We start from the raw sequence: 72,089 nt of genomic DNA, 5'->3' as shown, positions 1-72,089 counted from the left end.
TACAAAAAAAGAAAACTTAACCCTAACTCTAGTCCTAACCCTAGCACAAAACCTAACTCTAACCCTAAATTTAAACCTAACACTCACAGTAACACTAACCATAACCTTAGCATTAACCCTGATTCTAACCCTAACCCTAACTCTTGAACTAACACTAACCTTAACCCTAACCTTTTCACTTACATTAACCCTAGAAATAAACCTAATCTTAACCCTAAACCTAACCCTATCTCTTGAATTAACTCTAACCTTAATATGAATTTTTACACTTACACTAACCCTAACAATAAACTTAACCCTAACACTTACCCTAATCCTAACCCTAAACTTGACACTAAACCTATCACTAAACCTAAACCTAACCCTAATGCTAACACTTGCACTAAACCTTTCCCTAAATCTAACTCTAAACATAATCCTAAACTTAATCCTTACCATAAACATAACCCTAACATTAACCTTAACACAAACCCTAAACTTATCCATAACCCTAACCCTAAGAGTAATCTTAATTATCAGCCTAACCCTAACACTAACTGCAACACTAACTCTAATGCAATGTTTAACACTAACACTAACAATAACCCAATCTGTAATCCTAACTATAACCCTAGCCCTAACCCTCCCAATCCCTAACGCTAACTCAAATACTTACCCTAATCCTAAAATTTACCCTTACCCTTACATGTACCCTAACAGTAAACCTAAACCTAACACTAACTCTAATCCTAACTTTAATCATAACACTAAACCTAAACCTAACGCTAACCTTAACACTAAACCTAAACTTATTCCTAAACTTAACACTATTCCTAACCCTAAATCTAACCCTAACCCTAACCCTGACACTAACCCTAACCTTAAACCTAACATTAATCCTAACTATAACTCTAACCCTAACATTATGAAGAATCTTAATCCCAACCCTAACACTACCCTAACACTAACCCTGACACTAAAACTAATCCTAACAATAACCCTAATACTAAAGTTAACCCTAAAACGTACACTAAACCTAACCCTAAACCTAACCTCAAATCTAACCCTAACACTAACCCTAATCCTAACACTAACCCTAAATTTAACAACAACCCCAACCCTAACACAAAACATAACACTAACCCTAACACTAACATTCAAGCAAACCCTAACACTAACTCTAACCCTAAAAATAGCTCTAAACCTAATCCTAAACCTTAACCTAACCCTAAACCTTACCCAAACCTGAACACTAACACTAACAGTAACCATAACTCTAACCCTAATATTGAACCTAAACCTAACCCTAACCCCACCCTAACACTAAACCTTATCCTAACACTATAACTGAAACTAACCCTAAACCTAACCATAATGCTAACCTTAACACTAATCCTAAACATAATGCTAAGTTTAACCCTAACACTAACCATATCCCTAAACCCAACAATACACATAACACTAACCGTAACACTAATCCTGAACCTAACACTAAACGTAAACCTATCCCTAACCTTAAAACTATTGCTAACCCTCACCCTACCCTAAAACTAACACTAACCCTAAATCTAACCCTAAACCTAACTCTAACAGATACTCTAACCCTAACCATAGCACTAAACCAAAGCCTAACTCTTACCCTATTCCTAAGCCTAACACTAAGCATATCCCTAACACAAACCCTAACACTAACATTAACCCTAAGCCAACCCTAACTCTAACCCTAACAATAACCCTAACACTAACCATAATGAAAACTTAACACTAACACAAACCCTAACCCTAATCCTACATCTAAACCTAACCTAACACATTCTGTACCCCTAAAGCTAACCAAAAACCTAACCCTAAAACTAACCCTAACCCTATTCATCAATAGAACCCTAACACTAATCCTAACCCTATCCCTAAACTTAACACTAACCCTACTACTAACACTAATCCTAATCCTAACCATAATCTTAACACTAAACCTAAACCTAACCCTAATCCTAACCCTAATTAACACCCTAAACCTAATCTTAAGTTTAACCCTAATCTTAACTTTAACTCTATCACTAACCTTAACCCTAACTTTAACCCAAAGCCTAACCCTAACACTAAATCTAACCCTAACCTTAAACCTAACAGTAAACCTAACCCAAAACCTTACTTAAACCTAAAGCTTACCCCAACATGAACAATAAACCTAAACTAAACCTAACAATATCCCTAAAGCTAAAACCAAACCTAACCCTAATCTTAAACCTAACACTAACACCAACCTTATCCATAACAGTAAACCTAAAACTAACCCTAACACTAAGCCCAATGTTTACGCTAACTCTAACCCGAAACCTAACCCTAATGCTAACCCTAACACTAACCCTATCCTTAATTTTAACACTAAATATAACACTAACCCTAACCTAACCCTAATTTTAAACCTAACCCTTACCTTAACTCTAACCTGAAACTAATGCCAATTCCTAATCAAACCCTAAACCCTACCCTTACCCAAACACTAACCATAACTCTAGGTTTGCCTTGGGTTAGTGCTGAAGTTAGGATTAGGTTTAGTGTTAGGGTTAGGTTTAGGGTTAGTGTTAGGGTAAGGATTAGTGTTATTTTTAGGGTTAGGGTTATTACGTTTAGGGTTAGTGTTAATGTTAGGCTTATGGTTATGTTCATCTTAGAGTTAAGGTTAGGGTTAGTGTAATGGGAAGAGTTAGAGTTAACATTAGATTTAGTGTTAGTGTTATGATTAGCATAAAGGTTAGGGTTAGAGATAATGCTAGGTTTTTGAAATAGGTATGGGTTAGTGTTAAGGTTAGAATTGTGGTTAGGGTTAAGATTAGTGTTAGGGTTATGCTAATGGTTAAGGTGTTAGGGTATGTGTTAAGGTTAGGGTAAGGCTTAGGGTTATGTTAGTTTTAAGAATAGATCTAGAATTTGAGTTAGGATTAGGGTTAGGTTTAATGTTAGCATTAGTTTTATGTTTACGATTAAATTAGGGTTAAGGTAAGTGTTAGTGTTAAATTTTTTGTTAGGTTCAGGGTTACGGTTAAAGTTCAGGTTAGGGTTAAGATTAGTGTTAGTTTAAGGGTTAGGGTTTTGGTTAGTTTAAGGTTAGTGTTAGGGTTAAATAAGGGTTAATATTTGCATAAGAGTTTGTGTTAGGTTTAGAATTAGGGTTCATATTAAGGTTCAGGTTAGGATGAGTTTTAGGGTTAAGGATAGGTTAGTGTCACTTTTAATATTAGGGTTTGTTAGGGTTAGGGATAGGTTTAGAGTTAGTGTAATGGTTACAGTTAGGTTCAGATTTAGTGTTAAGGATAGGGTTAGTGTTGGGGTTAAGGTTAGTAAGAGGTTTAGGTTTAGGGTTAAGGTTACTGTTTGTTTAAGGGTTGATGTTAAGTTAGTTTTTGGTTTAGGGTTTGAGTTAGGATTAGGTTTAGAATTAATGTTAGATTTAGGATTGCAGTTAAGTTAGGGTTAGGATTAATGTTAATGTTAAACTTTGTGTTAAGGTTAGTGGTAGGGTTAGTGTTAGGATTAAGTTTAGGGTGGGATCTGTGTTAGAATTAGGGTTAGGTATAGGTTTAGGGTTAGATTTAGGGTTTGAAATAGGGTTAAGTTTAGAGTTAATGTTAGGGTTTTGTAAGGGTTAAGATTAGCATTAGGATTAGTGTTAGTTTTCAAATTAGGGTGTGTGTGTTAGGGTTTGGGTTAAGGTGTTAGTGTTAGGCTTAGGGTTAGGGTTAGGTTTGTGATAGGGTTAGGGTGAATTATAGTGTTAAGGTTAGGGATAGGTTAGAGTTAGTGTTAAGGTTAAGGTTAGGTTAAAGTTAGGGTTAGGGTTAGTGTTATGGTTAGATTTAAGTTTAGGTTTATGGATAAAGTTTTCTTTTAGAGTTATAGTTAGGGATTTGTTAGGATAAGGGTTATGTTTACCACTAGTGTTAGAGATAGTGTTAGTGTTAGTGGTAGCGTTAGGGTAAATTAGGGTTAGGGTAAGTTTTAGTTTTTTTCAAGCGTTCTGGTTAGGGTTAGTGTTTGAGTTATGGATCAATTTAGGGTTATAATTATGTTTAATATTGGGGTTAGGTTTAGTGTTAATATTATGATTAGGTTTAGAGTTAGAGTTAACCTTAGTTTTAGGGTTAAGGGTAGATTTAGGTTTATTGTTACTGTTAGGGTTAGGGTTATGGTTAGGTTTTGGTTTAATGTTAGTTTTGGGGTTATTTTAGGCTTAGAATTAGTGATAGGCTAAGGTTTGGGTTTAGGTATATTATTAGGGTTAGGGTTAGGGTTAGTGTTAGGGTTAGGGTTAGACTTAGTCTTCGTGTAAGAGTTAGGGTTATGGTTTGAATTAGGGTTAGTGTTAGTGTTAGGGTTAGGGTTATGTTTAGGGTTGCATTTAGGTTTAGGTTTAGTGCTTAGGTTTAGTTTTATTGTTAGGGTTAGGGTTAAGTTTAGGGTTTGAGTTAGAATTAGCTTTAGGGTTATTTTTAGGGTTAGGGTTACAATTAGGTTTAGCAAGGTTTAGGATAGGGTTAGGGTTAATGTTAGTGTTAAGTTTTGTGTTAGGGTTAGTGTTAAGTTTAGTGTTAGGATTAGGTTTATGGTTAGGTCAAAGTTTAGCTTTAGGGTTAGGGTTAAAGTTAGGCTTTGTTTTAGGTTTAGGGTTAATATTATGTTTAGGGTTAGTTTTAGGGTTAAGGTAAGAGTGGGGATTTGGATTACGATTAGTATTAGTATTAGAATTAGAATTTGTGTTAGGTTTCGGGTTAGGATGAGTGTTACTGTAAGGGTAAGGATTAAGTTAGGTTCATGTTAGGGTTAGGGTTAGGATAAGGGTTAATTATACTGTTAGGTTTAGGGATACGTTTAAAGTTATGGTTAGGGTTAGGGTTATGTTTTGTGTTAGGTTTATCATTAGAGTTAGTGTAAGGGTTAGAGATATATTAAGGTAATATTTAGGGTTGAATTTAGGGATAGGTTTATGGTCATTGTTAGTGTAAGGGTTATGGATAAGATTAGGGTTAAAATTAGCATTAGGTTTAGTGTTAGTATTATGATTTGGTTAGAGTTTGAGTTAATTTCAGTGTTAGGATTAGAGGTAGAGTTGGGATTAGTGTTAGTGTTAGGTTAGGGTTATGTTTAAGGTTATGGTTAGTATTAGGTTTGGGGTTATGTTTATAGTTAGGTTAATGTTACTTTGGGGGTTATGTTTAGGGATAGAATTTGAGATAAGTTTAGGTTTGGGTTGAGGTTTATTGTTAGGGTTAGAATTAGGGTTAGGGTTAGTGTTAATGTTAGGGTTAGGGTTAATGTTAGTGTTAGTGTTAGGGTTAGGGGTAGACTTCGAGTTCCTGTTAGATTTAGTGTTACAGTTTTGATTAGTGGTAGTGTTAGCGTTAGGTTTAGGGTTATGTTTATGGTTGGGTTTAGGGTTATGGTTAGGGTTAGTATTATTGTTAAAATTAGTTTTATGGTTAGGGTTTTTGTTAAGTTTAATGTTTGAATTTGAGTTAAGGGTAGGATTATGTTTTGGGTTAGTGTTAGGATTAGAATTAGTTAGTTTTAGGGTTATTGTGAGTGTTAGGGTTAGGATTAGGGTTAGGGTAAGGATTAGGTTTAGGGTTAGGTTTATTGTTAGTGTTTGTGTTACGGTTAAGGGTTAAGGTTTATTGCAGTGTAATGGTAAGGGATAGTTTAGGGTTTGGGCTAGGGTTTGGCTTAGGGTTAGGTTTAGGATTAGTGTTATGATTAGTGGAAGGGTTAGGATCAAGGTTAGGGATAGGGTTAAATTTAGGGTTAAGGTTAGTCTTAGGGTAAGTGTTGGTGTTAGGATTCCTGTTAGGGTTAGTTTTAGTGTTATATTTCACTTTAGGGTTTGATTTAGGATTAGGGTTATGGTTATGGTTAGGGTTAGGGTTACAGCTAGGATTTGGATAGGGTTAGGGTTAAAATTAATGTAAAATTTTGTGTTTGGGTTAGTGTTAAAATTAGGTTTAGGGTTAGGATTAGTGTTACAATTAGAGGTAGGGTTAGGGTTAGGGTTAGATTTAGTGTAAGATTTAGGGTTAAATTTAGGGTTTGTTTTAGGGTTAAGGTAACCGTAGGATTAGTGTTAGTGTTAGGGTTAGGGTTATGGTTAGTGTTAGTGTTAGGGTTAGGGTTATGGTTATGGTTAGTGTTAGGGTTAGGGTTAGGGTTAGGGTGAGTATTAGGTTTAGGGTTAGGATTATGTTTTTGTTAGTGTTTGTGTTAGATTTAGTATTAGGTTTAATTATAGTGTTAGAGTTAAGGATAAGTTTAGAGTTAGTGTTAGAATTAAGGTTAAGGTGAGTGTTAGGGTAAGGGTTTGTTTTAGTGGTAAGATTAGGGTTAGTGTTAAAGTTAAGGTGAGAGTTAGGGTTATTTAGATTTAGGGTTAGTGTTAGGGTTAGGGTTAGATTTAAGTTTAGTGTTAGAAATAGGTTTAGGGTTTATGTTAGAGTTAAGTTTAGGGGTAGGTTTTGTTACGGTTAGGGTTAGTGTTAGGGATACAAATAGGATTAGTGTTATATTTAGGTAAGAATTAGGGTTAAGTTTAGTGTGAGGATTACGATAAGCTTTAGAGTTAGTGTTAGTCTTAGGGTTAGGGGTAGGGTTAGTGTTAGTGTTAGTGTTAGGTTTAGGGTTATTTTTACGTTTAGGTTTAGTGTTAGTGTTATGTTTAGTGTTAGTGTCAGGGTTAAAATTAGGATTAGCATTAGGGTTAGGGTTAGACTTATGTTTCATGTTAGGGTTAGGGTTAGATTTAGGATTAGTTTTAGGAATAGGGTTTTTTTAAAGTTTAGAGTTAGTGTTAAGGTTACCGTTAGGGTTAGTATTAGGGTTAGTGTTATGCTTAGGGTTAGGCTTAGAAATAGGATTTCGTTAGTGATAGTGTTAGGGTTACCATTAGGGTTAGTGTAAGGTTGGGGTTACGGTTAGTTTTAAGGTTGGGTTTAGGGTTACAGTTAGGTTTAAAGTTAGGGTTAGGTTTAAAGTTAGGGTTAGTGTGAGGGTTAGGGTTATAGTTAGGATTATAGTTAGGGTGTGGGTTAGGGTTAGTGTTAGGTTTAGGTTTAGGGTTAGTGTTAGTGTTTGTTTTGGGGTTTGGTTTAGTGTTAATATTTCAGTTAGGGTTTGGGTTGGGATTACGGTTAGAATTAGCATTAGGTTGGTGTTTGGATTAGTTTTAGTGTTAGGGTTAAGGTTATGGTTAGAGTTAGTTTTAGGGTGTGGGTAAGTGGTAGGGTTAGTGTTCGGGTTTGGTAGGGTTAGGGTTACTGTTAGGGTTAGCATTCGGGTTAGTTCTACAGTTAGGGTGAGTTTTAGGATTAGGTTTAAAGTTTATTATAGTCAGTATTTGAGTTAGAATTAGGATTAATATGATTGTTCAGGTTAGGGTTAGTGTCAGGGTTAAGGTTAACCTTAGGTATAGTGTTACATTTAGGAATATGTTTAGGGTTAGTGTTAGGGTTAGTTTTAGGGTTAGTGTTATGGTTATGGTTAGGGATAAGGTTAGGATTATTTTTAAGGTACATTTTAGGGTTAGTGTTATTCTTAGAGTTAATGTTAGGTTTTGAGTTAGGGTTAGGGTTTGGGTTAGGGTTTGGGCTAGGTTTACAGTTAGGATTAGTGTTTGGGTTTGGGTTAGTATTAGTAATAAACTTTGTTTTAGAGTTAGTAGTAGCGTTAGTGTTAGGGTTGGGTTTATGATTACAGTTAGTGTTAGGGTTAGGATTATGGATAAGTTTAGGGTTAGTGTTAGGGTTACGGTTGGGGTTAGATTAAGGTTTATGTTAGGGTTAGGCTTTGTGTGAGTTTTGTGGTAGGATTAGGTTTAGGTTTTGGTTTTACTGTTTGATTTAAGATTAGGGTTAGGATTGAAGATAGTGCTAAGTTTAGTGATAGGTTTGAAGTAAGTGTTAGGGTTAGTGTTATTGTTATTTTTATGGTTAGGGTTACAGTGAGGGTTAGGTTTTGTTTTAGGGTTAGGGTTAGGTTTCGGTTATATTTAGAATTATGATTTTTGTTAGGGTTACAGTTAGTATTAGGGTTAGGTTTGGGCTTAGTATTAGGGTTAGGTTTAGTGTTAGTGGTTGTGTTAGGGTTTGGGTTAGTGTTAATGTTAGGGTTAGGTTTAGGATTAAGTTATGGTTAGTTTTAATGTTTGTGGTATGGTTAGGATTAGGGTTACTGTTAGGGTTAGCATTAGAGATAGCTTTAGGGTTAGTGTTAGGATTAGAGTTAGTTTTTATGTTAGGATTTTGCTTAGCATTAGTGTTATGGTTATGGTTAGGGTTAGGGTTAGTGTTTGGGTTAGGGTTAGGGTTAGTGTTAGGGTGAGGCATAGGATTATGGTTTAGGGTTAGGCTTATGTTTAGTGTTAGGGTTAGTTATAAGGTTATGGTTAGGGTTAGGTTTAGGGTAAGGGTTAGGTATAGTGTTAAGATTAGTGTTAGTTTTTGTGTTGTGGTTAGGATTAGGATAAGACATACAATTTGTGTTAGGTTTAGGGTTAAAGGTAGGGTTAGTGTTACAATTATGCTTAGGGTCAGGTTTAGCATTAGGGTTATTGTTAGGGTTTGAGTTATTTTATTTTATGGTTACTGTTAGGTTTTTATTTAGGCTTAAATTTAAGTTTAGTGTTAGGTTAGGTTTATGGGTAAGATTAAGGTTTTGTTTAGAATTACTGCTTGTGATAGGGTTTGGATAGGTTTAGTGTTGTGGTTAAGGTTGTGGTTGTGTTAGGGTTAGTGTTAGGGTTAGGTTAGTTTTATATCTGCGTTAGTGTTAAGGGTTATGGTTAGGTTAAGGATTAGGGTTAGTTTTAGCATTAGGGTTAGGTTTAGGTTTAGTGTTAGGATTAGTATTAAGGTTAGGGTTAAATTTAGGGTTAGGGTTAGGGTAAGAGTTAGGGTTATATTTAGTGTTGCTCTGAGTGTAATGTTTAGGTTTAGGGTTAAGTTTAGGGTTTGTGTTAGGATTAAAATTAGGGTGAAGGATAGGTTTGCATTTTCGGTTAGAGTTATGGTGAGTTTTACTCTTCAGATTAAAGTTAAGTTTATTGTAGGGTTACTGTTCGGATTCAGGCTAGGTTTAGGGTTTGCGTTATGTTTATTACGTTAGTGTTCAGGTTAGGTTTAGGTTTAGCATTATGTTTATTACGTTAGTGTAGGGTTAGTATTAGTGTTAGCATTAGGGTTTGGTTTATGGTTAGTTTTATAGTTAGTGTTAGGTTTAGGTTAGGTTTAGGTTTCGTGTTAGAGTTAGGTTTAGTGATAGGGTTTGGTTCAGGATTGTTATGAGAGTTAGGTAAGGATTAGTGTTAGGGTTGATATAGGGTAAGGGTTAGGGTAAGTGTTAGGTTTAGTGTTAAGCTTATGGTTAGAGTTAGGGTTAGATAAGTGTTTGCAATAGGGTAAGGTTTATGGTTTTCTTAAGGTTTACGGTTATTTTTAGTGTTAAGATTAGAGTTAGGATTAGGGTTAAGGTCATTTTTAAAATTAGGGTTTGGTTTATATTTAGGGTTAGCTTTAGTGTTAGGATTAGTGTTATGATTTATATTAGTGTTAATGTTAGGAATGAGGTTACATTTAGGATTAGGGTTTCTGTTAGGATTTCGGATAGGGTAAGGATTTTGGTTATTGTTAGGGTTCAAGTTCGTAGTAGGGTTAGGTTAGGTTTAGGTTTAGAGTTAGGGTTAGGGTTTGTGTTAGATTTAGAGTTAGATTTAAGTTCAGTGTTAGGGTTAGGTTTAGAGTTAGGATTTTTTTTCGGGTTAGGTTTAGATTTAGAGATAGGGTTATGGTTAGTGTTAGGGTTTGGGATAGTGTTAGCGTTATTGTAAGTGTTAGGTTTAGGGATAGGGTTATGGTTAGGATTAGCATTAAGGTTAGGTTTTGGGTAGGGAGTAGTGTTAGTTTTAGTGTTAGAGTCTGTGTTGAGATTATGGTTAGTATTAGTTTTAGGATTACACAAAGGATGAGCTTTAGGTTTAGAGTAAGTTTTATGTTTATGATTAATGTTCATGTTATGGTTACTGTTAGGATTAGTGTTATTGTTCTGGTTAGGGTTACAGTTAGCAATAGGGATAGGGATAGTTTTAGGGTTAGTATTAGTGTTAGGTTTAAGGTTAGTGTTACAGTGTTGGGATTAGGGTTAGAATTATGATTAGGGTAAATGTTAAGGTTAGGTTTAGAGTGAGTTTTACAGTTAAGAATAGGGTTAGGGTTAGTTTTAGGGTTAGTGGTACTGTTTGGTTAGTGTTTTTCTTAGGTTTAGGGTTTGTGTTAGGGTTAAGAGTTAGTCTTTGGGTTTGGGTGAATTTTAATATTAGGATTATGGTTAGGTTTGCAGGTAGGGTTAGGGATAATGAAAATTTTATGGTTAGAGTTAGTGTTAGGGTGTTAGGGTTATAATTAGATTTATGGTTATAATTAGTGTTAGGGTTAATGTTAGAGTTAGTGTGAGGGTTATGCTTAGGCTTAGGATTAGGTTTAGGATTAGTATTAGGATTAGAGTTATGGGTAGAGTTAGAGTTTGTATTAGGGTTAGTATTAGAGTTATTGTTAGTTTTAGGGTTAGGGTTATGTTTAGTCTTAGGGTAAGGGTTAGTGTTAGGGATTGGGTTAAGTTTAGGGTTCCAGTTAGGGTATGTGCTGGGGTTAGGGTTAGGGATAAGATTTGTGTTTGGTTAGGTTTAGTGTTATGGTACAATTACTATTTGAGTTAGGGTTAGGATTAGGGTTAGGGTTAGTGTTAGGGTTAAGGGTAGGTTTAGGGTTAGTGTTAGGGTTAGGATTAAAATTAGGGTTATTGTTAGTGTTAGGGTTGGGTTTAGTGTTAAAGTTAGGTTTAGTGTTAGGTTGAGTGTTAGCATTATGGTTAGGGTTAGTGATAGGATTAGGGTTAGGATTAGGGAAGTGTTAGTGTTATTGTTAGGCTACTGGCTAGGATTATGTTCAGTGTTAGATTTATTATTAGGGTGAGTATCAGGATTAGTGATCGGGTAAGGGTTAAGGTTAGTTCAAGAGTTTAGATTGGGGTTGGAATTTGAGTTAATGTTAGGTTCAGTTTAAGGGTTAGGGTTATATTTTGTGTTAGGTTCAGGGTTAGGTTTAGGGTTTGGGTCAGGGTTAAGCTTAGGGTTGTTTGGATTAGGGTTAGAATTAGGGTTAGGGTTACGGTTAGTGTTAGGGTTATGGGTAGGGTTAGGGTTATTTTTTTGATTAGGGTTATGATTAGGGTTAGTGTTTGTGTTAGGGTTAGGGTTAGTTTTATTGTTAATCTTAGGTTTAGTGTTAGGGTTAGGGGTAGAATTATATTTAAGTTTAATGATAGATTTAGGGTTAATTTAGTATTAGTATTATGTAATGGTTAGAGTTTTCTTAGGTAGGGTTTAGAGTTAGGTTTAGTGTTAGTTTTAGAACTAGAGTGAGGTTCAGTTATAGAAATCAGGTTAGGGTTAGACTTAATTTAAGAGTTAGGATTAGGTTTACTGTTAGTGTTATTGTTAGGATCATTGTTTGTGTTAGGTTGTGGGTTAGGTTTAGGGTTTGGGTTACGGTTTGGGTTAGTGTTAGAGTTAAGTTTAAGGTAGGATTAGGATTAGAGTTAGTGTTAATGTTAGGTTTAGGGTTAGTGTTTGGTTTAAGAATAGGTTTAGGGAAAGGGTTAGGTTTAGGCTTAGTGTTAGGGTAAGTATACCTAGTGGCAAAAGCTAAGTGAAAGCTCAAAAATTCTAAGTGTTTCTGCAAACAAACAATTTAATCTAGAAGAACAATATTTGGGAAGCCACGTGCGACTGGAGTACCCATGATTTCTGCAACGTAACAACAAGATCAGGTGAAAAAATATTTGCTGGTATACCAGGAAACTTGGAGTTCTGTGGAAGCTTGGCAAACACTTTCAAATGAAAGTGATTTTTCCTTGCCTCTGCTTAGGGCTACTTCAAGATGGATATAAGCATAAAGAGCACTCTAAGAACTAATTCAGTGTGTCAAATTTCAAGCAGATAGGAGAAACCATGTTTTATTTAGAGTTCCAACTGTGAGTACACCTATAAAGAAAAACGAAGTGAAACTTAAAACTTCAAAGTGTTCCTTCTAACGAATGCTTTAACATAGAAGTACGAAATTTGGGAAGCCAACTATGACTGGAGTACCAATGATTTCTGCAGCTTAACAACAATCTCGAGTGAAAACATATTTGCTGAGATTTCAGTAAACTCAGAGTTCTGTGGAGGCTTTGCAAATGATGTCAAATGAAAGTGTATTTGTTTGCCTCTGCTTAGGGCTTCTGCAAGAGAAAACAAAGCATAGAGAGAGCACTGAGAATTAATAGAGTGTGTCAAGGTTTAAGCAGCTAGCACAAACCGTGTTTGATTTAGAGTTCCAACTGCATCTATTCCTATAGGGGAAAACGAAGTGAAACCTAATATTTCAAAGTTTTCCTTCAAATGAACACTTCAAACTAGAAGAACAAACTTTGGGGGGCCAAGTGCAACTGGATGAGTGCTAATTCCTTCAGCTGATCTTGTTGACCTTCAAATTGTGGTCTTCTATGTTTAAACATTCATTTGCAGGAACACTTTGAATTTTTAATTTTCTTTTGTTGTCCCCTATAGGGACACATGCAGTTGCAATTCTAAGTCAAACACGGATTTTGCTAAATTATTGAAACTTGACACACTGAATTCGTTTTCAGTGTGCTCTGCATTCTTTTTTCTCTCTTGAAGTAGCCCTAAGCAGAAGAAAGGAAAAAAATTCCTAACCCTAACTGTAAACCTAACTGAACTATAAACAACACCCTAAACCTAATTCTAAAACTAAACTTAAACCCAACAATAAATCTAACCCAAACACTAACCCTACATAAACACTAAACTTAAATTTAAACCTAACAAAAAACATAACTCTAACCCTAACTCTAATGCAAACTTACCCTAACCCTAACACTAATCCATAGGCAAAACCAAACCTTATTGCTAATCCTAAGTGTAATCCTATTGCTAACCCTAACCCTAATCCAAAACCTAAAGTGAACACTTAGAGAAACCCTCATCCTAACCCTAATCCAAAGTCTAACAGTAACCCTAGCCCTAACCCTAACACTAACCTTAACCCTAATCCTTACCCTAATTGTAACCCTAATCATAACCGTAATAGTAAACTTAACCCTAAGCCTAACACAAACCCTAACCATATCACTAATCCTAAGACAAACCCTAACCTTAACCCTAAACATAAAACTAACTGTAAAATATTCTTAAACCTAAACCTAACCTAAAACTAAACCTAACCCTAAAACAAAACTTAATCCTAAAACTAAATTAACCCTAAAATTAAACCTAACCCTAAAACTAATTCAAACCCTAACAATAAACCTTAGCCTAAATGTAACCCTAGCTCAAACACCAACCCAACCCTAACACTAACCTAAACCTAACATTAACTCTAACCCGAATTTTAACTATGACCAAAACCCTAACCATAACCCTAACATAAACCCTAACACTAACACTAAAACTAACATTAACCTTAATCCTAAACTAACCCTAACCTGAAACCTAACCCTAACACAAACTCTAACCCAAACCCTAACCATAACACTTATCAAAACCCTAAACCTAAACCTAACACAAAACTGAACATGAACTCTAACACTAAACCTAAAACTAACCCTAACTCTAAACCTAGCCCTAAACCTAACTCTTACCATTACCCTAACTTTAATCATAACACTTACCCTAACTCCAGCCCTAAACCTAACACTAACATTAACCTTAAAACTAACCATAAACCTAACACTAAATTTAACCCTAACACTAAATCAAACCTGAAACTTAAGACTAATTTTAACACTACCCTAACCCTAACCCTAAACCTAACATTTACCCTAAAAGTAACTCTAATGCTAAGCCTAACACAAACCCTAACACTAACCATAACAAAACCCTAACTTAATACTAACACTATCCCTATCCTAACTTTAATCTTACCCTAACCCTCACCCTAAAATTAATCTTAAAACCAACCATAACCCTAACACTAACCCTAAACCTATCCCTAAATCAAACCATGAACAAACCCTAACCCTACCCCTAAACCTAACCTAATTCTAACCATAACCCTAATGCAAATCCTTAATGTAATAATAAACCTAACCCAAACCAAAACCCTACCAGTAACATAATTCCTAAACTTAAACCTAATACTAAATCTAACTTTTACTGTAAACCTAATCCTAACACTAACCTTAACCCAACTCTTACCTAACACTAAACTTAACCATAACTTTAAATCTAACACTACCCCTAAAACTAATCCTAACCCCCTAACCTTTAAAATAAACCTAATAGTAATCCTAACTCTAACTCTTACTCTAATCTTAACAATAACTCTAACTCTAACATTTACCCTAACACTTAACCTAACCCTAACACAAACACTAACCCTAACTTTAAAATGAAACTTAATACTAACTCTAAACCTAATGCCAACTCTAAACCTAACACTAACCCTAACCTAACCATAAATCTAAACCTAAAAAATGGCCCTAAACGTAACACTATCCTAACCCTAACCCTAACCCATACCCAAAACCATGCCTAACATTAATTTTAAACCTAACACTAACTCTAAACCTATCCCTAAATATAACACTAAATCTAATCCTAATCCTAACCCTAAAACTTTCACTCACCCTAACCCTAATCATAACTCTAACACTCTTAACCACTGTAACTCTAACCCTCAAGCCTAACATGTTCCCTCACACGAAAACTAACCCTAACCCTAAACCTTACAATAACCTTAACAATAATTTTAAACTTATCACTTACTCAAACTTAGCCATAACCCTAACACTTACTCTATCCCTAAATCTAACCCTAACCCTAAAACTAACCCTAATGCTTACCATAACACTAATACTAACTCAAACCCTAACCATAACACTAAAATGAACCTTAAACCTACTCTAACCCTAACCCTAACCTAACCATAATACTACGGCTAAACATAAACTTTAATGTAACACTATCCTAAACCTAACCCTAAACATAACACTATCCCTAATCCAAACCCTATACCTAGCCCTTACACTAACCCTAACCCTAACACTAACAATAATACTAACTATACATCTAAACCTAACCCTAACCCTCACCCTAAGCCTAACCCTAAATCACCAACCCTAACTCTAACACTTAACCTAATTCAACGCTAAACCTAAACCTAACTCTAACCCTTATGCTAACCATAACAGTAACCCTAACCCTAACCCTAACCCTAACACAAACCCTGTCCATAACCCTAACACTAACACAAACTCTAAACCTAATCCTAACCATAACAGTAACAATAACTCTAACACAAAACTAACCCTAATTATAAAACTAACCCTAACCTAACCCTAACTCTAACCTAATCATAACCCTAAACATAACACTAAAACAAAACTTAACTCTAACCCGATTCCTATCCCTAACACTAACTCTATCCTTATTCCTTATTCTAAATGTAACCAAAACACAAACCCTAAACCTAATCACTAATAATAACCCAAAGCCTAACATTAACTCTAACCTAAAAAACTAACCCTAGAACTAATCCTAAAACTACACCTAACCCAAACCCTAATCATTACCCTAAATCTAACACTAACTCTGACACTAAACCTAATTTTAACTTTTACCATAACTCTAAACCTAACCAAAAACCTCAAGTTAACACAAATCCTAACCCTAACTCTAACACTAACTCTAACACTAACCCTAAATCTAGAACTAAACCTAAAACTAATCCTAAACCTAACCATTTGCACTATCCTAAATCTAACTCTAACCTTAAACCTAACACTAACCCTAACCCTGAACCTAACACTAACTCTAACACTAACCCTAACCCTAATGCAAACCCTAAACTTATCTCTAACTATAACTTTAATCCTAAGACTAATCTTTAGAATTCCCCGATCCCTAACAATAACAGTAACACTAATTCTAATTGTAAATCTGTCCCTAACCCTAAAACTAACCCTAACCCTAACCCTAGAACTAACCCTAATATTATCACCAATCCTAACCCTATTGTAATTCTAACACTAACCTTAAAAATATGCTTAACATTAACATTATCCCTAACTCTAACTCTAACACTTACTCTATACCTAAATCTAACAGTAACCCTAACACTAACCCTAACCCTAATATAAACAGTAATCCTAAAACTAACACTAAAAATAACCCTGACCCTAAACCTAAACCTAACACTCACCCTAAACCTAACCCTAACCCTAACACTAACCCTCACCCTAATTTAACCCTAACCCTAACTCTAATTCTAATTCTAACTCTAAACCTAAAACTTACCTTAAACCTAAACCTAACATAAATTCTTAACACTAACCTAAACCTAACTCTAAATCTAAACCTAACACAAACACTTACACTAACCTTAAATTTAACCTAAACCTAACCCTAATCTTAAACCCCATCCTAACCCTGACACTAACACTAACCCTAACTGTAACAGTAAACCTGAAACTAACCCTAACCCTCAGCCTAATGCTAACCCTAACTCTAACTCTAAACCTAACCCTAATGATAACCCTAACTCTAACCATATCCTTATGCCTAACCCTAAATATAACACTAACAATAACCCTAACCCCAATTTAAAAACTAACCATAACCCTAACACGAACCCTAACCCTAACCCTACCATCAACACTAAATCTAACCCTAAATTTAACTCTAATCCTATCTGTAACCATGATACTACCCTAACCGTAACCTTAAATTAATCCTAATTCTTTCCCTAAATAAGTCTAAAAGTAAACATAACTCTAAACCTAACCCTAAATCCAACCCTAAATTTTAAACTAACCCTAATCCTAACCCTAACCCAACACTAATACTAACCCTAACCATATCTCTAACCCTTATGCTAACAATAAACATAACCCTAAAACTAAAACTAACAGTAACCCTACCTAATCCTAACCCTAACATAACATTAACCATAACTCTAATTCTAAACCTATCAATAACCTTATCAATATCCTTAAACCTAACCCCAACCCTAACTCAGACACTAACACCAATCCTAAACCTAAACCTAACCCTGACACTCATGCTAAACATAACCCTAAAATGAACCCAAACCTAACCCTAACACTTACCCTAAACCTAGACATAACCCTAGCCCTAACCCTATTACTAACCCAAAAATTACCCCTAACACTAACTCTATCACAAAGTTAAACAATAACTCTAACCCTAACTCAAAACCTAATCTTAACTGTAACACTAGCCCTAACCCTAACACAAACCAAATCCTAGGTCAAATCCTAACACTAATACTAACACGAAACCTAATGCTAACTTGTATTATTACACTAAACCTTACCCAAACCCTAACCCTAACCTTAACTCTAACCATAAACATAACACTAAACCTAAACATAACGCTAGCCATAAATCTAACCATATATATATTAACCTAACACTATAACTAAACCTAATCCTTACCCTAACCCAAATACTAACTTTAATATTAACCCTAACATTACTTTTACCCTAACACTATGATGAAACTTGAATTTAACTGTAACACTAACACTAAACCTAACCCTAAACGTGACACTAATTCTAAACCTAATATTAACACTAAGCTTAACACTAACCCTAACACTAACACTAACACTCACTCTAACCCTATCAACCCTAACCGTAACACTAACCCTTATGAAAACCCTAACACTAACACTAACTCTAATCCTCAAGGTAATCCTAAAACTAACATAACCATAACCCTAACCCTAATACAAACTTTAACCCTAACCTTAACACTAAACCTAACCCTAAACCTACCCCAACACCACTAATCCTAACACTAACCCTAAGCCTAAACCTAATTCTAACTGAAACCCTAAACATAAAAATAACCCTAACACAAAACCTAACACTAATCCTAATCATAAAACTAACCTGAACCTAAACCCTAACACTAACTCTAACCCTAATCCTAACCCTAAACCTAAACTTAACCCTAACACTAAACCTAACCCTAATTTTTAATCAAACCCTGTTGTAACCAAACACTAAAAATAACATGGACCCTTAACATAATACTAACCCTAACACTAAACCAACTCTAACATAATCCAAACCCTAACACTAAACCTAATCTTAACACTATCATTAAAACTAACCCTGAACGTAACCATAATGCTAACCCTAAAACAAACCTAAATCTAATCCTAAGGCTAACACTAACACTAATCTTATCACTAAACCTAAGCCTAAACATGACACAAATCCTCACCCTAACCCTAACCCTAACACGAACCGTAAACCTATCCCTAGCCCTAAAACTATAGCTAAACCTAATCCTAAACCTAACACCAAAACTAATCATAATCCTCACCCTAACGTAAACCCTAACACTAACACTAATCCTAAACCTAAATCTAATCCGAACCCTAACACTAACCCTAAGAATAATTCTAACCCTAAAACTAATACTAACAATAACCTAAAACTAAACATAAGACTAAAAATAACAATAACCCTAACACTATACCCAACGTAAAACTAACACTAACACTAACACTAACCATAAGCAGAGCCCCAACCCTAACCCTAACCATAAAACTAACCCTAACACAAACTCTAAACCTAAGGCTAACCTTAACCATAACCCAAAACCTAACCCTAATGCTAACCCCAACAATAACCCTAAGCCGAACCCAACTCTAACCATAACCCTAAACCCAACCCAAACCCTAAAACCAACCCTAACCATAACCTTAACCCTAACACTAAAACCCTAACCCTAATGCTAATCCTAACCGTAATATCAATCCTAACATAAAACTAACACTAACAGAAACCCCAAACCTAAGCAAAACACTAAACTTAACCCTATCTGTGCCCTAATCCTAATCCTAACACTAACCTAACACTAAAACTAAATCTAACACTAATAGTAACCCTAACCATAACCCTAACTCTTACACTAACCCTAACCTAACCCTAAATCTAACCCTAATCTTATCCAAAACTCTAACCCTATACCTAAGCCTAATGTACACCCTAACCCTAACCCTAACCCTAAAACTTACCCTAAAACTAACCTTAACCCTAATTCTAAACCTAAATCTTAAACTAAACATAACACTTAACCTAAACCTAATCCTGAACCTTATCCTAACCCTAAGCCTAATCCTAAACATATTTCTAAAGCTAACCCTAACTCTTACACTAAACCTAATTCTTAAACTAACCCTTCAACTTCACATAACCCAAATCCTAACCCTTACCATATCACTAACCCTAACCTTAACCGTAACTTTAACAGTAAACTTAAGCTTAACCCTATCCCTATTTGTTACACTAAACCAAAACGAAACCCTATAATTAACACTTACCGTTAACCCTTTTCTGAAACTGAAACTAACCCTAAACCTAACCCTAACTATAACCATAAGACTAACCCTAATCATAAAACTAACCCTAAAACTAACCGTAACCATAACCCTAAGCAAACTGGAACACTATCCCTAACACTAATTTTAAATGTAACTCTAAGCCTAACCATATCCCAATCAATAACACTAATTCTAAAAATAACACTAACCCTAATACTAAAACTATCCCTAACACTAACATTAACCTTAATTTAAACCTAAACAATAACACTAATATTAACACAAACCCTAATCCTAACCATAAACCTAACAAGAACAATAAAACTAACACAAACTGTAACCCTAACCCTAACACTAAACCTTACTCTAAACATAACACTAACCCTAACACTAATTCTAAACTTAATCCTAATCCTAAATGTAACTCTAACACTAACACTATCCCTAAACCTTACACAAACCCTAACACTAACCCTAATCCTAACTTTAATCCAAAGCCTAACCATAACACATGCCTTAACCCTAACCCTAAATCTAATAGTAGACCTCACCCTAAACCTTAACAAACCCTAAATCATACCCTAAGCTTAACAATAAACTTTAAACCTAACAATAAACCTAACACTAACATCAAACCTAACACTAATCTAAACCTAACACTAACACTAACCCTAAACTTAACACAAAACCTAAAATAAACACTAACCCTAAGTCTAATGCTAACCCTAACACTAACTCTAAATCTAACCCTAATGATACCCTAGACACTAAACCTGTTTTTAAACATAACCCTAAATATAACACTAACCCTAACCCTAACCCTAATTTTAAACCTAACAATAACCTTACCCCTAACCCTAACACAAACCCTAATCCTAACCTTAACACAAACACTAACCCTGATCCAAACTCTAATTCTAACACTAACTGACCCTAAATCTAAAGTAATACTAACCCTAACACTAACCCTAAACATAACCCTTATCCTAACAGTGACCCTAACCGTAACCCTAACTCTAAATCTAAACCATAACTCTAACACTAACCATAAACCTAATCCAAAACCTAACCATAATATTAATGCAAACACTAACATTAACTTTAAACATATCCCTAACCCTAACAGTATAATTAAACCTAACCCAACCCTAAGCCAAACCTAAACCTAAACCTATTCCTAAAACTAACACTCACTGTAACCTGAACCCTTACAAAAACTCTAATTCTAACACTAAACCTAACACTAACCCTAATTCTAACCCTTACCTTAACCCCAACACTAAACCTAAACTTATACTTAACCCTAACCCTAAAACTAACCCTAAACTTTACCCTAACCGTAACACTAAAATTGAATGTAACCATAAACCTAAACTTAACGCAAACCCTAACACTAACACAAAACTTAACACTAACATTAACCCTAACTCTATCCTTATGCTAACTGTAACCCTAACCCTAACAATTAACCTAAACCTAATCATGTCTCAAAATAAAAACCTAACCCTAAAACTAACCCTAACCCTAAACTTAACCCTAACTCTTACCACAAAACTAACCTTAACCGAAACCTAACACTATCAATAATCTTAACCCATTACCTAACACTAATCTTAACCAATGACCTAACACTAATCTTAACCCTAACACTAATCATAACACTAACCCTAAACCTAACCCTAACACTAAAACTAATTCTAAACCTATCCTTAATCCAAAGAGCATAATAAAACCTGATCCTAACCCTAACAGAAACACTAACACTAAACCTAACAATTACCTTATCTTTCACCCTAAACCTAACCTTAACCCTAACACTCACTGTAAACCTAACCCTAATATGAACAGTGATACTAACCCTAACACTAACCCTAATCCTAAACTTAACCCTAAAACAAAGCTTAAACTTATCCCTAAACCTTACCTTAAAACTAACCCTAACTGTAAACCGAACCATAAACCCAAACCTAAACATAAACCTAACTCTAAACCTTACCCTAACATTAACACCAACCTTAACGCTAACCCTAACCCTAACCCTAACCCTAACACTAACAATAAACCTAAGTATAATCCTAATCATATTACTAATTCTAACCCTAAAACTAACCGCAAACCTAACAATAACCCTAACACTAAAAAGAACTCAAAACCTAAAACTACCCTAACTCTATCCCTTACATTAACTATAACTCTAAAACTGATCATAATTCTAACACTAAACCTAATGCTAATTTCAACCCTAAATATAATCCTAATTTTACTTGTACCACTAAAACTAACCCTAACCCTAACAAAAAACCTAACCCTAACACTAATCCTAACTAACCCTAACACTAACACTAACTCTTAAACTAACCCTAACACTAACCCTAAACCTAACACTAACCCAACCCTTCCAGTAACTCTAAACCTAACCCTTACACAAACCCTAACCCTAACACAAATCTTAACTAACCCTAACCCTAACACTAATCCTAACACCAACCCTAAACCTAACACTAAACCTAACACTAACCCTAACCCTACCAGTAACCCTAAACCTAACCCTTACCATAACACTAACACTAAACATAACCCTAAAAGTAACACTAACCATAAACCTAACCATAAACCTAACCATAACCCTAACCATAACATTAAATCTAACCATAGCCTTAACATCAACTCTAACCCTAATCTTAACACCAACTCTAAACCTATCCCTAACACTAACACTAACTCAAAACTATTCCAAACCCTAACACTATAAGTAAATGAAAACCTAATCCTAAAACAAATTTAGCCCTAACACTAACCCAAGCAGTTAAACTCATACTAACCTCAAACCTAACATGAACAGTAATTTGAACAGTAACACTTACAATAACCCTAATCCCAACCCTTACCTTAACCCTAACACTAACCCTAATATTATCCCTAACCGTAATTCTGTAACTAATCCTAATTCTAACCCTAACCTTAATTCTAACACTAACCCTCACCCTAAATGTAATCCTATCACAAATACACTAACCCTAACAAAAAATTAACACTAACTTTAACCCTAACCATAAACTAATCCTAACTATAACCCTAATCCTAACGCTAACACTACCCCAAAAACTAACCCTAACCCTATTCCTTACCTTATCACTAACTTTATCCCTAAGGCTAACCCTAAGCAAACACTAACCCTATACCTAACTATAACCATAAGACTAACTCTAAACCTATCCCTAATGCTAACACTATAATTATCCCTATCCCTATCCCTGAAACAAACACTAACACTAACCCTAATTCTAACCCTCAACCTAACCCTAACCTTAACATAAACCCAAATTCTAAACCTAACACTAACCCTAACGCTAATCTTAAATCTTCAACCTAACTCTATCCCTAAACTTAACCCTAAACCTAACCCTAAAACTAACCCTAACCCTAATTCTAACCCTATATTAACCCTAAACCTAAACCTAACACAAAAACTAACACTAACATTAACCCTAATACTAACATAATCCTAATCATAATTTTAATGCTAAAACTAACCCTAACCCTAATCCTAAATAAAATTCTAAATCTAAGCCTAAAACTAAACTTACCCTAAGCCTAAGCCTAACCCTTACCCATACCCTAAACCGAACCTCAAACGTAACACTAACCCTAATACTAACCTTCAAACTAAACATAACCCTAACCCTAACACTAACTCATATCTATTCCTAAACTTAGTGAGCCCTAACCCTAACCCTTACTCTAACCCTAACTGAAACACTGTCTTAAGTTAATCCTTAACCCTAACCATTATATATAACCCAAGATGAACCATAACCCTAAGCTTAACTCTAACCCTAATTCCACCCTAACCCTAACCAAATCCATAACACTAACATTAGCCCTAACACTAACTCTAACCCTAACCCAAAAACTTAACCTAATCCTAACTTTAACAGTAACGCTAACACAAATACTAACACTAACTCTAATCCTTACACTAAAACGAATCCTAACCCTAAACTTAACCCAAAACCTGACCCTAACACTAACCATAAACCTAACCGTAACCCTAAACCTATCACTGAACTTAACTTTAATATTTACCCTAAACCTCACCCTAACCCAAACACTAAACCTTACCCTAACCATAACCATATCACTAAACCTAACACTTACCCTAACCATTCCATTAAGCCTTATCCTAAATCAAACACTAACCCTAACCCTAACACTAAACCTAAACCTCATCCTAACCTTAACATTAAAACTAATTTTATCCCTAAACCCAACACTATCACTAACATTAACTCAAACTCTAACCCTAACACAAGCACAAACCCAACCATAATCCTGATCCTAATCTATACCTAACCTAAACCTAAATCCAACCCTAACTCAAACACTAACCCTAACCCTAAATCAAACCCTAAATCACTAAACTTAATTCTAAACTTAACAATAACCCTAGCCCTAAACATGACACTAACTTTAACTGTAACCCAACCCTAACCCTCACACACACCCTAACCCTAAACCTAACCATAAAACAAAGATTTACACTAAATCTAACACTAAACGTAACAGTAATACTAACCCTAATCCTCACCCTAACCCTAATACTAACTTTAACGCTAACCATAATCCTAAACATTAACTTAAAAATAATCCTAACCCTAACCCTAACCATAATCCTAAACATTAACTTAAAAATAATCCTAACCCTAACCCTCACCCTAAACCTATATCTAACCCAAACCGTAACACTAACACTAACATTAAATCTAAATGTAAATGTAAATCTAAACCCAAAATGAGAATCATCCCTAACCTTTACCCTAACCCTAACACTAACCATACCCCTAATCGTAAACCTAAATTTTACACTAACCCTAACCCTAACCCTAACTCTATCATGAACCCAAATCCTAAAACTAATTATAACTTAACCCTAAGCCAAACACTAATACTAACATAATCTTATCCCCAACCCTAACCCAAAATATAATACTAAGCTTAACAATATAACACTATTAATAAAACTAAACCATCCCTAATACAAAAGTTAACCCTAACCCTAACCCTAACACAAACCTTAACCCTATTTTTTTAACTAACAACACCCCAGGCAAAACCATAACCCTAACTTTTACCGAAACCTAACACTAATGCTTACCTAACTAAACCCAAATCATAACAGTAACACGAACCCTAACACTAACCCTTATGGTAATCATAACCATACCACTAAGGCTAACCGCAACCAAACCATAACCCAACCCTAACACTAATCCTAAAACTAACCTTGTCTTTAACACTAAGAAAAAACCTAAACCTAACTCCAAACCTAACACTAACACTAACCCTAACCCAAACTTTAGTCCTAACACTAACCCTAAACCTAACCCTACAAATAACCCCTACCCTAACCCTAAACCTAGAACTCACTTTTAGAACTATCCCTAAATCTAACACTAACCTTACCCCTAAAACTTATACTAACCCTAAAAGTAACTATAACTCTAAACCAAACTTTAAACCCTAAAACTAACCCTTACCCTTACCCTAACCCAAATCCTAAACCTAAACCTATAACTAACCCTAAGCTTAAACCTAACACGAACCCTAACCCCAACCTTAACCCTAACCTAACCCTAACTTTAACTCTAACCCTAACACTAACCCTAGTCCTAACTCTAACAATAACAATACCATTAACACTATCCCTAACTGTAACCTACTCTAAATCTATCCTTAACCCTAACCCTAATTCTAACTGTAACCATAAACTTATATGTAACTCTGTCAGTAACAGTAACTCAAAACATAACCCTAACCCTCACAATAACCCTAACCCCAATCATAGCACTAAACCTAACACAAACCCTAAGCCTCACGCTAACCCTAAAATTAACCATCTAACCCTAATCCTAAACTTAACCCTAAACTTAATTCTAACTTTAACTTTAACACTAACCCTAACCCTAAAACTAACACTAAACCTAACACTAAAACTAACCCTAACCCTCAAACTAACAGTAACACTAATTCTAACACTAACCATAAATCAAACCAAAAAACTAATACTAAACCTAACACTAATCCTAACCCTTACCCTAAACATAACCATAATAACCCTATCGTTACCCTAACCCTAACACTAACCTTTACACTAACCCTAACCTTATCCCTAAACCTAATAGAAACCCTAACCCTATGTATCTACCATAACCCCAAACCATAACCCTAAACCTTACCTAACTCTCACCCTAACCCTTACCTAACCCTAACCCTAAACCTAACATTAAATATAACACTAACCGTAACACAAATGTTAACACTAAATATTATGCCAATGCTAACCCTATCACTAACCCTAACTCTATACCTAACTCTAAACCTAACACTAAATTTAACACTAACCATTACACTAACTCTAACAATAACCCTAACTGTAACCCTGTAACTAACCCTAATACTATCCCTAGCCTCACTATAACCCTAATCATGATCATAAACCTAAACCTAATCCAAACACTAAACTAATGGTAATTCTAAACCCATGACGAACCATACCCTAAACCTAACTCTAACTCTAATCATAACTGTAACCCTAATCCTAAACCTAAACCTTACCTAAACAAAACCCTATCCCTAATTCTAAAAGTAACAATAACCATAACCCTAATTATAACCCAAACCCTAACCCTAACCCTAACCCTAACACTAATACTAACTCAAACCCTAACATTATACCTAAAACTAACTATAACCCTAACCAAATTTCTAACACTAAACCTAATCCTAACCCTCAACCTGACACTAAACCTAACCCTGAACCTAAACATAATACTAACACTAACCCTAACCCTTTCACAAACATGAACCTTCACCCTATTCCTAAATTTAAACTAAACCTAACAATAAACCTAACATGAACTGTAACACTAAAACTAAACCTAATCCAAACCGTAACCCTAACCTTAAAACTAAACATAAACCTAACGATAAAACTAATCTACCACTAACAATAACCCTAAACCTAACTCTAACCCTCACCCTAAACGTAAACCTAAAACTAACCTTAATCTTAACACAAACACAAACCCTAACCCTATTCAAAACCTATCCTAAAATTAACCTTCACTGTTACCCTAACCCTATACCTAAAACTAACACAAAACCTAAACCAAACACTAACCTTAACTTACCTCTAGACATAACCATAACCGTGACCGCTTTTCCAACTTTAAAGCTAACCATAACCCTAATATTAATCCTAATCCACACCCTAAACCTAACCCTAACTTAACACTAACCTTAACCCTAATTCTAACTGTAACCCTAACCAGAATACTAACCCTAACCCTAACACTAACTCTAACTTTACCTAACCCTAACACTTACCATGATCCTAACCCTAACATTAACACTAACCCTAATACAAACCCTAACCCTAACCCTACCATAGCACTAATTCTTACACTAATCATAACTCTAACCCTAACTCTAACACTAAACCTAACACTAATCCTAACCCTAACTGTAACCCTAACCCTAACCCTCACCCTAACACTAAGCCTAAACCTCACCCTAACCCTAACCCAAAACCTATAACTAACCCTAACACTAACAATAAACCTCAACCTAACTATAACCATATTAGAAACACTAACACTAACCCTAAACCTAACACAAATCCTAAATTTAACCCCATCCCTAAACCTAAACCTAATAGGAATGCTAATTCTAACATGAACCCTAACCCTAATTAAACTCTAATACTAACTTTAACACAAAACAAATTCTAAAACTTACCCTAACACTAACCCTAAACCTAAACCTAAACTTAACCCTAACCCTAACCTTAACCTAACTCTAATCCTAATCTTAACCCTTATCATAACCCAAAACTTAACACTAACTATAACCCCAAGAAAAACAGCAAACCTAAACCTAACAGTAACACTAACCCTCACCCTTACACTAACCCTAATTCTAACCCCAACACTAAAATTAACACTAATTGGGCGCCCATTGCCGGTTTCTGTTCTCGAGACTAAGAGGCTCAGGGGTCACTCTAGTTAAACTGGGCTAACTGGGCTGCACGAAATAACCACACAAGAGACACAAATACCTTTTTCTTTGGGGTCGCTGTGACGGCTCCTCTGACCTTAAGGGTCTGCAGAAAGAGAGAGAGAGCATGTGCTGACCCCTTTTATTGAGGAGAAGCTATTCAAATGAGGCAAGGGGTCAGGTTTCAGGGGGCTGAGTCTATCTTCATGATGTCCACTGTCAGCAAGTTGACTGACACCTTAGTAGGCCACACCCAAGGGCACAGTAAGAGGAGTGGACACGCACAAGGCACTTCCATGGAAGATTCTATTATAAACAGGACAAGGGGTTATATTACAAAGGAACAGGTGAACATAGCTTCATCCATGGGGCTGTAGCAAGACACACCCATTTCTGTGACGGAGCGCCTCAGCACCCAGCTGGGGAGTGTAACTCAGTCACCCTTAAGGTTGGCCTCCCACATATTCCCCCTTTCTTAATATATAAAAAAGAATGTAACTGGGAAATTTTCTTTCAGTCACTTGGCTCTTGGTCCAAGGTCATCACAATCTGCTATTGAAACCCAAAAAGAATTAGTAGAAAACATATTATCTTCATAACAGTCAACACAATAATCGATTATTATTACGTTGCCAAACACTCATCAGAAGATTTTTAATCTTTTCCCAATTTTATTGGGAGGCATTGTGTTTGGCCATAGTAACAGACATTTTTATTGCCACGGCATTTAGGCCTCTCCATAAACCATAGAGCAAAAGGATCACTCACATTATTTATTACATTGTCTTCTAGAACATCATTACTTAGTTCTCATCCTTTCATCAGTACTTATCTGACCATGAAAAAAGCTGGATGTAATTTAAGTCAAACACTAAGAAAATCTATATATTGTAAATTTTAAGACATAGCCACAAAGGCCAAAATTGAATAAGCAAGGAATAATATTTAAAATAGTTACTTTAGGGATTATGAGATCAGCAGTTTGTCTAGGTCTGGTTAATAGACATACACCTGCTTTAAAGCCTGAATATTAGCTTTAGCATATTATAGTTCTGAAATATTAGCTGGCAATAATTAATGAGGCAATAAGTTGTATTTTTAAAGGCTACAGGATAATTAACATTTTTTTTCTCTTCACTCTCATATTTAAGGAGTTAATTAGGTCTGTCAGTAATACAAATAGCCTTGGAAAAATCTATTTTAATAATTTTTTTAACAATTATCCATAAACATAAATGTAGTCTTAGTCACTTAAGTCTAGCATAATTGGCTGGCTTGGGTTTTTTATCTGCTGTCTAGCATAAGTTTCTGTGTGGTCAATTTCTTGCTCAGCTATTTGACTACCTCAGTCAAGGGAGCTGGTGATAACTGACTGGTGACAAACCTCAAGTCAATGTCCAGTAGCTCAGTTTCTTTTTGGAATGTACACAACTGTTACAGGGTTTGAGTGGGGCATGCCTGTCAATCTACATAAGCAAGATAATATCCAAAATCCAATCATCTTCTGCCTAGAGTAACCATACTGTGAGAAAACTCTATATGCTCGTATCTGTTAGGTGTAACTGAAGGCTATTCTAACATTTTCTCCTTTTCTATTAAATTTATTGTCAAGGAAGAACCCTGATGAGAAAAGAAAGGAAAACAAAAAGCATAGAAAAAAAATGAGAATCAAGAAAGAGAAAAGCATCCAGACATTGCCCATTCCTGTAGCTGCATTTGTCGCCTGCTGTGGTGAGCAGGCAGTCACTGTTGACTAGTCTCTGTCACTAGGGTTCTGATCTGAGCTGGATGTGGGGAGCAAAGCAGCCATGGGGCAGGATACCTCTCTCAGAAGGGGAGAAAAATTAGGCCTTTGCACCAGTGGGGGGGGTGAGGTTCTTTGCCTCACCTCTGTTGGCCCCCAAATTTTCTCCTGATGGCCCCTCTGCAACTGTGCTTGTCTTAGGTTGTCCTTTCCTTGAGGAATCTTACCCGTCACTGGCTAACCAGCCATTCTCTGGGGCCAAAAAGGATGAGGTGGAGTGTGCATGGCATCGTCCTCAAGAGGGCTCTCTGTCTCCTTGATACATAATGCCGCCGTGGCCTCCACGCCACATTTACCCTAGGATCAGCAAACTCAGGTTTCTTCTCCATGGAGGGCTCAGCTCTCAGCACTGGGTTGGTAGAGATGCTTTCAGGAAGGAAGGAGACAGGCCATAGACAAACAGTAATATAGTGACAAAGCTAAGAGAGACAGATGAAGAGAGATCCCTCATACAGAACTGGCCTTTAATTGGTGTTACTCACATCTGGTCCATAGCTGTTATCCATACGGATGCAGAACAATCCATTATTTCAACACTGTGTTTTTCTCAAAAGATACTTCCAGACAGTATGTTTACCATAGAATCAATATATAGGTATAACTGACCATTACAGTCAGGACAATTAATTTAGTTTCATGGGTGGACTTTCCAGTCCACACTGCAAGACACATTAAAGGTGGACCTGGAAAATGGGTCCATACAAGTCTTTTCATAATTTTTATTTACCTGACAAGCTCGTGAAGCTGCATGGCTATAAGCTCTGTAGCTGCAAATTGACCTTCCTGGGCCAGGTTTCTCAGTCATTATCATGAAGACTGGTTTAAACTCTCCAAACTCTCCTTTGATATCTGATTTAATTTACTGAATCATGTTCAGTAACATTAAGACTCTAATTATTACAATTTAAGAAAAAAAAAACTTTTAAAGTATTTTGTAAAATCTAGTGTCTCTGGGATCCTGTATTCCCCCTTTTCATTATTTAATAAATTTGAGTAAAGGCTTGGCATAAGTCATATTATTATTAGTTTAAGTTATAGATAATAGCACAAGTATTTAAATGACTAATAATAGATTTACCTTTTATTGATTATTAAAATTTTTTAATATAGACTAGTAGATCCATCCTAACAATTTAGAAATAATCCTCAATCTTTTTGAGAGAAGGTCTCAAAATCTCTATATTTTAGAATATTATCCTTTAAATAGGTATCTCTTAATTGCCTTTAAAAAATATGATGAAGGTTATTTTCTGTGTAGGGAGCAGTACATAAATCTTACTGTATTTTTTATAGACAATAGACAATAGATCTAGTTAGAGAATGTGTATAATATCAATGAATATTTTTTATTTTTGTAACCTTTATTGTTTAAAATTAGTATATAACTTTAATTTGGAGAACATTAGTCTTAATAAAATGTTTTTTTTTTTTAAATTTTATAATTATCTAACAAACAAAATATGTAAAAATTAGTATCTCAGTGTCTTAGAATTAATCAATTTTAGTCTCTAAGGACAATTAAAATCAGGATTTAAGTTAGTAGTTCAATATACATAATGTTTAATCAACAATGTGAAATAATTTACCAAATTAATCTTTATCTTAAACTGTAAGAATTATTAGGCAATAAGGATCTTTCTTTAAAAAAATAAACTTACATTTGAATAGGTGTTTATCATGTCAAAATATGGACAAAATTTTAGATCACATTAGTATAGTGAAATTAGAAAAATAATCTAAAATATCCTTAAATTAATTATACTCAGTTTAGTATATATAAATCTCTTTTTTAATTGTTCTAACTTTTTTACAGCATCTGTTTAGATAACGATATAATTTTTTTTTTTTACTTAGGAAAATAAATATAAAGACCTTGTTTTACCCAAAGATGATTTCTTTCTTCTTTTTAGGATCCATGTGTGCTTTTTCTTTGTTGAAGCATCTTTTTCTTTTAGAAAAAAAATTTTGGTTATACTTTGGAACAATTTCTGAAAACCTTAGAATCTATAAACAAATTATTATACTTTGATAAGAAATATCAATGAAAATATAGTTAAAACCCTTAGATATTTTGTCGACATAATTATAATTATTTATCATCTTATGAGTTTGAACAGTAACTTTGAGAATTAGAAACTACTTGAAGATTGTATTTTTACTTAAAAGTAAATTTATAGTAAACACATTTATCTCAAATATCTACAACTGAAAAGGTAGAGTATCTGATAAATGTAAATATAAAACATAAATTGTGGGTTTTCTGTTGAAGAAAAACAATTAGGCAAATATATATTAACTAATAAATTAGGCATGTGCTAATTATTCTATAGATTAACAAATATAGGTTATCTAAATATCTAAAAAATATATATTAAGAATAAGAACATAATTTATAATTGTATTAACTTTATTTAACCACGTGGTCTTGAAATATTTGGATCCATTTTAATTTATTTTTAACTAGGAGTGCACTCTTCTATGTGAAGTCACTTGATGTAACTGAAATAAGATCCTTGAGTATACATATTTAATTTTTATAGTTAGAAATGAGAATAAGGATTTTTTGGTCATCACAGGAACTTTGCCGGCTTTGTTCCTGTGGCAAGCAAATGAATCCTCATAACCTCCAAAATTAAAAGTAAAATATAAAGAAGCACATTTGATATCTCTCATCAATAGAACATTATTCAGTAACACAACTATAGAGAAAAAGTCAGGTTATTTAACTTAAAACTAACTTAAATTTAGGACTGTAACATAGAAACCTGTGGAATTAAATTTTGTCTGAAAAAGATATCTTTCGTTAGCATTTACAGGTAGGCATTTTTAAAAATACAGGCTCTGAGCAGCTCCAGTAGAAATCTGAAACACCATAGTACAGGTTAGTGCCTGGAAGGCGGGACTAGAAGTCCTGTCTGAGTGACTGTGGAAGAACCAATTGGAAGCCCGCAAAAGTGCGGGAGGTGGGACCAGGAAGCTGCTCTTCCAGCCAGGCACCCCATGGTTACCACGGTGCTGCAAACAACATGGAGTCCGCTGCCCATTTTGGGGGCAAAATTTCCCCAAGTTTTTCTAGCTGATTGCATTTTGTTTGATTTTGTCTGCATTTCCCCCTGCCTAGCCAAGATCTTACTGCGGTAGCAGCTTGTTGTGTCTCTGTGACCTGCGGTTGCAGCTCATATAAATCCTGCAATTTCTTTGGTGGCACCTGGGTGCTCCAAAGGTTTTTTAGCAGAGAATGCTAGCATTACCATCAGATCTTAAGTTAGTCTGTGTTTGGCATTTAGGTCAAGTAATTCAAGGATTAAAAGCACTGCTGGCTGCAGGGGCTAGGACCCCATAGTGAACAGCAAGCAGCAGTAGCTAAAGTCTCTTGTCCCCAGTGGCTGAGTTACAGCCATTCTGATTCATAGGACAATCAAGTAGTAAAAAGCTCCGTACATATTGAGAATTGACAAAAACAATAGAAATTGAAACTTATTTCTCTCCAGGTAAACATCACATTTTTTCTCTCTTTTTCCTCACTCTCCTAGCGCAATCTTCTAGAACATAAAGGCCAAAAAATCCCCTTTTTTTATGTGATGCTGAGGATGGAACTCAGGTTCCACCCATGCTAGGCAAACACTCTACCGCTGAGCATCAATTCTAGCCCCCAGAAATCTTTTATAAAGATTTATAAAAACAATTTTAAAAAATCCACAAAAGTACGCTTTCCATGGAGAGGACTCAACTCAACAACATAGCCCATCAATCATCTTAATAACTATATTTATTTAGAGTCTCTACATTTATACCCCAGTATTAAAAATATTAACATCACAGATTTTCCTTTTGTCTAATTCACTTACTTTCTACAATTCTGCCCACAATACTCTGCAATCCTAAGCATGCTTAACTTCTGGAGAGAACATTCAACTTCACTAACTTTCTTTAATATTTAAATTGGAATCTAACCCTAACATAACCCTTACTCTAATGCTAACCTTAATGTAACCCTAATCCTAACCCTTAGAAAAATTCTAATTCAAATGATAACCCTAAACCTAACCTAAATCTAACACTAATTCTTACATAACCCTAACTATAACCCTAACTCTAAAACTAACACTACTTCAAACCCAAATCTTTTAACACTAACCCTTACCCCAACCTAACCCTATACTAACCCTAACCCTAAACCTAAACCTAACACTAACCTTAACTCTAAATATACCCTAACATTAACCCTAATCCTAACCATAACCCTAACCCTAATCCTAACTGTAATCCTAAAACTAACACATAGTCTCACTCTATACATAATACTAAACATAAAACTAACCCTAACACAAACTCTAAACTTAGTCCTAACCCTATCACAAACGATAACTCTAATGCTAACACTAATTCTAATACTAAAGCTAATGCTTAACAAACCCTAATAAATGTAACCTTAACCCTAAACCTAACCTTTCCCTAACAAATGTAATCTTAACCCTAAACATAACCCTAACTCTAACTCTAACAATAGTACTAATCATATCCCTAATCTGAATATTTACCTTAACACTTTCCCTAACACTAACCCCAATGTAACCCTAACCCTAACCCTAGTCCTAATAGAAACACATACACTAACCCATCCATAACCCTATATTTAACCTAACCCTAAACCTAAACCTTACATAATCCTAAACCTAACCCCCCATAACTTAACCCTAACCCGCTCCCTAATCCAAACACTTATCCTAATACTAACCTTAATTCTAACACTAATAGTAAATATAAACCCAACTATAACTCAAACCCAAACACTAATGCTTACCCTAATTTTAACCCTAATGTTAACGCTAACTCTAACAGTAACCCTAAACCTAACACAGACCTTAACTCTAATCCTTACCCTAACCATAACCTAATCCTAACCATAACCTAGTCCTAACCATAACCCTAACCGTTAACCTAAACCTAAACCTAACCCTAAACCTAACCCTAACCCTAACACTAAAGTAACACTAACACTAATCCTAACCCTAACTCTGTCATCACAAATGAAAACCTAACAATAACACTAAACCTATCCCTAACATGAACTCTTACCCAAATCCTAACTCAAACACAACCCTAATAATAACCTTATCTGGAACACTTACCCTAACCATAACCCTAACACAAACCCTAAACAAAAAAACTAACCTTAATCTAACCCTAACCATAACCCTAATAACAATCCTAATCCTAAACCTAAAGCTAACTTTCACCCTAACCCTTACCATAAAATGAATACTAAGCCTAACAAAAAACACTAAACCTAATCCCAACCCTTTTCCAAAATGTAAAACTAACCCTAAACTTTATCCTAACCCTAACCCTAACACTAAATATAAATTCATCCCAAACACTAACCCCTAACCATAATCCAAACTCTAATCATAACCATAACACTAAACCTAACCATCATCCTAATACTAACCCTAACACTAACACTGAATATAATCCTAACCCTAAACCTAACCTTAACATTAACCCTAACCCTTACCCTATACCTAAACCTAACAAAAATCCTAACCTTAATCCTAAAACCAACCATAAATCTCACCCTAAACCTAATTTAACTCAAACCCTAACCCTAACCTTAACACTAATCTTAACCCTAACCCTTACCCTAACCCAATCACTAACCCTAATCCTAACCGTAACACTAACACTAACACTACCCCTAAATTTAACTCTAACACTATCCGTTACTCTAAGACTAACCCTAACCCTAACCCTACCACTGCCCCTACCAATAAGCCTCATCCTAAGCCTAACTCTAACCCTCACCCTAATTCTAATCATAAGCTAAACCTAAACCTAACCATAATCCTTACACTAAACCTTAACCTAAATAGAACCCTAACCCTAACTCTAACAATAACCCTAATCCTTACCCTAACTTTAAAACTAAATCTAACACTAAGTGTAACCTTAACTTTAACACAAACACTAAACCTATGTATAACACTAACCCAAATACTAATCCTAAACCTAACCATAACCCTAAATTTAACACTAATACTAAACCTAACCCTAACACTAAAACTATCTTTTAAAACTAACCCTTACAGAAAACCGAAACCTTACCCTAACCAACCATAATTTTTACATTACCCTAACCTCACACTAACCCTAAACCTCACATTAACACAAACCCTATACCTAACACTAAAACTAATCCTAAACCATACACTAATCCTAACCCTTACAGAAAACCTAAACCTTACTTGAACCAAACATAATTCGTAAATTAACACTAACCTAACACCAACCCTAAATCTCACACTAACACAAACACTATACCTAACACTAAAATTAACCCTAACCCATAACTAACCTTAAAATTCACCATAACCCTAGCCGTAAACCTAAAACTTACTCTAAACATAAACATAAAAGTAACCCTAACCCTAAACCTAACCCTAACAGTAAATCTACCCTAACCCTAACACAAACCCTAACCCTTACTTGAACACTAACGCTAATCCTAACCCTAACCCTTACCATAACCTTAATTCTAACCCTAACCCTAACCCTAATTCTAACACTAACCCTAAACTTAAACAATATGCTAACTCAAAACTAACCCTAAACTTAAACTTCAACCTAACCCTAAAACTAACCATAATCCTAAAACTGAACTAACACTATCACTTAACCTAAACCTAACCCAAAACCGAAAATTAACTCTAACTCTATTCCAAAAACTAAACCTAATTGCAAACACAACACTAACCCTTACCCTACACTAACCCTAACATTTACCTAAGACTAATATTAAACCTAAAGCTAACAATAATCCTTATCTTAACCCGAACCCTAACCCTAAACTCTCATTCTATCCCTAAACATAAAACTAATAGTAACCCTAACCCTAAACCTAAATTAAATCTAACAATATTCCTAAACTTAACCCTAACATGAACCCTAAACCTAACCCCAACAGAACCCAAATGCTAACCCTTTCTATAGCACTAAAACTAACCTTAATATTAACCCTACCAAAACACTGTCCCAAACTGTAAACCTAACACTAATCTAACACTAATCCTAAACCTAATCCTAACCCAAACACTAATCTTTACTATAACTGTAACACTAACAGTAACTCTAACCATAACCCAACCCTTAAAACTCACCATAAACCTAACTCTATCCCTAACCCTAAACATAAACCTAACACTAAACCTAACCATAACCCTAACACTAACCCTAAACCTAACTCTAAAACTTACACAAACACTAATGCTAAACTTAACCCTTACACTAACTGTAACACGAACTCTAAGACTAACAATAACCCTAAACTTAACCCTTACACAATGCGTAATCCTAAATCTAAAATGGACCCTAACACTAACGCTAACAATAACTCTAACCCTTCACCTAACACTAACCCTAAACCTAACCATAACACTAGCACTCACCCTAAACTAACCCTAACACCAATACTAAACCTAAACTTAATCATAAACCAAAAACTAATTCTAACCCTAACACAAATCCTGACCTAACCCTAACCCTAACATTTACCTAGACCTAAAGTAACCCTAACCCTAATTACTACGTAACCCTAATAATAAAACTAATCCTAACAGTAACCCTAACTCCAAGACTAACACTAACAATAGCCCTAACCATATTAGTAACCCTAAGCTTAATCCTAACCCTAAACCTAATACTAACCATAACACTTTCCCTAACAAGAACACTAACCCTAAACCTCATCCTAAATCTAACACTAACCCTAACCCTAAAATTCACCCTAACACTAACCCTAACCCTAAACTTATAACTAACACAAACTTTAAGCCTAATTGAAACACTACACCTATTCATATTCCTAACCCTAAAAATATTTCTAATCCTAACCCTAAACATAAACCTAACTGTGACACTAAGCCTAACAATAAATTTAACACTAACTCTATCCCTAACACTAATTTTTACCCTAACCTAACCCTAACCTTGTTTCTAATCCTAAGATTAAATGTACCCTAAACCTAACACTATTCATAATACTAAACCTAACACTAACACTAACCCTAACACTAACCTCAATCCTAAATTCAACAATAACAAAAATTTTAAACCTAACACTAACTCTAACCCTGATACTAACCATAGGCTAACCATAAACCTAACCCAAACACAAAACCTAAAATACCCTAACCCTAACAAAAACTCTAACCATAATACTAACACTACTCTCAACCCTAAGCTGATCCCTAATCCTAATTCTAACATTAACCCAAACCCTAAATTTAACTGTAACCCTAACCCTAACCCTTACATTTAAAGTAAACCTAACCCTAAACTGAAACAAAACATTAACCCTAAACTTAACCATAAACTTAACACTAACCCTAACCTTAACCCTAACCCTAACACTATCTCTAAACCTATCTCTAACCTTAACACTATTCCTAACCTTCACTCTATCACTAAGACTAACAGTAAGCCTAACACTTTACCTAAACTTAACCCTAACACTAACCCTAACCCTAATCCTAACATAAACCCTAATCCTAAAACTACCACTAATGATAACCATAACCATAACCCTAATGCTAACACTAAACCTAAAACTAACCCTAACCCTAATGATAACCCAAAACATAACCCTAAAACTAACACTAACACTAACCCTAAACTAAACCTAAACATAACCCTAACCCTAACACTAACACTAACCCTAAACTAAACCTAAACATAACCCTAACCCTAACACTAACCTTAACCCTATGTAAATGTCACCATATACCTAACTCTAAAATGAACTTTAATCCCAAACCTAACGCTAACCCTAATATTAACTCTAACCTAAACCTCTCCATAACTTAACCCTAAGCCAAAACCTAACCCTAAACCTAATCAAATTCCTAGCACTAACCCTAAACCTAAACTAGTCTTAACCCTAACCATAACCTTCAGCCTAACACTCACCAAAACCCTAATCCTAACAATAACACTAACTGTAATCATAATCCTTACCAAAACCCTAAACTTTACCTTAACCCTAACCCTAACACTAACAATAACCCTAAACCTAATCTTAAAATTAACCCTAAAAATAACCCTATTTCTAAATTAACCCTAACCATAACACAAAACCTAACCCAAACCCTAACTGTAACCCTAAACTTACCCTAACCCCAACACTAACCTAACACTAACCCTAATCCTAAACCTAACCAATACACTAACAATTACCATAACCTAAACCTAAAAAAACCCTCTAACCATAAAACTAAATAAAACTAACCATAACTCTTACCTTAATCCTGAACCTTACATTAACCCTTACCCTAACTCTAACACAATCTCTAATCCTAATGCTAACAGTAACAATAACCATTACCTAAACCTAAATCTAACCCTAAACCTAACCCTAAACCTCACCATAACACTAATGCTAACCCGAAACCTAACTAGAAACCTAAAACTAAACATAATCCTAACCCTAAATCTAAACCTAAAACTAACTGTAACACTAACCCTAAACCTAACCCTAACACTTATCTAACCCTAAATGTAAATCTAAACCTAACAATAATATCAACCCTAACCCTAACCTGAAACCTAAACCAAACCCTAACCCTAAGCCTAACAGTAACTCCAACCCTAATCATATCCCTAACCCTAACCCTTACATTGAAACTAACCTAACTCTATACCTGACATTAACCCTAATCCTAACCATAATTCTAATCCTAAACTTAATTATAATGCTAAACCAACCACTAACGCTAAACTTAACTATAATCCTAACACAACCCTAACACTAACCCTAAACCTAAAGCTAACACTATCCCTAACACATACCCTAAGCCAAATCTTAATGCTAAACTAAATCTAACCCTAACATTATCCTGAACACAAACCCTAAACAAAAACCTAACCCCAACACTAACACTAATGCTAAAACTTACCTAAACCCAATCTTAACCCTAATCCTAATACTAACACAAACCCTAAAACTAAAACCAAATCCAATTATAACTCTAAAGCTAAACCTAAACCTTATCCTAATGCTGAACCGGAACCTAACATTAACAGTAATTCTAAATCTAACACTATCACTAACACTAACACTAACCCTAATCCTAACAGCAACCCTAACCCTAATCAAAAACCTAACACTAAACATAATATATACCATAAATTTGACCAGAAACCTAACGCTAACATAACCGTAATCTTAACCCTAAATTTACACTAACCCTAACACTAACACTAAGCTTAATCCTAACCTTAATCCAAACACTAACACAAACTTTAACACTAATACAAACACTAAACCTAACCCCAATTCTAATGCTTATACAAAGTCTAAATCTAAGCCAAACTTTAACCTTAAGACCAATCTTAACTCAAATGTAAACCTAAACCTAACCCTAACCCTATAACTTACCTTAACCCAACTGTAACCCTAAAACTAAGTCTAAACTTAACCCTAAATATAAACCTAACCCTAACCCTAACCCTACCAAAATATGAACCTCAAACTAACCCTAACCTACAATAAACCTAACCATAACACAAACCCTAAAACTAACCCTAATCCCAACCATAATTTTAATTTAACCTAACCCTAACCCTAACCTAATCGTAATAGTAACCATAACACTAATTCTAACCCTAACCCTAACACTAACACTAATCCTAAATCTAACCCTAAACCAAACACTAATACTACACTAACACTAATTCTAACCTAACACTAATACCTAACTCTAATATAAACACTAACACTAAACCTTACCCTTACACTAACACTAACCCTAAACCTAAAATGAACCCAAAACCCTAAACCTAACCATAACACTAATTCTAAACTAAACCCTGTCTGTAATCCTAACCATAACCCTAACACAAACCCTAACCAAAACCATAATCCTAATGCTAATCTAAATCTAACCCTAATACTTACCTAATCCTAACCCTAACTTTAACACTAACCCAAACACTAAACCTAAACCTAACTCAAAATTGTAACTCTAACCCTATCACTAACCCTAACCATAAACCTAAAACTAACACTAATTTTAATACTAACCCTAACCCTAAAAATAACACTAACCCTAACTTTAACACTAACACTATCTCTACCATTAACCATAACACTTAACATAACTGTAACCCTAATTCTAATCATAACCCAATGGTAACCCTAAACCTAACCCTAAAACAAATCCTAACTCTAACCCTAACACAAACCATAACCCTAACCTTCATACTAACCCTAACACTATCTCTAAACCTAACCCTAACCCTAATTCTGACAATAACCCTAATGTTAACTGGAAACCTAACACTAACCAAAACCCTAACACTAACTCTAAAACAATCACTTAAACTTACTAACCCCAACCCAAAGCCTAACACTAACCATAACCCGAAACATAATCCTTACTCTAAAAATAACCCTAACCCTAAACTTAAACCTAACACTAACCCTAACCATAACCATAAGCCTAAAACTAAAATTAACCCTAACCATAATTCTAACACTAACACTAACCCAAAACCTATACCTAATCCTAAACCAAACACTAACACTAATTTTAACCCTAAATATAACCCTTACCATAAACCGAATCCTAACCAAAACACTAACAATAACCCTAATCCTTACTCTAAACCCAACTATAAACCTAACCATAACCCTAAACATAACTCTAAAACTAACCGTAACCCTAACACTAACCCTTTGTCTCAACCTCACCCTTAACCTAACCCTATCACTAACACTATCTTTAACACTAAACCTATCACAAACCCTAAACTTAATACTAACTCTAAGTGAAACACTAATTTTAATTCTAACCCTAAACCTAGCCAAAAATTACACCTAATCCTAACTCTAAACCTAACCCTAATTCTAACAATTACCCTAACAATAACCCTAAAACAAACCAACAACCTAAACATAAACCTAACACAAATCCTAGCCCTAACCCTAACCTTAACACAAATCATAACCCTAACCCAACATAAACTAAACCCTAATGCAAAACCTAACCCTTACCCTGACACTTATATTAAATCTAAACCTAAACTTAATGAAAACCTTAATTTTAACCATAACACAAATCATAACACTAACTCTAACCTTAATCTTAACCCTAATACTGACCCTAAACAAATTCATAACCTTAAATCTAACATTAACACTAACCCCATCTCTAACACTAACACTAACCCTAATACTAAACATAACACAAATCCTAACCCTAACACTAAACTAACACTAAACCTAAACCTAATTTTCACCCTTTCTCTAACCCTAAACCTAAATCTAACCATAACACTAACACTAACCTTAACACTAATTCTGAATCTAACACAAACCCTAACCTAACATCTAACCCTAACCCTAACAGAAACACTAACCCATAACCTACAAAAACCCTAAAACTTACAAACCCTAACCCTATAACTAATGCTAACCCTAAACCTAACACTAAAACTAAACCTAACCCTAACCCTCTTCCTAACCCTTACCCTAACACTAATCCTAATCCTACTCCTAACCCTAACCCTGTTCCTAACCATTACCCTAACACTAATTCTAACCCTAATCCAAACCCATAGCCTAAACCTATCTTAACCCTAACACAAATCCTCACCCTCACCTTAACCTAACTCTAAACTTAATCAAATGTAACCTTAATTCTAATCCTAAACCAAAACCTAAAAATAACCCTCAAACTAACAAAAACCATAACCATAACACTAATTCTAAAACTAACCCTATCACTAACACAAGAACTAACCCTAATCCTAAATTTTAAACTAACCCTAAACCTAAACCAATCACTATCAAAAACCTAACCCTATTCTAAAACTAACCTAACCCGAACTAATGCCCTAACAATAATCCTAACACTTACCTAATACTAACTTTAAACCTAACAGTAATTCTATCATTAACCCTAACTATAATACTAATCCTAAACCTAACACTAACTGGAAATTTAACACAAAACCTAACCCTAATCCTAACCCTACCACTAACACTAACTCTAATCATATTCCTAATTGTAACATTAACCCTAACCCTACCCTTAACCCTAACATAACCCTAACCCTAAACGTAACTCAAACCCTAACCCTAACCCTAACTCAAACCCTAATCCAAGCATAACCCTAAACATAACTCTAACCCAAAACCTATCCCTAAGTCTCAACATAACACAAACCAAAACCTAACCCTGACACTGACACTAACATTAAAACTTATCATAAACCTAATCCTAACCTGTACCTAACAATAACATTAACCCTTACTAATACTAAACCTCAACCTAACACTAACCCTAACTTTAACACTAAAACTAACCCTAACCCTAACTGCTAAAACAACCCCTATTCTAAACACTTAAACTAATTCTAAACCTATCTCTACCCTTAAACCTAACAAAACCTAAAATAAATCTAACCCTAACTCCAATCATAATCCAATCATAATCCTCAAACTAATCCTAATACAAATCCTATCCCTAACACTAACCTTAACCCATAACCTAACCCAAAACCTAAACCTAACCAAATCACTTATACTAACCCTAAACTCAACCCTATCACTTACCCTATCACTAAACTTTACCCTAACCCTAAACTTAACACTAACTATAACACTAACACTATCACTATCTCTAACACAAAACCTAACCATATCCCTAACTCTAACCCTTATCCTAACCCTAATCCAATCCCTTACACTAACCCTATCCCTAATACTAAACCTAACACTAATTCTAACCATAAATCTAACCCTAACATTAACACTTACCCTAACACCAACCCTAACCATAAAATTTGCATTAATTCTAACCCTAACACTAACCCTAACCATATCCTTGATACTGAGTCTATCACTAACCCTTACAATTAACCCTATCACAAATCCTAACCCTAAGCCTAAACCTAACAAAAACATTATCCCTAATACTACCAGTAAACCTAACACTATACTTAACTCTAAAACTCACCCTAAATCTAAATCTAAACCTAACCCTACCACTTACCCTAACCTTAATTGTAACCCTAATCCTAACACTGTAACACTAACCCTAAACATAAACCTCAATGTAACATTAAACCTAACCCTAACACTAACACCATCCCTAAAACTATCCTTAAACCTATCACTAAATCTAACCCTAACCCTAACAATAACAAATCCTACCCCTAACCCTAACATTAACACTAAACCTAAACCTAACCCTAAACTTAATCTTCATCCTATGTGTAACCCTAATGTTAACAATAACCATAATCCTAACACAGACTCTAATACTAAACCTAACACTAACCTCTACTCAAAACCTAATCTTAATGCTTATCCTAAACCTAACCCTATCCCTAACCCTAACACTAACAATAAAGCTATCCCTAACCAAAAGCCTAACACTAACCGTAATCCTTCTCTAACTCTACATCTAACCCTAAAATAACCCTAACCCTAAACCTAACCCTAACCTTCACCCTAAACCTAACTCTAAATCCAACACAAACCATAACCCAAATCCTAACCCTAACCTAAACTTAACCCTAACCCTAAACTGACCTTAACCCTAATTCTAACCCTAACTCTAAAACTATCTCTAACCCTAACCCTAACAATTAATCTAAATCTAACTGTAAAAGAAAACCTAACCCTAACCCTAATCCTAACCTAACCGTAAACATGACCCTAACCCTAACCTGAATCCTAACCATAACTGAAAAACAAACCCTATCTGGAACCCTAAGACAAACCCTAAACCTAAATGTAACCTTAATCCTAACATTAACTCTAACCCTAACCATAAACCCAAATCTAAACTTAACACTAACCTTAACACTAAACCTAACCCTAATTCTAACACTAAACCTAACCCTCCCCCTTACCAAATCTGTAAAACTTACCCTAACACAAACTCTTATCCTAACACTAAACCAACACCTAACACTAAGCCTAACACTAAACCTAAACATAACCATAACCCTAACACAAACACTAATGATAAACCTAACCCTAACTCAAAACATAACACTAACCCTAAATCTAAACTTACTCTAACCCTAATCCTAACACTAACACAAACCCTAATGCTAACCCTAACATTAACCCTAACTCTAACCCTAATTCTAATCCGAACACTAACCATACAAGTAACCCTAATTTAATCCTAAAACTAAAACTAATCCCAAACAGAACCCAATTCTTAACACTAAAAATAACCCTAACCCTAACACTAACCACATCTTTACTCCAACCCTAACCCTAACACTCACCCCAAAACTAACAATAAAACAAATCCTAACACTAACCCTAACCATATTTCAAACTCTAACCCTAACCATAACAATACACCTAACCTTAACACTCACTCTAACCCTAATCCTAAACCTAAAACCTACCCTAACCATAACCCTAACACAAACACAAAAACTAACTGTATAGTGAACACTAAGCCTAATCCTAACTGCAAGCCTAAACCTAACCCTAGCACTAACTGTAATACAAACCCTAACCCTAAACCTAACCTTAACCCTAACACAAATCCTAACCCTAACCCTAACACTAACTCTAACCCTTATGCTATCCCTAACTGTAACACTAACCCTAAGCCTAATTCTAACCCTAAAATTAATCCTAACCATAACTCTAACACTAACCTAAACAAATCTAACACAAACGGCAACACTATCCATAACCCTAATCCTATCCTGTCCCTAAGTCTAACCCTACACTATCCATACCCTAAACCTAACCCTACCCTAACACTAAAATTAACCTTATCCTTAACTCTAACCCTAACACTTACACTAACCCTAACCTTAACTCCAAATATAACCCTAACACAACCCTTATCCTAAACTAAAACTACCCTAGCCCAAACCCTAAAACAAAAATTAATCCTAACCCTAACCCTAAACCTAAATCTAAACCTAACACAAACCCTAAACCTAACACTTACTCTAACCTGACCCTAATCCTAAAATTAACTCTAACCCGAATCCTAACAGTAAGTGTAAGCCAAATTAAAACCCCAACTTTAACACAAACAAAACCCCTAAACCTTACCCTAACAGTAACAATTACTCTAATACTAAACTTAAATCTAACTTTATCCCTAACCTTAAAACTAACTTTAATCATCACCCTAACCCTAAACAGAACGCTTACCCTAAACAAACCTAAAAACTAATCCTAACCCTAACACTAACACTAACCCTATTTCTCACACTAACACTAAACCTAACCCTAACACGAACCTTAATCCTACCACTAACCTACTACTAACCCTAAGAGAAACCGTAAACTAAACCCTAACACTAACACTAACTCAATAACAAACCCAAACCCTAACCATAAAAATCATACTAACCTTAACCCTAAATTTAACCCAGAACCGAAAACTAACCCTAAGAATTACCCTAACTCTAACCCTGACACTAACACTCACGTGAATTCTAAAGCAAAACCTAACACTGAACATGGCCATAACCATAACACTAATACTAAACATAACACTTATATTAACTCTAATCCTAATCCTATCTGTAAACTTAAACCTAACCCGTACCCTAACAATAACACAAGCCCTAATACTAACCCTAACAGTAACCCTAACACAAACCATACACTAATCCTAAACCTAATACAAACCCAAACCCTAACCATAACCCTAATCCAAACCTAACCCTAACCCAAATCTAACCCTAACCCTAACAATAACCATAACACTAACCCTAAACTTAACACAAACACTAAACCTAACCATAACCCTAACAGTAAACTAACACTAACCCTAACCCTAATTTAACCCTAATCCTAACCCTAATCCTAATTCTAACCCTAAACCTAAAACTTACTTTAACCCTAAACCTAACCCAAACCCTTACACTAACCGTAAACCTAATTCTAAATATAACCCTAACACAAAACCTTACCCTAACTGTAACCCTAACCTAACCTAACCCTAATCCTAATTCTAACCTTAACACTAACCCTAACTCTAACTTAAATTCTAACTGTGACCCTAACACTAACTCTGAACATTATGGTAACCCTAACCCTAACTCTAAATCTAACCCTAGCTTTAATACTGACCCTAATTCTAACCCTAAATGTAACAAAACCTATCACAAATCCTAACCCTAAACATAACCCTAACACTAAACCTAACACTAACCCTAATTCTAACCGTAACAGTAACTCTAACACTGATCCTAAAACAAATCCTAACACAAACCATAACGCTAAACATAACTTAAACCTAATCCTAACTCTTAAGTAATCCTAACACTAAGCCTAACTATATTACTAACACAAACTTTAACCCTAACTCTAATCTTAATACAAACCCTAATGCCAACCCTAACACTATCAGTAACCTTAAACCTACACCCAACACTAACCTTTTCCCTAAATCTAAACATAATTCTATTCATAATCCAAACCCTAACCCTAACCCTAACTCTAATACTAAACCTAATCCTAACACTAACCCTAACTCTTGAACAAACCCTAACCTAAACCCTAAGTTTTACCCTTACACTAACCCTAAACCTAACTGCAATCATAACTGTAAACCCAAAACTATCCCTATAACTAAACCTAACCCTAACCCTAAGCATAAAATTACCCTAACACTTACCCTATGCTAATGCTAACCCTAACCCTAAAAGTAACCCTAACATGAATCTGAACACTAACCCTAAACCTAACACTTAATCTAACACTAACCATAACCCTATCCCTAACACTAACCCTAATGCAAACCCAAACACTAATATGAACACTAAATTTAACCCTAACCCTAATCCTAACCATAAGTGTATCCCTAAAATTAATCTTAATTCTAGCCCTAACACAAACTTTAAGCCTAACCCTAACACTAACCCTAAACCTAACACCAACACTAACCCTAATTCTAACCCTAACCCTAATCATAACTGGAACCCTAACCCTAACACTTACCTAACCCTAGCCTTCACCCTAACCCTATCTTAAAATCTAACCCTAACATAAAACCTAACCTTAAACCCTAACCTAACCCTAACTCTAACCTGAAAACTAAGCCTAACCCTAACCCTAAGTGTAAATCTAAACCTAGTACTAACCTTAAAACTAACTCTAATTCTAAACCTGACACTAACACTTCCACTAAACCTAATCCTTACCCTAACCTTAAAAGTAACCCTAACATGAATCCTAACACGAACCCTAATTCTAATACTAGTCCTAACCCAATAACTAACACTAACCCTAACACTAAGGCTAATGCAAACCCGAACCCTAACACAGTATCCCTAATATTAATCATAACCCTAATACAAACACAAAATTAACCCTAAACCTAATACTACCCCTAACCCTAATTCTAACCCTAAACCTAAACCTAATCCTAACTGTAACCCTAACTCTATCACTAATCCTAATGCTAACACAAACCCTAACACTTTCCCTAACCCTAGTCCTCACAATAAACCTAACATAAAACCTAACCCTGACATAAAACCAAATTCTAAAACTTAAACTAACCATAAAACTAACCTGCAAACTAAGCCTAACCCTAACCCTAAACATAAATCTAACCCTAGCACTAACCCTAAACCTAACACTAACACTTACACTAACCCTAATCCTAACATGAATCCTAAAGGTAACTGTAACACTAACACTATCACCATCTCTAAACCTAACCCTAAATCCAACCCTTTTCCTATCTGTAAACCAAATCTTAACCCTACCCCTAACCCTAGAACAAACCCTAACCTTAACTCTAACCCTATCACAAACCCTAAACCAAATCCTATCAGTAAATCTAACCTAAACACTAACCCTAACCTGAACCTCAATCCTAACACTAACCCTCACCCTAAGAAAAACCTTAAAAACTAACCATAATTCAAATCCTAACCTAACCCTACTCCTAATCCTAACTAATCCCTAACTCTAAACATAACCCAAACTTAACACTAAAATTAAACTTAACCCTAACTCTAACACTAAAACTAACTAAAAAATCTAACCCTAAATCTTAAAAGAAATCCTTACCCTAAACTAACCCTAAACCTAACACTAAAACTAACCTTAACACTAACCCTAACCCTAATTTAAATCTAACCGTAACACAAACCCTAAAAACAACACTAAACCTAACCTTACCCTAACCCTAAACATAACCCTTATTCTAGCCTAAATTCTAATTGTAATCCTAAACCTAACCCTAAGCCTAAATTTAAACCTAACATAAACACGTATCCAAACCGTAACACTAACCCTAACCCGAACCCTAACCCTAACCGTATCCCTAACTAACTCTAACCCTAAAACAAACCCTAAAGCTAACTCTAACAATAAACCTAATCCTAAAACTAACACTTTCCCTAACCCTAACCCTATATCAACCTTAACACTAATCCTAATTCTAACCCTCTTACTAACCCTAAACATAACCCTATCACTAAACCTAAACCTAACATGTATCCTAAGCCTAACCTACCCCTAACAGTAACCCTAACACTAATTCTAAACTAAACCTTAATACTAACACTAACCCTAACACTACCCTAATCCTAAAAAATAACCTTAACACTAACCCTAAACCTATCCAAAACCGAACCCTAATCCTAAAAATAACCCTAATCATGATCCTAACAGTAAAAATCACTTTAATATAACCCAAAATGCAAACTTATCCCTAACCCTAATCCTAACCCTAAGACAAAACCTAACTCTAGCCCTAAATTTAAACCTAACACTCACAGTACCCCTAACCATAACCTTAACACCTACCCTAAACTTAACCTTAACACTAACCCTAACACTAAACCTAAACCTAACCCTAATGCTAACCCTAACACTAAAGTTATCATTAAACCTAACTCTAAATATAAGCCCAACCCTAACCCTAAGACAAAACCTAACTCTAACACTAAATCTAAACCTAATCCTCACAGTAACACTAACCATAACCCTAACCCTTTGCCTAACCATAACCCTAACCATAACCTTAAGACTAACCCTAACACTAAACCTATCCATAAAACTAACTGTAAACATAACCCTAACCATAACCCTAACCCTAACCCTAACACTAATCCTTAACCGAACCATAACAATAACACTAACCCAAACACAAATCGTAACCCTAACCCTTACACTAAACCTAACTAAACCCTAACCCTAACCATAACACTAACCCTTTGAAAACATTTTCACTAACGTTAATTCTAAACAAAACACTAATCCTACATATAAACCTAACCTAACACTAATTCTAACATTAAACCTAAATCAAAATATAAACCTAAACATTACACTAACCCTAACATAACATAAATCCTAAACCTAGCAATAATGCTAACACTAACTAACTCAAACACAAATGATAACCCTAACTCTAACACTAACCCTTACCCCACCCTAACCCTAACCATAACACTAATCATATCTAAACCATATTACTAACAGTATTGTAAACAAGCCCTAATCCTACCCATAAACATAACCTAACAATAACCCTAAACCTTACCCTAATAAAAAACATAACCCTAACCATTAACCTAACCCTAACCATAACATAAATTCTAACCCTAAACCTAACATTAACCTTAAAATTAACCTTAATCTTAACTCTTGAACAAACCCTAATCTTAAACCTAACCTTTACCCTTACACTAACACTAATGCTAAACCAAACCTTAACCCTAACCCTAACCCTATCTCTAACCCTAACCCTAACCCTAACCCTAACCGTAATCCTAACCCTCACCCTAATACTTACCCTAATCCTAATCTTAATCTTAATCCTAAAAGTAACCCTAATATGAATCCTAACCCTAACCCTATCCCTAACACTAAACCTAACCCTAACACTAATGCAAACCCAACCACTAGCACTAACACTAACCCTAACCCTAATCCTTGTTGAGAGCCACAGCCAAAGGGGCCCCAGCAAATTTCCAGCTGCCAGCAAACTTCCAACCGCCAGGTGATGATTGACTCACAGCGGCCCCAGCAACATCTAGCTGATTGGCTCCTCTGTGGTGATGTTCATTGGGCTGTTTCCCTGCCCTTCAGACCGCCAGGTGATGATTGGCTCACAGCGGCCCCAGCAACATCTCGCTGATTGGCTCCTCTGCAGTGATGTGCATTGGGCTGTTTCCCTGCCCTTCAGACTACGGAATTGCTCATTGGGGAACATCTTTGGCTCCACCCATGTGACCCAGCCAATCAGCCTCATGAGCAGGAGGATTGTGGGAGGTGGTTTGGTTGGTGGTGGGAGAGGCTTGTGGAAGCCGGTGGTGGCAGTTGGGCTCTGAGGGTTTTTTCCTTTGGAGCTGTTTTGTTTGGCATTTGTAGTTCTAAAAATAAAGTTAGTTTCTTTTGACAAGTGGCTCCTGAATTGTGCCCAGCCAGACTGTGGCATTTGGTGGCTCGCATGGGGAGCGACTGAGGGTAAGTAAACTGCTCGCCCCTGAGGGCTGGGCGAGAGGATGGGTAGCCATTCTAAGTTTCCTCTTTTGTTTTGCTTCATTTTTGTTTTAAGTTGCTTGTTCCTGGAGATGAGTGAGATGGAAGGAAAACTGCTCACATCTGAGGAACAGATAGGGAGAAAGGTTGGAGGGACATTTCAGTCCCTGGAAATGAGTGAGACAGAAGGAAAACCGCTCACAACTGAGGAAAAACTATTTGCGTGTGAGGAACAGATAGGGAGAAAGGACAGATGGAAATGTCAGGAGGATAGAAAGGCTATAATGATTTTGTGTTGTTCCAAATTTATTTCATTCTGTCTCGGTTTGGTTTGGTGTTATTTTGCTGGGTTGTATTATAGTAGAAATACGGGATCAGCAATTAGTAAAAAACAAACCGAAAGAATGTTAAGTAAATTGTTAGAGCAAGGAGGCTTCCCAATAAAATCAAGAGCAGTCAGGGCATACGTTGATATAATACAAAAATATAGCCCATGGCTTTTTAAGGAGGAGTTGTTAGATATATCACAATGGAACCATCATGGTGAGGATTTAAAAAGAATAGAAAAGACCAACCCAGGGACTCTGCCAGTTGGCACATTGCCATTGTGGACGAACGTATCTAGTTTGCTTAGTCCAAAGCCTTCAGATCAGACAAAGGTAAAGAAAGGAGAAGACATATTGATTCAAGTAAAAGAGGTCTCTCAAGTTAGTCAGAATGAGGAAAAGATTCAAGTACAAGAGAAGGTCTTTCAAGCTAGTGAGACAGAGGAAGGAAGTTTAGAGCAGAAAAAGCCATCAGGGGAAAAGTTACAACAGGAGACTGCTAATAACACCTTTCTATCAGAGAGCGAAAGTCTCCAACCAACAGCACCACCTCTACAGGAGACTGCTACTAACAGCATTCTATCACCAGAGGGCATAAGTGTCCAATCAACAGCACCACCTCCATATGCTAAGAGACTCCCAACCCCCGCAGTTGATAGTTGGGATCCTGAAACAGGATCTCAAGTATGCCCTGTATTTGAGGTAGGAGGGCAGCGAATTTACCAGGGTTTAAATTTCAAATCAGTGAAGGAGCTAAAAGAGGCTGTAACAACCTATGGTCCTCAAGCACCCTTCACTGTAAGCTTGGTCGAATCCATTACCAACTTAAAAATGATGCCAGCAGATTGGGCTAATATTTGTAAAGCTGTGCTAAATGGAGGACAATACCTGTTATGGAAGGTTGCCAATGAGGAATTTTGCAAGGAGACGGCTAGGCGAAATGCAGCAGCTGGTTATCCTCAGAGAAATCTAGATATGTTGTTAGGAAAGGGACCTTATGAGGATCGGCAGCAACAACTTGCATATGATCCTGGTGTATACTCACAAATTGCTGTACATGCACTTAAGGCATGGAAGACTTTACAAGGACATGGAGGTTTACAAGGTCAATTATCTAAGATAATACAAGGAGCTAGTGAACCTGAATTTGTAGATAGGCTTATTCAAACAGCTACCAGAGTTTTGGGAATACAGAACAAGCAATGTCATTAATAAAACAACTGGCTTATGACCAAGCAAATCGTTGGTGCAGAAATATCATTAGACCATGGAAACAGGAAGATTTAAACACATATATTAAATTATGCAGAGACATTAATGAACAAGAACAAGTCATGGCAGCTGTAGTAAAACAGGCTTTAGATGCCAGAGACATTAATGAACAAGGGTAAATTGTGGCACCTGCAGTAAAACAGGCTTTAGATTCCAGGCCAAGAACATGCTACAAATGTGAACAAACAGGACATTTTAAAGGGAATTGCCCCATAGGAGGAGGGTTTAACAAAACTAGGTATCAAAGGAGTAGAATACTGGGTATTTTCCCACGATGCCGTAGAGGGAGACATTGGGCTAATGAATGCCGTTCTCAAACCACCATAGAGGGTACTCCATTATCAAAAAACGAACAAGGACAAGGTGTTTATCCACAATATCGTGGACAAAGGCATCGGGCTCCGTTGCCAAAAAATGCACAGGGGTCCCCAATGCTCCGGGGCCCCAAACCACAAATATACGGAGCACTGGAGGAAACCAGCAACCCCAGCAACCCCATCAAGGTAGTGCCCAGGACATCAGATCCCTCATCAGACAAACCAGAGGGAGCACAGGGTTGGATATCTGCGCCTCTGCCAGTGCAGTACTAACTCCAGAGATGGGAGTTCAAATTATTCCCACAGGGGTGAAAGGACCTCTTCCCAAAGGAACAGTGGGCTTATTATTGGGACGCAGCTCTTCTACTCTAAAAGGACTTTTGATAAGTGCTGGGGTAATTGATCCCGATTATGAAGGTGAAATAAAAATTATAGCCAGTTCTCCAAAGGGTATATCAGTAATTTCACCAGGAGATAGAATAGCACAGTTACTAATAATACCAAGCCTACATGATAAATTTTCCAGTCATGCTGTAGAAAGAGGTTCCAAGGGATTAGGCTCCACAGGTGTAGATTGGGCTATGCTTTCTTTAAATTTAGATTCTCGCCCCATGCTAAAACTAAATATTCAAGGACATGAATTTAATGGGCTACTGGATACAGGTGCAGACCTTAGCATTATTTCTCGTCAAGAATGGCCAAAACATTGGCCATTACAACAAGCCACTCAAACGCTTCGAGGCCTAGGAGTGGCGAATAATCCCGATAAAAGTGCAATGGTATTAGATTGGAAGGATCCTGAAGGATGTGAAGGAACTATACAGCCATATATATTGGATCATCTTCCTGTAAATTTATGGGGATGAGATGTCTTAGATCAATTAGGTTTGACATTAACAAATAATATCAATCAAAATGCACCCACTATTATGGCTAGACAAGGTTTTAGGAAAGGAAAAAGATTAGAAAAACAAGAACAAGGTATAGCAGCACCAATACAAATAAATCAAGGAACAGACAGACATGGGTTGGATTTTCACAAAGGGCCACTGAGACAATAAAAATTACCTGGAAATCAGAAAGACCAGTATGGGTTCCTCAGTGGCCCTTGCCTAAAGAAAAGATACAAGTAGCCCATGATCTGGTCAAACAACAATTAGTGGAAGGACATATACAACCTTCTGTATCTCCCCATAATACTCCCATTTTTGTCATCAAAAAGAAATCTGGTAAATGGAGATTATTGCAACATTTAAGAGCCATTAATAATGAAATGGACATTATGGGACCTGCTCAATCGGGGATTCCTCAGTTGTCTGCTTTGCCAAAAACTTGGTATGTTTTAGTTATAGGTATTAAAGATTGTTTTTTTTTTTTTGAATTCCAATTCATTGTGAGGATAGTCCACGTTTTGCCTTTACTATCCCTGCACTAAATCATGAAGGTCCTGATCAGAGATATGAATGGAAAGTACTCCCTCAAGGGATGGCTAACAGCCCAACTATGTGTCAAATTTATGTTAACAAAGTACTCCAGCCACTTAGAAATCAAAATCCTCAGCTACAAATATTTTACTATATGGATGACATACTATTAGCACACAAAGCTAAAAACACATTGCTAGAATGTTATGCCACACTTACAAACTTATTAAAAAAATATAATCTAGAGATAGCAATAGATAAAGTACAATTAAATTTTCCAATTAATTATTTGGGAGTTCTATTATCCTCAACCATGGTCTGTCCACCAAAAATTCAAATACGAGTAAATCAACTCAAATCACTTAATGACTTTCAAAAGTTATTAGGAGACATAAATTGGATAAGGCCTTATCTAGGTATTCCAACAGAAGAATTGGGACCTTTATTTGATATCCTAAAAGGTCCATCAGAACCAAATTCACCCCGAATGTTGATGCCTGAAGCAAGAAAGGCATTAAAAATCATTGAAACATATATGGAAAATATGCATTTGGATATAATTGATATAAGCTTGCCTTTATTATTTATTGTACTATCAACAAAAAATATTCCTATAGGAGTATTTCGGCAAGAAGGTCCATTATTATGGATACATTTATCTTATTCTCCTAACACTATTCTTACTAGGTATCCTGAGGCTGTAGGACAATTAATACTCAAAGGAATAAAAACTCCAAAGGCAGTGTTTGGAATTTCTCCTAATAAAATTATTACTCCATATACTATGAATCAAATTGATGAATTAGCTAATGAGTTAAATACTTGGGCAATAATCATGTGCAAATCTAATGTTTCATTTGATAACCACTTACCATCTAATCATTTATTGTCTTTTTGGTCATTGAATCCTGTAATTTTTCCAAAAATGACAAGAAAAACACCTATCATGAATGCTCCAAATATATTCACTGATGGATCAAATAATGGTACAGCAGCAATAGTTACACCTGATCGAACTTTTACATTTTTAGTACCCAAACAATCAGCTCAAAAGGTAGAGCTTAATGCAGTATTACAAACTTTTGTGATGTTTAAAGATTCTGTATTTAATTTATTTTCTGATAGTCAGTATATAGTTAATGCTATAGTATCCCTTGAAGATGCTGGTAGGATTTCCCCTTCTTCAAGTGTTTACTCTGTGTTTTCCACTATACAAAGTTTAATCTGGGACAGAAAAGATCCATTCTTTATAGGACATATAAGGGCACATACAGGATTGCCTGGAGCCCTTGGTTTGGGCAATGATTTAGCAGATAAAACTACACATGACATACATATTTTCTCTATACTAGAAGAACCTATAAATTTTCATAAAAGGTTCCATGTCAATGCTAATACTTTACAAAAGCGTTTTAAAATAACTAAGGAACAAGCTAGACAAATAATAAAACAATGTCAAAATTGTGTGACCTTTTTACCACAAGTTAATCTTGGAGTCAATCCTAGAGGATTGATACCTAACCATATTTGGCAGATGGACGTCACACACTTGCCAGTATTTGGAAAATTAAAATATTTGCATGTTACAGTTGATACTTCTTCTGGATTTTTGATGGGCTCCCTTCATGCCGGAGAAAAAACTAAAGATGTTATAGCTCATTGCTTACAAAATTTTGCCACTGTGGGCATTCCAAAACAGTTAAAAACAGATAATGCCCCTGGTTATACGTCTACTTCTTTTAAACAATTTTGCTCATCATTTGGCATTACTCATGTAACAGGAATCCCATACAATCCACAGGGACAAGGCATAGTTGAAAGAGCTCATCAAACTATTAAAATGTATGTATTAAAGCAAAAAGACGGAATTGGGAAGGGGTATATATTCCCCAAAGATAAACTTAAAATAACCCTTTTTACTCTAAACTTTTTAAATTTGGATTTATCAGGACTTAGTGCTGCAGAAAGGCATATGTGTCCAAAAAATGTACATAAGCCCAAGGTACTTTGGAAAGATATTCTAACAGGACAATGGAATGGTCCTGACCCAGTAATTGTCTGGAGTCGGGGGTCTGTTTGTGTGTTTCCACAGGAAGAACAGCAGCCGATTTGGATTCCAGAGAGATTAACCAAGGTCCTGACCCAGTGATTGTCTGGAGTCGGGGGCCTGTTTATATGTTTCCACAGGAAGAACAGCATCCGATTTGGATTCCGGAGAGATTAACTAAAATCCTGACCCAGTGATTGTCTGGAGTCGGGGGTCTGTTTGTGTGTTTCCACAGGGAGAACAGCAGCCAATTTGGATTCCAGAGAGATTAACTAAAGCGGTTTCTACAGACCAAAAAGAAGATGATTTGGCTCAAATCCATAACAGCTGATATCCAAAACTCCAATTTGGCTATCCTTACATCTGCGACAGAACCAGGATGCTTTCTTCAATATCTGTTTTATTATCTGTTTTATTATTGCCCTTTCCCATATCATGAAGTTCTATTTTGTTTTTTGAGCTCATACAGACCTAGGTTAATGTTTTGCTGATCAGTTCTATTTTTTTTTTTTTGACTATAGAGTTTTTAAACATTGCAATGGAGATTTCACCTGTAAAAAGTTATAAGGCCTTTACCATTTTGTTATGTGTTGTATGTATTATATTATGTGTGCACACTTGTGTTTTGTGTTATGAGCGCTCATAAAAAAAAAATGGATCCAAAATTTTTTTTTTATTCACGTGATTTAAATGGCTTAATTTAAATTGGGTAAATAACTGTCAAGAATTATTTTAATATATAAACAAAAAAGGAGGTTAACAGATCTGTTTGTTTACTTTCACCTATCCTTTTCATTATATTTAATAATTCTTTTCAAGATAATGTAAATTGTTAAGAAAATTGTTTTCTTTTAGTGCCTTCTAGAATGTTACACAATTATTAATATTAACCATTATTGCCAAAATTCCTATCTTCATCCCAGTGCCAGTGAAGATAATGTAAATTGTTAAGAAAATTGTTTTCTTTTAGTGCCTTCTGGAATGTTACACAATGTTTTCTTTAGCCATTATTGCCAGAATTTCTATCTTCATCCCAGTGCCAGTGAAGATAATGTAAATTGTTAAGAAAATTGTTTTCTTTTAGTGCCTTCTGGAATGTTACACAATGTTTTCTTTAGCCATTATTGCCAGAATTGCATTGTGAACTATCTGTTGGTGCAGCGACTTGTGGTAGTGTTGGAGTATTTTTGCTGATGATGTCATCGGTGGTACAATTTTTCCAACAAGAGCTGTCAATTGGCTTGGTATATCTTCCTCCCTTCTGCTTGTCATGATCGTTCAGCTATTTGGGGGCCAACAGAGGTGAAGCAAAGAACCTCACCCCCCGGCTGGTACCTCTCCACAGCTGTGGCTGTATACTGGACCGGTAGTCAATGACGGGTAAGATCCAATTACAATGGTACCAACCTAAGACAGGAGGCTGACTCCCTGAGGTCAGCTCATCCGAAGATGGGTAAGGACCATATGTAGTATTGGACAACCTAAGGCAGGCACGATGCCTAAGCCACATGCTTGTTGTTTAAACAGAGAGGGGGGGATGTTGAGAGCCACAGCCAAAGGGGCCCCAGCAAAATTCCAGCTGCCAGCAAACTTCCGACTGCCAGCTGATGATTGGCTCACAGCAGACCCAGCAACATCTAGCTGATTGGCTCCTCTGTGGTGATGTTCATTGGGCTGTTTCCCTGCCCTTCAGACCGCCAGGTGATGATTGGCTCACAGCGGCTCCAGCAACATCTAGCTGATTGGCTCCTCTGCGGTAATGTGCATTGGGCTGTTTCCCTGCCCTTCTGACTATGGAACTGCTCATTGGGGGACTTCTTTGGCTCCTGCCATGCGACCCAGCCAATCGGCCTCAAGAGCAGGAGGATTGTGGGAGGTGGTTTGGTTGGTGGTGGGAGAGGCTTGTGGAAGCCGGTGGTGGCAGTTGAATATGAATCCTAACCCTAACCCTATCCCTAACACTAAACCTAACCCTAACACTAATGCAAACCCAAACACTAGCACTAACACCCTAACCCTAATACTGACAATAAGAATACCTGTATCATTAATCCCAACCCTAACCCTAACACAAACTTTAACCTTAACCCTAACACTAACCTTAACCTAACCCCAATCTAACACTAATCCTAATTCTAAACCTAACTCTAACCCTAACCCAAATCCTAACTGTAACCTTAACCTTAACACTAACCCTAATGCTAACACAAACCCTAGCACTTACCCTAACCCAAACACTAACCCTAACATAAAATTTAAACTTAACCTTAACCCTAACCCTAAACCTTAACTTAACCCAAACCCTACCCTGAAAACTAAGCCTAACCCTAAACCTAAACATAAATCTAACCCTAGCACTAACCCTAAAACTAACACTAACACTTACACTATCCCTGATCTTAACACTAAAGGAAACTGTAAACTTAACACTCACACTACCTCTTACCATAACCTATTTCAACTCTTTTCCTATCTGTAACCCTAATCCTAACTCTACCCCTAACACTAACATAAACCCTAGCCCTAACACAAACCCTAAACAAATCCTAACCATAACTCTAACCCAAACACTAATCCTTACATGAACCCCAAACTTAATACTAACCCTCACCCTAACACAAACCCTAAGATTAACCATAATCATAACCCTAAACTAACTCTAACCCTAACCCTAACCTATTCTTAAATTCTAATTGAATCCCTACCCTAAAATTAAAGTTAATCTAACTCAATCCCTAAACCTGATATTAACCTAAACCTAAATCTAAACCAAACAAAATCCTTACACTAACCTAACCCTAACTTTATCCCTAACCCACAAACTAAACTTAACTCTAACCCTAAACCTAATATAAATCTAAACCTAACACAAACCCTAAGCCTAACACTAAACCAAATCTTATCCTAACATTAACCATAACTTTTATTCTAGCCCGAATCCTAATTGTAACACTAGACCTAACACTAACCTTAAATTTAAACCTAACACAAACAATTATCCTAAACACAACACTAACCCTAAACCTAACCCTACCCTGAACTAACCCTAACCCAAAACCTAACCCTACAACTAACTCTAACCGTAATCTTAACCCGAAACCTAACCCTAACCGTAAACCTAACACAAACCCTAAACCTAACACAACACCTAAACCTAACCCTAACCCTAACACTAAAACTAACCCTCATTCTAAACCTAGCAGAACATCTAACAGTAACGCTAACTCTTACCGTAACACTAACTCTAACACTAGCCCTAAGTCAAACCCTGTCATTAACACTAATCCTAACACTAACCTTATTGTAAAGGTGACCCTAATACTAACACTAAACCTAACCCTAGACCTAACCCCCAATCTAACCCTAACACTAATTGTAAACCAAAACATAATCCTAACTGTATCCCTAAATTTAACAATAACCTGAACACTAAAACAAACCCTAACACTAACCCATCCCTAACACTAACTTTAAAGAAAAACCTAACACTAACTCTAAGCCTATACCTAACTCTAAACACCTAACCCTAAACTTTAACCTAACCTTCAACCTTACCCAAACCCAAACACTAACATTAACAATAACCATAACACTAAACCTAATACTGAAACTACACTTAAACATAACCCTCACTCTAAAACTAACACTTATCCTAACATTGTAACTAAAACTAACCCAAAACCCAACCATAATGGTAAACCTAATACTAAACCTAGAATTAATATTAAGGGTAACCCTAACTCTAACCCTATTCCTTAACCTAACCCTAAACCAACACTAACCCTTACACTAACCCTAACCCTAGCACTAGAAGTTAACCAATTGCTAACTCTAGCACTATTACTAACCCTCACCTAAATCTAACACTAACACTATCCCTAAATCTAACCCTAACCTTAACCCTATCATAAACTCTAACACTAACCCTAACACTCACGGTAAGCCTAAGCCTAATCCTAACCCTTAGCCTAATACTAATCCAAAATCTAATCCTAACACTAACTCTAATCCTAACACTAACCCTAACAGTGACACTAACCCTAACCCAACCCTAACCCTAACCCTAACAATAACCCTAACACTAACCATAATGTAAACCTAACACTAACATTAACCCTAACCCTAACCCTAATCTTACCTCTAAACTTAACCTAAAACTTACTGTACACCTAAACCTATCCATTACTTAATCTTAACACTAATCCTAAACCTATCCATAACACAAAACCTAACACTAAAACTAACCCAAACCATAAATTTAAAACTAAACCTACCAATAATACTAATCATAATCCTAAATGTAACCCTAACCCTAAAACTTAGCCTAATCTTAATCCTAACACAAACCTTAACCCTAAACATAACACTAAACCTAACCCTAATCTTAAACCTAACACTAACCCTAAAACTAATCCTAAATTTAACCAAAATCCTAACTTTAACTCTAACACTAATAGAACCCTAAACCAAACAAAATTCTAAAACTAACCCTGTCAATAAACCTAACCCTAAATTTAACCCAAAGCCTAACCTTCACAATAAACCTAACCCTAACCCTAAACATAATAGTAAACCTACCCTAAACCTTACCTAACCCTAAACCTTACCCTAACCCAAAAAGTAAACCTAAACCTAAACCTAACAATAACCCTAACGCTAACACCAAACCTAAACCTAATCTTAAGCCTAACACTAACACTAACCCTAACCTTAAAAATAAACCTAAAAGTAACCCTAACCCTAAGCCTAGCACTAACGCTAACTCTAACCCTAAATGTACCCTAACACTAATTTTAACACCAACCCTATCCTTAATTTTAACACTTAATATAACCCTAACCCTAAACCCAAACCTAATTTTAAACCTAACCCTAACCCTAAACCTAAACTTAAACTAATGCTAATATCTAACCTAACTCTAAAACTTATCCTAACCCGAAAAATAACCCTATCTAATTTTAACCATAACACTAACCCTAAATATAAATCTAAACCTAACCATATCACTAAATGTAACACTAAACCTAACACTATCACTACCTTAAAACTAACACTAATTCTAACCCTAATGCTAACCCTAACTATTACCATAAACCGAAAGCAAACACTAAGTCCTACCCTATACTTAACCCTAACACACACACAAAAAAAAATAATTCTAAACCTAACACTAAACCTTACACATACTCTAAATTTAACCCAATTCATAAATCTAATACTAACGCTAACACTAACCCTAACCCTAACCCTAACCCTAATACTAACTCTAACCCTAATTTTAACTTTAATCCTATCCCTATATCTAATCTTACAAAAATCCTAACCCTAACTTTTACCCTAAGGAAAAAAAAAACTAACGCTCACCCTCACCTTTTCCCTAACATTAAACACAACCCTAACTCTAACCCTAATACTGACCATAACCCTAACACAAACCCTAATATTAAGCATACCATAACCCCAACTTCACCCTATTTCTAACTCTAACCTAACACTTACCCAAACCCTAACCCTAAAACTAACCCTAAAACTAACCTTAACCCTAAATCTAGTGATAACAGTACCCAAAACCTAAACCTAAATCTAACCCTAACAAAAACCTGAACTCTAACCCTACCCCAATCCTACCCCAAGCCCTAACTCTAACCTGAATCATATCTGTTACTGTAACCGTAAATTTAACCTTAACCCTCACGCTATCAAAAAACCTAATCTAAACCTTACACTTACACTTACCCTAATCCTAATCCTATGCCTAACTGTAACTCTAACCCTAACCCTAATATGAACCTTAACCCTAACCCTAAGACTAACCCTAACCCTAAGACTAACCCTAACAGTAAATCCTATTGCTAACACTAACAATAACTCTTACACTTATTCTAACCATAACACTAACACTGACTCTAACTCCAACCAAAACCCTATCCCTAAAACTAACCCTAAATATATTTCTAAACATAACACTAAGCTTAACCCTAATCTTAACCTAATCCTAACACTAACACGAACCCTAATTCTACGCATATCCTAACAGTAACACTACCCCTAAATCTAACTGTAAACTTAAAACTAACCCTAACCCTAACTTTTACCCTAACATTAAATCTAACCCTAAATCTAAACCTAACACTAAACATAAATGGAACCCTAACCGTAACTGTAAAACTAACGCTCACCCTACACCTAACATTAACCTTGAACCTATTCTTAACCCTAATACTATCTATAACCCTAACCCAACAATAACCCAATTACTAACACTAACCCGAAACCTAAACCTAATCCTAACAATCACCCTATCCTAACCCTAACACGAACCCTAAACTTAACCCTAACACTAACCCTAACCCTAACCCTAACCCTAACACTAACCCTAAACCTAACCCTTACTAAAACTCTAACCCTAACCCAAACTGTAACACTAAACAAATTAACTAACTCTAAAACTAATACTAAGCATAAAACTTACTCTAACCCTAATCCTAATGCTATTCCTAAAACTAATTTTAAACAGAACTTTAACACTAAACCTAGCAGTAACCCTAACCCTAACCTTACACATAACCTAAGCCTAAGCCTAAGCCTAAGCCTAAGCCTAACCCTAACACAAACCCTAACCCAAACCCTAACCCTAACCCAAACCCTAACCCAAACCCTTACCCTAACCCTAACTCTAACTCAACCCTAATCCTAACCCTTACCTAACCATAAACGTAATCCTAATACTAACCCTAATACTAACCCTAACCCAAAACCTTACCCTATCACTAACACTAACCCTAACCCTAACCTTAACACTAACTGTAACTCTAACACTGACTCTAACCCTAACCCTAATACAAACTATAACCCTAACACTAACCCTAACTATAATACTAACCGTAACCCTAAACATAACACTAACACTAACACTATCTCTAACCCTAAACTTTATCTAACTGTTAACCTATCTGTAATTTTAACTCTAATCCTAACCTTTACAAAAATCCTAACCCTCACCCTATTCCTAATCCTAACTTTAAAATTATCCCTAACAGTTTCTATGTTACTGAATGATCAATGGGTTACAGAAGACATAAAATAGGAAATCAAAAAATTCTTAGAGAAAAATGAAAAGACAGACACAACATATCGGATTCTATGGGACACAATGAAAGCAGTTTTAAGAGGAAAATTCATTGCTCGGAGTTTATTCCATAAAAAAAAGAAACAAACAAACGAATATATGATCTCACACTTCATCTCAATACCTAGAAAAGAAGGGAAAAACAACAGCAAATGTAGTAGAAGACAAGAAATAATTAAAATCAGAGCTGAAATCAATGAAAATGAAACAAAAGTAACAATTGAAAAAATTGACAAAATTTAAAGTTGGTTCTTTGAAAAAATAAATAATATCGACAGATCATTAGCCAGGCTAATGAAGAGAAGAAGAGATAGAACTCAAGTTTAAAGGATACGTGAAGAAAAAGGCAATATCACAACAGACAACACAGAAATACAGAAGATAATCAGAAATTAGTTTGAAACATTATATTCCAATAAAATAGAGGATAGTGAAGACATCGATAAATTTTGTAAATCATATAATTTACCCAGATTGAGTAAAGAGGATACACACAACTTAAACAGACCAATATCAAAGGGGGAAATAGAAGAAGCCATCAAAAGACTACCAACCAAGAAAAGTGCAGACCACATGGGTATACAGCAGATTTTTACAAAACCTTTAAAGAAAAACTAATACCAATACTTTTCAAGCTATTTCAGGAAATAGAAAAATATGGAGCTTTTCCGAATTCATTTTACAAGGCCAACATCACCCTGATTCCAAAACCAGACAAAGACACTTCAAAGAAAGAAAATTACAGACCAATATCTCTAATGAACATAGATGTAAAAATCCTCAATAAAATTCTGGCAAATCAGATACAAAAACATATCAAAAAGATTGTGCACTATGATAAAGTAGGATTCATACCTGGGATGCAAGAGTGGTTAAACATATGGAAATCAATAAATGTTATTCACCATGTCAATAGACTTAAAGATAAGAACCATATTATCATCTCCATAGATGCAGAGAAAGCATTCAACAAAGTAAAGCATCACTTTATCTTCAAAACACTAGAAGAAATAGGGATAACAGAAACTTATCTCAACATTATAAAAGCTATCAATGCTAAGCCTCAGGAAAACATCATTCTAAATGGAGAAGAATTGAAGGCATTCCCTCTAAAATTTGGAACAAGATAGAAATGCCCTCTCTCACCACTTCTATTCAACATAGTTCTCAAACCACTGGCCGGAGAAATTAGACAGACGAAAGAACTTAAAATCATAAAGATAGGAAAAGAGAAACTTAAATTAGCACTGTTTGCGAAGTACATGAACCGATACCTAGTAGACACAAAAGGTTCTTCCCAGAAACTTCTAGAGCTAGTAAATGTATTCAGCAAAGTTGCAGGATATAAAATCAACATGCATAAATAAAAGGCATGCCTGTATATCAGTGACAAATTTACTGAAATGGAAATGAAGACAACCACCCCATTCACAGTATCCTCAAAAAAAATGAAATAATTGGGAATCAACCTAACAAAAGAGGTGAAGGACCTACACAATGAAAACTACAGAACCGTAAAGAGAGAAATAGAAGAAGACTTTAGAAGATTGAAAGATATATCTTGTTCATGGATAGGCAGAATTAACATCGTTAAAATGGGGATTCTACCAAAAGTACTCTACAGGTTTAATGCAATGCCAATAAAAATCCCAATGGTATTTCTTGCAGAAATAGAAAAAAAGCAATCATGAATTTCATCTGGAAAAATAAGAGACCCAGAATAGCAAAAACAATCCTAATCAGGAAGAGTGAATCAGGCATTATGGCAATACCAGATTTTAAACTATACTACCGAGCAAGAGTAACAAAAACGGCATGGTACTGGTTCAAAAACAGGCGGGTAGAACAATTGTACAGAATAGAGGACACAGAAACCAATCCAACAAAATTACAACAACCTTATATTAGACGAAGGTGATAAAAGCATGCAATGGAGAAATGATAGCATCTTAAACAAATGGTTCTGGGAGAACAGGAAAGCCATATGCAACAAAATGAAATTGAATCCCTGTCTCTCACCAGGCAGAAATGTTAACTCAAAATGGATTAAGGAGCTAGAAATCAAACCAGAAACTCTGCATCTAATAGAAGAAAAACTTGGCTCTAATCTCCATGTCATGGAGGCAGCCTCCAAATTCCTTAACAGGACACCTGTAGCTCAAGAGTTAAAATCAGAAATCAACAAATGGGACTTACTCAAACTAATTTTTTTTTTCAGCAAGAGAAATGATAAGAGAGGTAAAGAGGGAGCCTATATCCTGGAAACAAACTTTTACTCCTCACACTTCAGATAGAGCCCTAATCTCCAGAGTATACAAAGAACTCAAAAAATTAAGTAATAAGAAAACAAACAACCCAGTCAACAAATGGTTCAAGGATTTGAACAGACACCTCTCAGAGGAGGATATACAATCAATCCACAAATACACAAAAAAATGCTCACCATCTCTAGCAATCAGAGAAATGCAAATTAAAATCACTCTAAGGTAACATCTCACCCCAGTAAGAATAGCAGCAATTATGAAGTCAAACTACAACAAGTGCTGGTGAGGATGTGGGGCAAAAGGTACACTTGTGCATTGCTGGTGGGACTATAAACTGATGTGACCTATTTGGAAATCAGTATGGAGATTCTTCAGAAAGCTGGTAATGGAACCACAACTCAACCCATTATTCCCCTTCTCATACTATTCCCAAAAGACCTAAAAAAGAGCATACTACAATGATACAGCATCATCAATGTTCATAACAGCATAATTAACAATAGCTAGACTGTGGAATCAAACTAGATGCCCTTCAATAGATGAATGGATTAAAAACAAATGTGGCACATATACACAATGGAATATTACTCAGCAATAAAAAAAATCATGGTATTTGCAGGGAATGGATGGCATTAGAGCAGATTATGGTTAGTGAAGTCACCCAATGCTTTAAAAAAAATGCCTAATGTTTTCTTTGATATAAAGGGGACAACTCAAATAAAATGAAATAATTGGGAGCAGGGAGGAAAAGAATGAGAAGAGGATTACCATCAAACAGGAACTAGATGTGTGAGGGAATGGGAGAGAGAGGAGGAATTGCAAGGAAGAGGGAAGGAGGCTCACATTGTTATAAAAATACATATAAGAGGATGTGAGGTGAAGGGGAGAAAAAATGAGATTGAGAGAAATTAGTTATGGTAGATGGGGTATAGGGAGAGGAGGAGAGGGGAGGGGAGGAGAGGGGGATAGGAAGGTGATAGAAGGGGCAGCAGAATAGAACAGACACTTTGTATTGACAGTATTATAAACGTGGATTTATTATCAATGTGATCCTGAAATTGGTACATGGGGAAAATAAGAATTTATACACCATTTGAAATAAATGTATGATATATGATATGTCAAGATGAATGTAATGTTTTGAAAAAACAATAAATTTCTAATTTTTTTAAAGAAAACTATCCCTACCATTAACTCTAACCCTATTCAAAACCCTGAAACTAAAGCTAATCCTAACATTAACTATAACGCTTATCCTTAATCTAACAATAAACCTAAAAATAACGCTAACCCTAACAATAAACCTAATGCTAAACATCACCCTAAATGTAACACTAACACTAAGACTTAATATAAACCTAACCCCAACCCTAAAGAAAACCCTACCCCTAACCCTAAAATAAATCCTAACCCTAAACCAACCAAAAACCTATCATTAACCCTAATCATAAATCTAAACCTAAACCTAATACTACCCCTAATCCTAACCCTAACTGAAACCTAAACCTATTCCTAAACCCAACACTATTTTTAACCCTATCCCTAACACTTACTCTAACAGTAATTCTAAACCTAAGCCCAAACCTAACACTAACCCTAACCATAACACAAACCCTAACACTAACCCCCAAACTAATGATAAACCTAACCCTAAATATTATTGTAAACCTAACCCTAACACTAACCCTAAACATATCACAAACCCTAACACTAGCCCTAACCTTAACCCAAACTCTAACTATAACTCTAACACTACTGCTAAAAATAACACAGATCCTAACACTGAACCTAACCGTAACCCTTACCCAAGCCCTAAAACTTTCCCTAACCCAAACACTAAACATAAACCTAAACCTAAATCTAAACATGACAATAACCCTAACTATAACCTTAACCCTAACACTAACATATCTATCACTAACCCCAACCCTAACCATAACGTTAATAATAACACTAACCCTTAATGTAACCCTAAGGTAACCCAATCCCTAATGATAACCCTAATTATAACACTAACACTAACCCTAAACCTAACACTAAATCTCAACCTATTCCTGTTTAATAAATAATGTTTTGTAATAAAACTATTGCTAACACTAACCCTAACCCTGACACTAACACTAACCCTAAACCTAACTCTAACCATAACGGTAACACTAATCCTAAACTTACCTCTAACCATAACACTAACCCCAACACAAACTCTAATCCTAACTATAACCCTAACCCTACACCTAACCTTAACGATAACCCTAACCCTAAACCTAGCTCTAACCCTAACCCTAATACTCAAGCTAACACTAACCATAATTCTAACACTAACCTTAACCCTAAACCTAATCCTAACACTGTACCACTAACCCTAAATCTAACACTAAACCTAATACAAACTGTAAGTCCAATCTTAACCCTAACACTATCACAAACACTAACCCTGACCCTAACACTAACTCTAACCCTACTTCTAAACCTAACCCTTACACTAACCCTAAACCTAACCCCAAGCTAACGCTAATTCTAACAGTAATACCAACAAGAACCCTAACCCTAATATTAAAAATAACATAAAGAATAAATGAAACACTAATCCTAACTCTAAACCTAAACCTATGACTGATTCTATCCATAACCCTAACCATAATCCTAGCTGTAATCCTAACTCTAACACTAACACTAACCCTAATCCTAACACTAACACAAAACCTAACAGTAACCTTAAACCTAACCTAACACTAACCATAGTCCTACCCAAACAATAACCTAAAATAACCCTAACACTAAATGTAACTCCTAACCCAGCCTAAACTAATTCTAACCCTAACCGTAACACTAACCCTAATTCTAAACCTAACCCTGACACTGACACAAACCCTATGTGTAACCCTAACACTAACACTAACCATAAGTTTAACCCTAACACTAACACTAATCAAAACACTAGCCCTAACCCTAACCCTAAAAATAACCCTAAACCTAACACTAACACTAAACCAAACCCTACCCCTAACACTAACACTAACACTAACTCTAATCTTTACCGTAATCCTAACACTAAACGTAACCCTAATTCTAAACCTAAATATAACCCTAATCCTATTCGTAACGCTAACACTACCCCTAACCCTAACACTAAAAAAATCCTACCCATTAACTTAACCCTAACACAAACCTAACCCTAATCCTAACCCTAACACTAACACTCACCCTAACACGAAACCTAAAAAAACTCTAATTGTAACACTAACACTAACCCAAACTCTAATTGTAAACATTACCTTAACCCTAACACTAACCCTAAACTTAATATTAACCCTAACCCTACAAATAATCTTAATCTTAACCCTAACCCTATCCCTAAACTTAAACCTAAATATAAGCCTATTTCTAACACTAAACCTAACACTAACCCTAACACAAAACTTAATACTAATATTAACCCTAACACTATCTAATCCTAACTATAATCCTAACCCTGAAAATAACCCTAAACATAACCCTAAATCTAACCCTAAATTTAACCCTAACACTAATCTTAACCTTAACCCAAAAACTAACTCTTGCCCTAACACTAACCTTAACCCTAAACCTAACCCTATCACTAATCTTAACCCAAACCCTAACACTAATCTTATCCCTAAACTAATCAAAACATGCACACTAAACCTTACCCTAACCATAAAACTACCTCTAAACCTATCCCTAACCTTGACAGTGTAATGAACCCTAACACAAACACTAACACTAAACCTAACACTAAAACTATTTCTCATCATAAACATAACCCTAACCCTAACTCTCACTGAAACCCTCACCCTAACATGAACACTAATTCTAACCCTAACACTAACACAAAACCTAAACTTACCCCAACACGAACCATAAAAATTGCCATAACCTAACCCTAAAACTAACCCTAACCCTTACCCTAAACCTAACCCTAAACCCAACCCTAAAACTAACGTTAACCCTAACCCTAACATTAAATCTAATGCAAACCATTACCCTAACTCTAACATGAATCCAAAGTCTAACACAAACCCTTACACTAACCGTAACACTAACCCTATACCTAACACTAACACCAACTGTAACACTAACCCTAACCCTAAACTTAATCCTAACAAAAACCATAACCCCAATACTTATCCTATCACTAATTCTAACTCTAAACATAACCCGTAAACTAAAACTAACCCTAACCCTAACCCTTAGCCTAATCGTATACTTAAACTTATCCCTAACCCTAATGCTTACTCTAACACTAACCCTAACACTAACCCTAACCCTTAGCCTAACTGTATTCATAACCCTAACACTAACCCTAACCTTAACCTTAACACTAACTCTAATACTAATCCAAAGTAACCCTAACTCTAACCCTAACTCAAAACCTAATCCTAAACCTCAACCTAACACAAAGCATAACCCTAACCATGAAACTAACACTAAAACTAACACCTAACCATAACCCTAAACCTAAGTCTTAAAATAACCCTAACCATAAACAGATCCCTAACCCTGATCCTCACCCTAAAATTAAAACTAGCCCTTAAGCTAACCCTAACCAGTATCCTACCAATAAACTTAACCCTTAACTAATACCAACAGTAAACCTATCCCTAACACTAACCATAACCCTAATTCTCAACATAACAATAACTCTAAACCTAATGATGACACTAACATTCACACCCTAACCCTATCACTAACACTAACCTTACCCCTACTCTTAACCCTAACAATAACCTTAACCCTAAACCTAACCGTAACTCAAACCATAATCTAACTGTAACCCTAAACCTAACACTGACACCAATCCTATTACAAAGCCTAACCCTAACACATACCCTAACCCTAAACCTAACCCTAACCCAATCAATAACACTTACCCTAAATCTAACACTTACCCTAACACTAACCCTAACCCTAACCCTATCCCTAACTCTAACCTAATCCTAACCCTAACCCTAAAACTTACACTAAACCTATCCCTAACCCTAACCCTAACACTAATTCTAAACATAAATTTAACCTTACCCTAACACTTACCCTAACTCTTTTTCTAACCATAACACTTACACTAAACCTAACCCTAATTTTTAAACTAACCCTAACACTAACCCTAAGCCTAAACTTAAACCCAAATGTAAACCTACCCCTAACCCTAAAACTAACGCTAAAACAAATAACAACCTTAACTCTATCACAAACCCTATGTCTAACCCTAACCCCAACACTAACCCTAACAATAAACCTAACCGTAACCGTAAACCTAACACTAACATCAATCATAACACTAACCCTAACCCTAAACTTAACCCTAACACTAATCCTAACCCCAATCCTAATCCTATAACTAATTCTAACCCTAAACATAAACCCAAACTAACAGTAACCCTAACCCTTAGCATAACTGTATTCTTAACCCTAACCCTAACCCTTACCAGAACACTAACCCTAACCCTAACACTAACCCTTATCCTAACTATATTCTTAAACCCAAAATTAACCCTAAACATAATCTTAACACTAACTCTAATACTAATCCAAATGTACCCTAACTCTAACCCTAACCCAAACCCTAACCCTAACCCTCAACCTAACACAAAACATAACCCAAACCTTAACAGTAACGCTAAAACTAACACCCTAACCCAAACTTTAATGCTATCTCTTAAAATAACCCTAACCCTAACCATATCCCAAACCCTGATCCTCACCCTAATTTTAAAACTAACCCTTAACCTAACCCTAACCATTACCCTAACAATAAACTTAACCCTTACCTAATACTAAACTTAAACCTAACACTAACCCTATCACTAACCCTAACCATAAACCTAACCCTCAACCTAACACTAACCTTAACTTTAACACTAAACGTAAACATAACACTAACACTAACATCCTACCCTAACACTAACACTATCTCTACCCCTACCCTTAACCCTTACACTAACCCTAACCCTAATCATAACCCTAACTCAAATGGTAAACTAATCATGACCCTAAACTTAACCCTAACACAAATCCTATCCCTAATCCTAACCCTAACACATACCCTGACACCAATCACTAAAACTAACCCTAAGACTAATGCTAAACCTTATGCTAACACTAAACCTAACCCTAACCCTAATCCTAACACTAACTCTAACACTAACCCTCACCCTATGCCCAAGTTTAACCAAATCCTAACCCTGAGCCTATACCTTACACTAAACTTATCCCTAACCCTAACCATTACAGTAATTCTAAACATAAATCAAACTCTACCCTAACACTTAACCCTAATACTAACCCTAATCATAACATTTACAGTACCCCTAAGTCTAACCCTAACCCTAACCATAACTCTAATACTAAACCTAACCCTAATCCTAATTCTAACTATTAACCCTAACACAAATTCCAACCCTAAGCATAAACCTAACAAAAACACTAACCCCAAAACTACTACTATCCTTAAAAATAACCCTAGCTGTATACTTAACTCTAACACTCACCCTAAAAATAACCCA

This window comes from Urocitellus parryii, chromosome Y, assembly GCF_045843805.1.
Source record: "Urocitellus parryii isolate mUroPar1 chromosome Y, mUroPar1.hap1, whole genome shotgun sequence".
Taxonomy (NCBI): Eukaryota; Metazoa; Chordata; class Mammalia; order Rodentia; family Sciuridae; genus Urocitellus; species Urocitellus parryii.
The sequence above is the reverse complement of the archived record's forward strand: the minus strand, read 5'-3'. Positions refer to the sequence as shown.